The sequence below is a fragment of the Thamnophis sirtalis genome, unplaced genomic scaffold, assembly GCF_051295495.1.
Source record: "Thamnophis sirtalis isolate CommonGarterSnake01/CBP01778 unplaced genomic scaffold, rThaSir2_p1.2 scaffold_4, whole genome shotgun sequence".
In the NCBI taxonomy this organism is placed as follows: domain Eukaryota; kingdom Metazoa; phylum Chordata; class Lepidosauria; order Squamata; family Natricidae; genus Thamnophis; species Thamnophis sirtalis.
Window position 1 is genome coordinate 95,942,372 of NW_028261384.1, and position 67,901 is coordinate 96,010,272.

The 67,901-nt window shown below is 38.7% G+C and overlaps 1 protein-coding gene across 2 annotated transcripts; it reads right to left on the reverse strand.

Annotated features, from left to right (window-relative positions):
* Nucleotides 1-19,702: 19,702 nt before the first annotated feature.
* TNS4 (tensin 4) lies at nucleotides 19,703-59,926 on the reverse strand. 2 transcript variants are annotated; one of them, XM_087713496.1, is made up of 13 exons: nucleotides 59,748-59,926; nucleotides 51,781-52,368; nucleotides 42,955-43,357; nucleotides 40,607-41,031; nucleotides 38,841-38,927; nucleotides 36,653-36,760; nucleotides 34,213-34,305; nucleotides 32,817-32,894; nucleotides 32,437-32,505; nucleotides 26,037-26,205; nucleotides 24,274-24,342; nucleotides 21,169-21,195; nucleotides 19,703-20,432 (listed from the first exon to the last, which is right to left on the reverse strand). In XM_087713496.1, the coding sequence occupies exons 2-13, from the start codon at nucleotides 52,250-52,252 to the stop codon at nucleotides 20,303-20,305; spliced, it is 2,130 nt and encodes a 709-aa protein (XP_087569622.1). In that variant the 5' UTR covers nucleotides 52,253-52,368; nucleotides 59,748-59,926; the 3' UTR covers nucleotides 19,703-20,302. The 2 variants fall into 2 exon arrangements, with proteins under 2 accessions (XP_087569622.1, XP_087569624.1); XM_087713498.1 differs by lacking the exon at nucleotides 59,748-59,926 and adding an exon at nucleotides 58,956-58,976.
* Nucleotides 59,927-67,901: the final 7,975 nt, after the last annotated feature.

The following is a 67,901-nucleotide window of genomic DNA, read 5'->3' on the forward strand; positions in this document are numbered from 1 at the left end:
TTTCCAACTTCAGAGCTTCTCATTTTGTACAAGAAATGTTTATAGTTATCTAGATTACCAGGGGTCAAAATCTGATCAGTTTTTTCTTCATTGGAATTCCTCAGAGGTAAGTAGATAAAGTCTAGCTTAATAGCTTTGTAGCTCCCCAGCCTCAATTCAGACAAAGGAGCAGAAATAAAATTTACACATGTGGGTCTGTTTTTCCGCCTGTTGATGTACTGAATGAAAGGCTATTAATGTTTCCTATTCTTTCTTACTAGGTAAAAAAAGGGATGAAGATCAGTTTTATTTGGTTACTGTAGGACTTTCTGTAGCTCTGAAAAGGGTAGGGATCACTGTTGCTTGTTTTTCTTCTCAGCAGTTTGAGTCAGATTGTCTTCAAACTGGTTCTGAGAATTTAGAGTGTGCAAACAATGATGGTGTGAAAGTGGGGTAAGAAAGATAGTGCCAAAAGTGTACCAGAAGTGACACGAAACATCTTTAAGTGGCATAAATCAGCATCAGAACAAGGTTTTCCCCATATTCTTTTCTTCTTATTGTGAGAATGATGGGCACTGGGCTGGGGAAGGGTTGATACCAACAATGCCTAGGTGTCCATATAACTCCCACATGAGCAGTGGTTGAGCATCTGGTTGGTTTAAAATCCCTTTGAGCTGAATAATTAAAAACATTTGTAAAAGTAGTTTTATACTACAGAACGCATCACCATTTTGTAGTGGGAGGGAAAGAAGCTGTACCGCTTCCCTACACTGATTCTGAGACTGCAACTTTTCATAATTTCTAAATGACTAGGAATGTAGAAGGGCTCTTAATCTAGAAAAATCTAGATTAAAATAGCAATAGCACTTATATACCACTTCATAGTGCTTTTACAGCCCTCGTAAAGCGGTTTACATAGTCAGCATATTGCCCCCAACAATCTGGGTCCTCATTTTACTGACCTCGGAAGGATGGAAGGCCGAGTCAACCTTGAGAAAATGCAATTCTAATCTATTTCTAAGATTCTTATTTTCATCAGGGAAGTCTGGCAACCTGAATTTTATATACATCACCCTTTTCTAAATAATTTCTGTTTCTAGTTTGCTTATTTGTTTTCCCCTGCAATATAAAAGATTACATTGGATGGTCTAGCTTGGGTTTTGAAGGCGTTTATAACAATACCAGTAGCATTTAAATTTATATACGTCCCCACAGTGTCAATACTGATGATGTTCAAGTGATGCTTCAGTTGTTTTCGAATTGCATTCAAGTACTATGGAGACTGAACCCCACTGCTTTATACAGAAAGAACTGGGCAGCAATTCTCTTTCAGATGGCATTTTTCCATACAATTTCAAATTGCCTGTGTAAAGGAGTTGAGATACTTGGAAGATGTTTTTGATGTTTGATAGCCCTTACCCAACTATTTCAACATTGTTGGCACAGGAATCAATGCAGTGAAAAACAATGGAGGTGAAAGTGAATATTAGTTATTATTTCAGATTTATTGGCTACCCAACTCCAGTGGATTATATTTCTCTTTACTTATTTTATCTTAAAGAATTGCAGAAATATGCAATGAACATCCCAACTGCCTTGAAATTGGGCAGGCTGTTGTTCCATTGTGTTCTTGTAATGGGATCCTTAAAGGAGCAAAAAGCAGTTTGGGTCTCATAACTGAACTGAAAGAATATAATTTTCTGTTGGAAAGGGGAGAGGGGAGGTATTGTGGTGGAGAAAGGCTGATAGTTCTTTACAGTAACAGCAAGAAGAACTCTTATCTATGCAATGAAAGTGCTCTCTTAACTGCTTTTTCTAACTCTGCTTCATTAACCATAATGGGAATAATGGGACTTGCATTCAGTAACATCCAAAGTACCTTCAGTATTGCCACTCTGACTCCTTTGAGAAAACCATTTATACTACAGAGTGACGTGGCATTTCTAAAGTTAAATATATAGTATATCAGAGACAAAGCATTCCTATTAATCACCCCCAGACATGCAAATACCCTAATTTATTAAATGACCTGATTTCTGGCCACAGAAAACAAATAGTCACTCCAATGCTCACATTAACCTGGAAAAAGAGCAAGTAGTCTTGTGGCAAATTAAAGAAGAATGGTATTTTGACCTTATTCACCTAAACATGATATAACCATCGCCCTTTCATTTTTTGCAGTGGTCCCATGATATTACCTTCAGCATGAACTCAGACCCCATGCGAGGCAAGCTTAAATTCAGTGGTGGGTTGCTGCTGTTTTTACTACTGGTTTGCAACTCGTGTACAATGCCCGTGTGCTGTTCAATGTAAATTGTTCTTAGCACATGCGCAGAACCAAAATGGCGGCAGCCCAGTGGCAGTGAGGGAACCGGTTCATGGGTGTGGCAGACCTGTGCTACTGCCGGTTCTGCGACCCAGGCCTGAATTCCACTACTGGTTTGGCCGAACTAGGCCAAACTGTGAGAACCCACCTCTATTTAAATTGTCTTTAGCTGTATTAGTGCTAAAGTATACAGTACAATGGTTGACTTACAACCATTCATTAGTGATTGTTTGAATCAATGGCACTAAAAAAATGTCTTAGAACTGTTTTTCATATCTAGGACTGTATTTGATCACATGATCAAAATTATGGCAATTTGGCAACTGACTCATACTTATGACGATGGACAACTCATAGTACAAGACTTTATAAAAATAAAATCCAATCCAAGAGACTATATGTAGCTCAGATTTGGACTGTGGAGTGTGGTGCTTTCTAGAGCTGGGAGAGAGGGAGACTGGTCCAAATAACTAGGTAACTAGATTATTAGATACTGAAGATATTACTTAGTTGGATAATAAAACAGCTGCAAGCAAACGACCAAGCTCAGTGAACAACAGGTACTCCACAAATAACAATCTACATAAAACACTAAACAGATGGCAAATCCAGGTAGCACATAAAATAGATATACCCTGCCCCTGCATTTCTAATGTAGGGGCAGGGAAACATTTTTACTGATGAGGTGCATAACGATGATACTTATTGTGGATTAGCTGATTAACAGATTGTAACAATACTGTGGCACATTTACACAATAGATAGTAATCACAAGGTACAATGCCTTCCCCCTTGCTCTTTTACTCCTTGTTTATCTATATGGAATGGAGTTTAATCTTGTTCATTAATTTTTATGACTTCTTGTAACCACTGTTTCTTGAGTAGATTTTCATGGCTCTATAGCTGACCCAAGGTCAGTAGCATCAGAAATATCTGTCCCAAGCATTAAGGCTTCTGGTCCTGAACTAGGTTTAAGGTCCTCCAAAATAAATTGTTGCTCAACATAATACATCATTCACCATTATTTGGAGTTAACAGACTGTTCTTACCCAAACAGGACACAAAGAAGTCATGAAACTGAATCCTGGTAATAATCTGAACAAGGCTGAAGTGAATAAAATTATAATTTCTCCCCTCCCCTACCTCACCCACACTGAAACAGAGCATTTAGACGGAAATAAAGTTTGGAATTATCTTGAATCTTTACACAATTTAAGAAAACAGAAAAGGGGTGGGTATTAATCCATTCTTCCCTTTCTGAAAGCACAGAAGTTTCAGGAGAATAGAATAAAGAGTAACACAGGGATAAAATTTATCTGCAAACTAATGTTTTCCCATTTTGAATTGCTTTTGGAACATCTCCATTAGAAATCTTGGATGGGAACTTCAGCAAGATTAGAGAAATGGAAAATAGCATGAGTGGCCATAGTAGGGAAATATAATGGATTGAAAATCCTTCAGTTAAATTGGAATGACAGATACGAGGATGGATTACTCATCCAGAAGATAGAGGGTTTGCCCCAAAAAGGGCAACACTGGGTTAGAGGTATTGCAAAGCTTTGGATTTGTAGTCATGGGAGCAGTTTTTGAAATAGCATATGATAGGGTACTTGCTATGGCCTATATTCCAGTAAAGGGGGGGAGACATATTTTGCTGCTTTTCTTTGTGTTTCTGCCAGTGTATCTGCTCTGTCTGATCGAGCAAGACTCCCTTCCTAGGAGATGGTTAATAGCAATAACACTTAGACTTATATACCGCCTCATAGTGCTTTGGGCAGTTTACAATGTCAGCGAATTGCCCCCAACAATCTGAATTCTTGGGAGGATGGAAAGCTGACTCAATCTTGAGCCCTGTCAGGATCAAACTCCAGGCTGTGGTGAGAGTTTGCCTGCAATACTCCATTCTAACCACTGCATCACTTGGGATCCTAATGGCAATGAAAAGGCAAATAAGTGCATGGCTGCCACAAAGACATGAATACTTTGCACACTACACAAAATCACCACGTCATAGGATGCCAAGCAATGGCAATGGTAGTTGACCATTAGTACATTGTAGGGTGTCAGCTGGGTGGCCTGTCCAGCTTCTGCTCTTTGCATCTGTGCATCTGTGCATGCGTTTGTAGAAGAAAAGGGAAAATGAAGCATTTTCTGGAAAGCTACAGCTGCTATGTGAAATGGCTTTGTGCTCCCATGGCAAAAAGCTTTTTGCTCAAAGATTCCTTACAGGTCAGAGGAGTAAGGACAAAATGACAAGAACGGTAATGAGGAAGAGGTCAATCTTTTAAAGAGCATTTGTCTGAGAAATTCTCAAGTCCAGAAATGAACTCTTATCCTTCCTTGATAGAACTAAGAACTGGAGCTAAGACAGAAAAAGCTAATTTAGAGAACCAATCTGGACATAAATGATGGAGTAGATTAATACCAGGAGTGGGCTGCTGGGGATTCGCAGGGGTTCAGGAGAACCTCTAACTAAGATTCTGTGCAGCTCGGAGAAACCCCAAATCCCACTCCTGGCTGGCCCCACCCACCCCTCCCAGGAGTCCCCATGCGGTACATTTTGGATGCAGGTAAGAGCAGGGTGCGCCCGGAAACTTGGGGAGGGCAAAAAACGGGCCTACCCGAAGTTTTGGAAGGCCGGAAATGGGCCTCTGGAGTCTTGAGGAAAGCCTCCGGAACGAGAAGAGCAAAAATACCCCCCACCGCAGTGCAAGAGGCCTACTAGGCTATGCCCACCATGGCCACTCCCATCCAGGAACCAGGCAGAGAACCCCTTGCTAAATTTTTTGAAGCCCACCCCTGATTAGTACCATTTGAAATACAGTATCCAGAGATGGATTCAAGATAAATCAATAGATTGAGGATACAATCTGATAAAATCTGATTTTGCTGAAGGTTCAGTAAAGTTTGGTTGCATGTTAAACCCCTTTATTAGTTAGACTTTTCAAATGCAGATCAACCGAAAGCCTTCTTGAAGACTTCTATCCAGACAAAAAGAACAGAGTGCATTTAGCATAGATTGTATGTTAAAACAATCTTTGGTTATATTCTGGATTTAGAAACAAGGGGAGGATGGGGAGGTTGCAAATAACCAAAAGCATTTCTAGGTATCCTATCATTGCTGGAGTTTTCTCTGCCCCCTTTTCCTATAAAAGTGGCTGATTGTGAAAAGTAAACACTCAGCTTTCAAGGCAAATGAAAGTTTTATGAAAAAGTTTCCAGGTCAGAAGACATGTCAGCCATAGATACCTTTATTATACATCTTTTTCACCTTTACTCTGAATATAAATCCTTTTGGCTGTAAAGATTCATTGAAGAATAAGCTATTTGTATGGATTGGGATAATGCCATGGTGTTAACAAAAAGACCACTCACTCCACTGAGTCCCAGAAGTTACTTCAGGCTGTTTGATGGATAAGAGCTCCTGAACTCTCATATTTTGATTTCTTTTTCTTTTATTGTTCCAAGCTGAACTCAAGCATATAGAGATGTGTGTGTGTGTATGTATATGCAGGCCATTTTTAAAACATCTAAGAAGTGTCAGCAAACAGCAGTAACAAAAGAAAAAGCAGGGTAAGCTGCAAACTGAGATGGACTTCTATTTTTACAATAGACCCTTGAAATTAGATACACACAAAAACCTTCCCTTACAAATGTTTTCCTTAGCTGGGTTTTGCAGCCAGTGATAATGGAGTGGGGCCTTGGCCCGGCCTCCCATCTTTAAGTTCATCTTTAAACTGTTTTCTTTTCTTTTCAAAAAGCGATTAAGGAGAGCACAAAGCCAAGAAAGAGCAAACATTCCAGCCTTAAAGCCCTTGGACTCCACTTCACATTCCAAATTTCCTGTTCTTTGTCATCACTTTTTTTTATTAGACCTCATGGGTGAGGGAGCTTTCCTAACATGCCAGAATCTGGGTACCATGATTACCATCTCTCCAAACTGGGGTTTTACACTGATACTTCTATGGAAGAAATTCCTCTTGCTTTGCTCTTTTTATTAAAGTGTGCAAAAGGCATATGGCAACACAAGATGGCTTCAGCCAGGTTTGCTTCAGAGTTGACAGTACCTTGATAAATTAGTGGGCTGTGCATTGATGAGTTGTAGACCTGTACTTTGGTGGACTGATAATTAGAAGATACATGACCTGATCCTGTGTGGTTTTTGTAGAAGACAGCCCTCTTGTGTTCAGTGAAGCTTCTCCCAACAAAATGCGCAAGCAGCTTTATTTACATAGCATTTTTCACTTGTGAATTCAAAGAGCTGCAGGTTCATTTTCTGAGACCTCTCTTTCCTCTTTACCTTGCATCCTCCTAGCCACAACAGACCTAAAGCAGAATAATTAAAGTAACTGGTCTCAGCACCTGCCCTTTGGAATGAGGGTACCCCCCCCTGGCCACCCCAGTTCTGGATGGGGCTTCCACTTGACTGGCCTTTTGGAGGGTCTTGAAAGTCTGGCTCTTCACCCAGGCCTTTTGCTAGGATGGAAATAGCCCCTCCCAAGGATAGTGTGTGTGTTTGTTGCTGTCTAGTTTTGCCATTTTTGTTCTTGGGGTTTCTTATTGCTAAGTTGTTTCCCATTGCTTTTGGTGAACTATCAAGAGTTGTTGGGAGTTAATCTGAATAGAGTTGGAATGGTCTTCTAGTCCAACCCCCTCCTCAAGCAGGAGACCCTTTAGCATTTCAGATGAGTCTTCTCTTGAAAACCTCCAATGATGGAGCACCCACAACTTCTGGAGACAAGCAGTTCCACTGGTTAAGTTGGGCAGGTACAAATGATATAACAAACGATTAAATGATAAAGACTTTATTGGGTTCTTGTTCTTTATTGGTCCTCTTGTTCTCTGAGCTTAATGGTTTCCAGAAGTTTCATTATAAGCATAGGTAGCATCATCAGGGCAATGGAAAGAGAGGTTTACTGAATTTTTATACAGTATGCAGTACCATGTCCTGTCAGTTTTACTGCAGGTTAAAAACACAGCAGTGGGTACATTTGAAAAGAACTGGGGATGAGAAAGTGAGATCATCTGTTAAAGAAATCACCTCAGGAAGGAGTGAATGGACCATAGTGACAATGGGGCAAGCAGAAAGAGTAACTGCCCTCAGTGTGGCCAATGCACTTTTTAAAATCTTTTGAGCTTCATTTCATTACATTGTATAATTCTTTGTACCTGGATTTGCAAGTTTGCTGAGACACCTGGGGACAGATGACACAGCCAGGTAGAATTACAGAATCAGATAGCATTTAACTGCATTTGCAGGAAAGGGAAAACAAAGCTGAAATTTGCATTTTAATTTATCATATGGAAAGCTTAAAGGTAAGGTAGGAAAGAGCACATCCCCTCAAGCAATTTTCCCAACGTACTTAGATCTGATCTGCTGGAACTTCAGCTTCTAATCAATAGGACATTTGAAAAATTTAGACTTGTGAGAAATTGCTCTAAAGCTGAGGAAAACAATACCCTGCTCTGTGACTTTGATTACATTTTAAGAAAACTCTAAAACATGCTAAGACCTAGTACTTTTTTCTGAATCTTTTCAAAGAGACTTTGGAAGGTAGAGAAACACAGTACAATCAGAATCATCTCACAAGGTATTAGGATAAGAATTCATATAAACTGAAATATCACAGAATGCTGTGAAGGAGAGGGAGGCAGTTGGGTACTTCTGTGCTGCAATGTTTTGTACAACACTTTCTCCAAAGCAATGAAGTCAGTAGTGGATTCAAACATTTTTACTACCGGTTCTGTGGGCATGGTTTGGTGGGCGTGGCAGGGGAAGGTTACTGCAAAATCCCCATGCCCTCCCAATCAGCTGGGACTTGGGAGGCAGAGAATAGATGGGGGCGGGACCAGTCACAGGTGGTATTCACTGGTTCTCTGAACTACTCAAACTTTTCACTACTGGTCAGAGGTGGGTTCCTACCAGTTTGCACCTATTCGGTAGAACCGGTTCGTCACTGGTTAGAAGAGGTTCCACCAGTGGACCTGGAAAGCCGGCCACACCTACACCTACAGAAGAGGTTCCAAACTTTTTTTATAATGCTCATATTTATAATCATGCTCATATTTATAAAACTCAATGCCTCTGTGAAAGGTAAGGATAACTACTGCGTTTGTGGTGCAATCAGAACATTGCGTGTGTTGAAGTTGTTTTAACGCAAACCAAAGATGCCTTTTGAAAAACAAGTTTACATCATATTCTTATGCATGCCAGTGCTGTGTGCGAGGTAATTTAAGGGGGTTCTGACAAGTGTCGTTGGCACCTTCATATCCGGTCACATGGGCGGCAAGCCACTCCCATCCGATCACATGGGCAGCAAGCCACTCCCACAGAGGAGGCCACACCCACAGAGTAGGTTCAAACAATTTTTGAAACCCACCACTGCTACTGGTTCTCCAGAACTGATCAGAACCTGCTGAATGCCACCTCTGAATGAAGTGTTCCCTTGAAGTGACCAATAAAAAAAGAGTCTTTGGTCAGGTACCCATATCTCAAACAGCTTCATCTGTTCAGATTCTGAACAGATGAGGAATATGAGTGGCTGCTATGATGAAAATTTATCCAGCTGCAAATGTGTCTTTTCTTCTGTTTTTATTTTTTATTTTAAAAAAATCTCTGTGAGTTCTGAAGCAGAAAGAACAGCATGCCAGCATTTCTTTTTTCTAATTGGGAGTTTTTCACAACAGCTCTAAACCATGTTTATTTGTTGCTGTGGCAGCAGAAGAGAGGAAACACAATCTGGATGATTTGGGACTGCTTTCCACTTATCCAGATCTTGCAACTATGTTCTGGGTGTACTGGAGTGCAGATGAAAGAAACCAGTGTGAACTTGAAAGGAATTCTCTCTATTTTCCTCTTTCCTTGCATGGAAGAAAATGCTAGGCTTTTACTAAGATTTCTTTTAGCCAGTTCTGGAAATGTGAGATGCTGGTGATACATTTTATGCTGTATGAGAAGGTCAATAGCTGGGAGGTGGGTGAGGCAAGAGTCCCTGCTAGTGGGGGAAAGTAGACTGTCTATAAGTTTAATGTTCCAAAAGAAAACATAACTTTGTTGTAATATACAAACCAGAGCTGGGGGTGAATTGGCTTCACTCTTATAAATAGCTGGAGTTATGGAATCAAAGAGGTTCAGAATTGCATTTAAGCTGATGCAGAATCAATGTGTATGATGTGCCCTGCTCTTAATTTTAAGCAGGTAGGAGGGAGGAAGGGATGTTCTTCAGCTAATAATGCTGTCAATCAGTGCTTGAATGGATAGAAAATTATATCATGAGCATAAACCTAAACGTCCTTGCATATGGAATATGGTGATGTTCAGTGATGGGATTCAAATAATCTAGCAACCAGTTCTCTGTCCTAATGACCAGCTGGGTAGGTGGGGCTCGGTGGTCATGTGACTGGGTGAGCATGGCCAACTCAACCTCACTCACGTCGATGGGTGCTTTGCCTTAGTGTTACAATGTAATAAGGGTTAACTGGAGAAGCAGTTTCTGTAAGCAGGGCAATAAAGATTAGGCTAGAAACAACATCAGAATGTTTCCTTCCTGCCTGCCTTCCTTACAGGATTAGCCCTGTAAAATGGGGAAAAAAACAAAAATGAGATTTCTTCCAACAATCGGTTCTCCGAACTGCTTAGAAAGTTAACAACCAGTTCTCTCAAATGGGTGCGAACTGGCTGAATCCCACCCCTGGTGCTGTCCTTATTTATGGTGTACAGTATAAGACTCACTGAGGACAGGGATGTTAGATTCTGCTGGATTTATTTTTCTCCAAGCATCAACAGCCAGTGGGAAAACATTCACCAATCTGTTTATCAGATAAAGGCAACAACAGGGGCATATTGGGTGGTGTATTAACCATTAAGCAGGCTAAGCACGTGCTTAGGGCACAGAACATCAACAAAGTTGAGGGAAAAAACCCAATGAAGATTTGTACAGTATGTACAAATGAGGGGGCAACTAAGATTGGTCAGTGCTTAGGGTGCCAATGAGCCTTAATCCACTACTGGGCATATTGCAAAAGAAAAAAGTTGCCAGATGTGCCACAATTACATGGAGGCAGGAAAGGCTTATAGACAGGATCAGAACAATGCCAAGTTTCAAATCTTGACTCAAACCTTGCCATCTATCTTAGAGAGAAAGTTCAGTTTTGAGTTCTGAGAGAGAAGGCTTATTTGTTCTTGCTTGAGATGAACAGCTTTAGCAAACAAATCCTGGGACAATCTAAATTTCCTGAGTTGATGTGTGTCATAATTTCCATGAACACTTTTCAGGGATTCATTGTTGAAGATATTGTTGTTTGCCCTCTAATAAGCTGTTTCCATTAATCTTCCAAGACCTTCCAAATTCTCCTAGTGTATTGGTGTGTTCCTGATTTGATTTCCCTGATTTCAATTTGTATTTTTTTTTTGGCAGAACTTTGTGGCACTTGTCAAATATGTTCTCAATATGCTTTTTCTTAAGGCTCAGTTGCCTGTCAAATCAATTCAAAGATGTAAGTTGAAGAAGTACCAGCAGAAATATTGATGAATGCTATAATATGACTTATGTCTGCTTCTTTGGCTACCTGATTCTAATTTTTATGTTGTATCAGAAATCTTCAGTGTAAAAGAAAAGAAAAATTAAGATTAAGAAAAACAATTATTCTTCACAAGCTGCCCCCAAAAAACCACCCTATTTTGAAATCCCCCAAAGTAAAAACAGTCCTCTGAAAACTTTGAAGAAACGAACAACATTCTTGAAACAGGATTCGGCTAAATTTATATTCTTGATATTTCATACAGGAGTAAAAAGAACCTGAATTATCTTCTTAGTATCTATCCTTCCACTTCCTTGTATTTTATTATCCATGTCTTCTAATTCTGTTTCCAGGGACTTGTATCTTTGTCCAGCAGTTCTAAGCACTTCTGGGTACAGAGATGGACTTAAGTAGTTTTAGTTTTTGAATTTTAATAGGCATGTATATCATTTAAGTTGTGAAGTCCACACTAGAGGCAAGATCCGTTGTACACAATGCATATACAAAAAGAGTGATGGGGAGTGCTTATTTTATCATTTGCCTCTCTATCTTAACCCTTCTTCGATGCCTCCACTCCAAACCTACATTTTCTTCCCTCCTGCATGTATTATTGCATGCTTAATAGCAATGCTTCTCAATTTGGCATTTTAAGACGTGTGGACCTCAACTCACAGAACTCATGTCCAGCCACACTGTTTTACAGTATGAAGTAAATCTGCTTGCCAGCACTGATATATTTCCCCAACTTTGGAATATCTGGTAAAGTTCTCTGGGGCCCATTAAAGTTATGCCACCTTCACATCCCACCTAGTCTTTAATTAGGGACTCATTCCAGTTTCTAATAGGGAAAGGTAAAGTATTTATTCGAAATGAGCCTCTAAGTAAGCAAGCACTGGTACAATCAGCTATATTTAATGGAAAATGTGCTATTTAAAATACTAATTGTTACATAGCAGCTTCAACTATAGTAGTTTCCACCAAGGTCCTCTGTTCCGGAGGGAACAGAGGTTTAATCTCATTGGTCTGACAGCTCCCTATAAAAGGGCTGCTGTCAGACTCAACCTTTGCTGGATTGTACATAGTTGCTACTGACTTAATAAAGAGCTGGTGTTACCGTTAGCTTGTGTGTATCTTTTCATTACCTGATTTAACATTAATACAATACAATACAATACATTACAATAGAATGCAATGCAATGCAATGCAATGCAATGCAATGCAATGCAATACAATACAATACAATACAATACAATACAATACAATACAATACAGTACAATAGCAGAGTTGGAAAGGACCTTGGAGGTCTTCTAGTCCAGGAAACCCTATACAGTTTCAGTCAAATGGCTATCCAACATCTTCTTAAAGACTTCCAGTGTTGGGGCATTCACAACTTCTGGAGGCAAGCTGTTCCACTGATTAATTGTTCTAATTGTCAGGAAATTTCTCCTCAGTTCTAAGTTGCTTCTCTCCTTGATTAGTTTTCACCCATTGCTTCTTGTTCTACCCTCAGGTGCCTTGGAGAATAGTTTGACTCCCTCTTCTTTATGGCAACCCCTGAAGTATTGGAACACTGCAATCATGTCTCCCCTAGTCCTTCTTTTCATTAAACTAGACATACCCAGTTCTTCATATGTTTTAGCCTCCAGTCCCCTAATCATCTTTGTTGCTCTTCTCTGCACTCTTTCTAGAGTCTCCACATCTTTTCTACATTGTGGCAACCAAAACTGAATGCAGTATTCCAAGTGTGGCCTTACCAAGGCATTATAAAGTGGTATTAACACACTTCATGTGATTTTGATTCTATCCCTCTGTTTATGCAGCCTAGAATGAATGAATGGCTAATAAAATTAAATCTGTTTTTGCTTATGTCAGGTTCTCTCACTCACTTTCATGGTTTTGGGATCATAAAGAATCCAATCTTATCTCTATTAATGGAAGAAAGCTACATTCATGTAATTTCAATCTTATCTGATACATCACCGTTACTGTTCTTGGAGCTCTTTGCTTTACCAGCTACAACCCTCAGTACTGACTGAGGAACAGTCTCTGATAAATAAACATTCAGTCTCCCCAATTCATTTCATTCCAAATGCATCTTGTATCCAAGAGGTCTTGCAGCCTGGAGATTTGACTGGAAGAAAAGTGGGAAGAGATGGCTATTTGATAGAGGAAAAGAGCTCAGAAGAGCTGGATTCTGGAATTGTTAAAAGCAGAACAATCCTTGGAAACAGTATTCAGACATGAAGGGGTTCTTTCTTGTTTAGCTTCAGGTAACTAATGGGAACTGGCAGACCATGTAACCAGCAGATCACAGTAAAGGTAACACTCATTGTTCAAAGAACAAGACTGGCCCGATGACCAAGGAAAAATATTACTTCTAAACTAGAATTACCAAGTTCTTAAGTATCTCACCTTCATGGTGGGTAAGGGATGTTTATAAGATATCTTGAGTCTGCATTTAACATAATACAGATAGTCCTTCACTTATGACCACAACCGAGCCCAAAATTGCTGTTACTGTGTGAGGCATTTGTTAAATGAGTTTTGCCCCATTTATGACTTTTCTTGACACAGATGTTAAGGGAATCACTGCAGTTGTTAGGTTAGTAACACAGTTGTTAAATGAATCTGGCTTTCCCATTGACTCTGCTTGTGAGATGGTTGCAAAAGGTGATCCTGGGACATTGCAACTGTCATAAATATGAGTCAGTTGCCAAGTGTCTGAATTTTAACCATATGAACATAGGAATGCTGCAATGGTTGTTAAGAGTGAAAAATTGTCATGTCACTTTTTCAGTTCCTTTGTAATTTTGAATCGTCACTAAATGAACTGTTGTAAGTCAAGGACTATCTGCATGAGGAAGAAAGCTTTAAATAACCATTTATGCTATTTCCCCCTCCCTTAGAAAAATTGGCCTCAGTTTCCAGAACTCTTAACAACCACCAACTATTGTTCTCTGAGGATTTCTAGGAGTTTCATTTAGATTGGGTATAACAGCATTTCTATTGGCGAGTTCTGCAAAATATCTGTAATGGGGTGATTACAGTTCTACATCTACCCTTGTTTCTATTTTAGGAAAGATTTACTATAATAGTGCTTATGGTGTCCTTGGAGCATTTTGGGAAGACATTATCCAGCCATTACCAATAGAACTTTGATCAGACTTGAAAAAGTGACAAGCACGCACGCACGCACACACACACAAACACACACACACACACTCTATATGTATCTGTTTTACAGTTCTCAATTTATGAGTAGTTATTTCTGAACTGAACTAAGATCAGAGACTTTTATATAAACATGCCTCCTTCCTTTGTGGCTGAAACCTGAATATAGATGCTAAATTCTCCTCTTCTGTAAAGAAAAAGGAAGTCTAATTTAAGTCATAAAAAAGACTAAAATGAAAGACAGGGAAAAGAGCCAGTCTATAAAACCTTTGATTTTATTGATATCTGGAAAATCAAAATGTTCATCTCTTCATTATAAATGTGTTTACTATTATAAATGTGTTTTAATGAGGTGGAGTTATCATAAATGTGGGTAAACTAAAAAGCAGAGCTTTGTCATGGATTTCCAGGTTCCGTCGGAGAAATAGATTGTAATCTGCCAGGAAAAAAAAATAGCAAACTTGAACAAGGTTTTATTTTAATCAAAACCGGTCTGCATTCAGCAGGAACTTAAACCCCTATTAAATGTTCTACCTAGTGAGTAAAAGTAGGATAGAGCAGAAATCTAACTCATTGGCACCCTCTGCAGCACAAGAACAGTAAGTTTAGTTTCTCAGCAGGAAGCAATGATCTTCTAAATCATTTTAATGAGGGAAAGAAGAAAAGGCTGTGGAGCAGTTTTATATAAACATGTGTTGTTCCTTTGTGGCTGAAATTTCACTAAGTTGTTACTCTATAAATTTTTCTTCATCAATGAAGCCAAGGAAACAGTTCCTTCCTTCTCATTAAATTATTGCCACTTTTAATGAAGTATATTGACTAGTATACTATAGTACACTGCGTTCAAGGGCTCAAGGTGGCTCAGTGGCTAAGATGCTGAGCTTGTCAATCAGAAAGGTCGGCAGTTCAGTGGTTTGAATCCCTAGTGCCACGTAACAGAGTGAGCTCCCATTTACTTGTCTGAGCTTCTGCCAACCTAGCAGTTTGAAAGCATGTAAAAATGCAAGTAGAAAAATAGGTACCACCTTTGGTGGGAAGGTAACAACGTTCTGTGTAACTTCGGTGTTTAATCATGCCAGTCACATGACGACCAAGATGTCTTTGGACAGTGTTGGCTCTTTGGCTTTGAAACAGAGATGAACACTGCTCCCTAGAGTTGGGAACGATTAGCATATATGTGCGAGGGGAACCTTTACCTTATTGACTAGTAACAAAGAATGAATTGCATCTGACTTGGGGACATAACTGGATGGAATCTGCCTGGGAAATATACCCCAGCCCAGCTAGTTTAATAGAACATAAAATTAAGGTATATCCTGTTCCACTTCCAATTCATGTGTTGCAGCTTCTAAGTAGCTAAAGAATAGTTTTTAGAAGGATTTTTGCAATATAAAGAAGTCTTCGTTTTATTGATAGCTGAGAAACTAACTCCAGATGGGCTGATAACACACACAAAACAGGAAAGCATAACAGGAAACTCAGAAAATTATAGCTCATTCCGAACACTTTATTGGTTCATATATTTGTTTATTTTCCCAGAAGAAACAAATGACTTTCATATTGGTGCCAAGAAAACAACATTGACGTGTTAATGAAGTCACTGGAAGTTGGGCTCAAGTTGAGGGGAAAATGTATTTATTCAGTTTATTTTTTAAAATTCTTGGATAACTCTAAGGACAATGCATAATGAAACACAAACACATCCCTTGTGCATAAAGTAAAAGAATAAATCAATTACTGTATATACTCAAGTATAAGCCTAGTTTTTCAGCCCACTTTTTGGGCTGAAAAAAGCCGCCTCGGCTTCTACTCGAGTCAGTGAAAAATTTGCCCGAAATGGAGGAGAAAAAGGGGCGGGGCCATGCCGCTGGGTGACGCTCGTGAATGGCCCAGCGCCCCTGTGAGTTTCCCCTCCCTCTGTGTCAGTTTGCCATGCAGCGTGCACCACACCATCCCCCCTCCTCACGTTCTAATGTAATGCAGGGCTATCTTACGATTCCCCTTCCTCCCCCTCCTGCCGCTCTGCAACGATGTCCCACCTCCTCCTTGTTATGGCAAGCAGCCACATAGCGATGTCCCACCTCCTCTGGTACAGTGATCCAATGATAGGAATCACTGTGCCGTGTGTCATAGGAGGCGGGACATCATCATCACAGCGGGACATCAGCATCATGAGGTGAGTGAAGTATTTCATTGAATACACCGGTATTGTGTGATAATAATTTGTTATGCAGAGCAAATTTTTACAATGGCTACTGTATATTTAATGGGCACAGGCAGGCTGTATATGTTATTCAATGGGCAATAGCATTATTGGTATCTATTTTTATTTTTGAAATTTATCGGTAGCTGCTGCATTTCCCACCCTAGGCTTATACTCGAGTCAATAACTTTTCCAGTTTTTTGTGGTAAAATTAGGTGCCTCGGCTTATATTCGGGTCGGCCTATACTCGAGTATATACGGTAACATAGCAATTTAAAATCAGCAGAGATTAAAACAAGCACCACCAGAAAAATCCTAATATATGAGGGAGATACGATTCTCAAAGAATATTAACAAAATAATTATGAAGGATAATTCTTTGAGGATAAAGGAGGAATTTGCCTAGTACTCCAAAGATAACAAAATGGGAATAACAGAAATCTCTTGTAGAGCATGTTTTACAGCTGAGAAAAAGGAGCACAAGATGATCAATGAAAAGTTGTCTCTTCCTAAAGAAGTTACTGCAGTATTTCAGCATGCAGTGATGTTCAGAAGAAGTCCTCCATACCAATCTCAGGCATACCCAGTGGTGGGTTCCTACCGATTTGGACTGAACCGGTAGTGGTTTGGCAGCTTGGGTCGCTGGAACAGGCAGCGATCAGGCCTGCCACCCACCCTGAACCGCTTCCCCGGTTTGGGGGCGTGGCAGGCCTGGGTTGCTGCTGGTTCTATAGTGCCGCCTTCTTGTTTTTCAGTTCTGTGCATGGATAGAACAATTTTAATTGCACTGCACATGCGCAGTAGTGCTTGCTGGAACCCACTTCTGGGTATACAGTATATGGAAAGAGGCTCTCCTTCCTCCAATTCTCCTAGGTAGACCATGATATTTTGTTGCCTCTAACAATGTGAACTGAGCATAAAAATAAATGAGCTGGGAGCCATCAAAACTACTGTTCTTTGCATGAAAAGAGTCCTCTAAAGACTCTTCAGAGCAGCCATGGAGGGCATTTGCATACTGGTGGTCATGGAATAAAAAGTTAATATGGCAGGTGCGTGATCAGACATTAATCTAAACTGAGCTGAACATAGTTCATTGAAGCCATCACGCCTGATGCAAAGCCATAATATGGTTTCCTTGCATTTGTAAATATATTTTCATTAACTCAATGAAGCAACAGATTTCAGATCAATGTAATTAATAAGCTCTGAGCCTTGATGGTGCAGTGGTTAGAATGCAGTACAGCAGGCTACTTCTGCTGCCAGCTGGCTGGCTGCAGTTCGGCAGTCCTATTCTCATTGTAGGCTCAGCCTTCCATCCTTTCGAAGTCTGTAAAATGAGGACCCAGATTGTTGAGGGCTAAAGGCTGACTCTGTAAACTACCTAGAGGGCTGTAAAGCATTGTGAAGTAGTTTAGAAGTCTAAGTATTGTAAAAAAGATGTTGAGACTTTAGAAAAAGTGCAAAGAAGAGCAACTAAGATGATTAAAGGCCTGGAGACAAATGAAGAATGATTGCAGGATTTGGGTTTGGCTAGTCTAAAGAAAAGAAGGGCTAGGGGGGATATGATAGTAATGTTCTAGTATTTAAGAGGTTGCCACAAAGAGGAGGTTAACTTATTTTCCAAAGCACTAGGGGGGAAGGACAAAAAACTACCATAATCAAGGATTTCCTTAATTCCTGGAATTAAGGAAAAACTTCCTAACATTGAAAACAATTAACCTGGGGAAGAGCTTGCCTTTATAAGTTGTGGTTCTTCATCATTGGATGTTTTTAGGAAGAGACTGAACAGCCACTTATCTGAAATGTTGTAGCACTTCCTGCTTGACTTGGATTAGAAGCCCTCCAAGGTCCCTTACAGTTCTATTCTGATCAATAGGTATGACTTAGCTTAAATAGAAAGCATATGATAGTTTGCCAGTTGGCCACAACCATTGAAGCAAACTTCGGTGAACAAATCACTTTCCTGTGTCAGTAATTTTGGGTTAGGTGTAGACCATCTTCCACATTGTTTCCACATTTCAAATATGACACCCAACTCAAAAAGATTGCTTGCCCCTGACTTAATGCCAGGTGAGAACCCACTCACAAAAGTTTCTGAATTATGCTTGCTGTTTGTGTGATTTGTGAACTCTGCCACTTGTGGGTTATTGAGCAAACCCTATTTAAGCAAGATATGGAGGACTGGATTTCAGTGACAGAAAGTCACAATCTTATTGAGTGTTGAAAAAAGCTTTTTAAGGACAAGAACAGTTTGACAGTAAAAAGAAGTAGGTATCCATTCATTGGAGGCTAGATAGCTTTCTGTTTGGGATCTTTTAATTTTAGTTCCTTCACTAATCAAGATGGCCTCTTGCACCATTATGAAGTGATGCCATAGAACTGTGTGAGTATAGTCAGCTCTTTATTTAAATAATTCATACACATGTATTAGCTTAAGACTTAAAAAGTGTTCCCAGCCCAATAAATGTTGTTTTTAATATTATGTTTTCTTGCATGAGAAAACAATTCAATGTAAATGAAATAAGTGCAGTGGTATATAGGTGATTATCTCTCTACAGTGAAAATAATTGGCTTATCCACTTTCATTCTGAGAGCCTTCCTCTCCTCCTCCTCTTCTTATCCTACACCAGCTTTCCTTTCAAGGACACAAGCCAAAATCAGGTCTGTTGGGCACGTGGAAAGACTGTCTAACAGCATGGAGGGAGAACAATTTGGTGTACCTGAGAAAATGCCATTGATCTGACAGTCATGGATGGAAGCAATGAAGTATACTCCATCCAAAATATGGTTCAGCAGTTAAAATGACCAAGGGAAACCAAGAAACATAATTGTATTAATTAATTATTTTCATAATGCTCTAGGATGTAATGAAAAATGTTATCTCAGGGAGCGAGGTAGACTTGAAGCAGCATTCAATCAAGGCTCTGAACTGGTGTTCTCATGTCTCTTGAATTTACGGTACAATCAAAGAGAATTTGCACCTATATGTGTCACATTCACAGCTCAAACTACCCATGTTATCATTCTCTGTCCAGCAGCTTTCATGGTATATCTATGCCTGATGTGAATCAATTATAGCAAGTTCCATGCAGGATGGAAAGAAGTGATAAACTCTTACATTCACGGTTTTCTTAATGCTTAAGAATTGTTCTTTCATTGCATCCCATGTCCTTATAATTCTTTGCTGCATTATTGAGGCCGATGGCCATGCAAAAGGGTTTATATGTGAAAACTCCAAAGACTGAAGCAATAAGAAAAGGCTGAGTATTTTTGTGTAATGATGGAAATAACTTTCTGACAACAAAAAAACAACAACAAAAATGATTTTGAAACCCTGGGTATTTAAAACCTCCTTATAAAGTTAGGAAAAGTAAGCTTGAAGAGTTGTTTCATTCATTAATGATGAAGTCACAGTAAGTATTGCTATGACAGACTCCTGTTTTGGATTTTTTAAGGGTAAAATTGCATGTGTATTACATTTCAATTTCATTTCAGCACGAAGTAGGTTGCAAATTTAGTTTATTGGACTTCCCCACTGGCCGTTACAATAAATGAAGAAGTGAAACATAATATACCGTATATCAAAAAGGCATTGAAATGGTGTCAATAATCTATTACATTACTATTAGCACTCTTATTCCCAGTACTTGAGTTGTTAAATAAAAAAGCAACACCAATTGTAAAAAGTATCTTTTCCAATAAGATAGATAGGTTTATGAGAAAACAGAAGGTCAGAAAATACAATGCTAGTCTATCTGCAGATAGGATAGAATAATTCTTCTGGTTCTCTGTTAAACCATTCCCATAAAGTCCTCTCATTTCTCATTACAACAATTCTATTGTAACGGAGGGAACAGATATTAAATCAACAGATATTGATTTTTTCAGATTGATCAATCCCCAGCCAGTGATTGTTTTTTTTGGGGGGGGGGGTCTGGAGATTACGAAGGTTGATACCAACAATCTTAAGTAGTATCCTATTGATAAAAACCAATCTGCAGCCTCAAAACACAATACAGCAGCTTGAAGAGGTAACATCGTTTGGCACACTGCACAAGGCAAAGAATTTGCTAGAAACAGACATTTCAGTACTGTGGCGGCCTTAGACATCAAGGAGAAGTTTCTGGATGAAATCAACTATGTGAGAAGCGGGATGCACAGCATCATATTCTGCAAAGAGGTGGCAAATATTCTCGGAATCAGCTGGGCTCTTGGAAACAACACCAAAGATCCTATGGTGGAAGATGGACAGGAAGCAGTGGTTGAAATAACAGATTTACCACTTTTTATAGTCATGACTAATGATGATGAAACGGCTTTGACAAGAGTGTGGAGAAGGTTTTATATTGCACTACTTTTCTTTTACATCATGCATTTTGCTTCTGGTATTTCACAGGAGGGGCAGGATGCTATGAAAAGCATTTTAATCCTTTGTTCAAATAGCATCTGGTCTGGTCTTGAAATTTTTAAGGAATAGGAAGAGGCAATACCCAAACTGACTCACTGATCCTATGCACTCAATTTTCTTTTCCTTTCATTGATTTATTATGTAAGCCGTTTAAGAAGCAGCAGAGTGCAACAATAAAGATTAAAGCTTAGATCCAAAATTAATTAAGAGCGTAAGTACAAAATAGGACATGAGCTGTAATGTTAATCAAGTATGTACAAGCAACTCCTTTGAAATTAATGGAATTTATATTTAAGTAGTAAACATTATTAGAATCTAGATGTTGGTTCAACAAGGAGACATTTATACAACTTCAATGCCTTTAAACTCTATTTGTATAACTGTTTTTTTTCCCTTTTTAACCTTTACTTGGCCAATAGCTTAAAAAGCTCCCTGACTAATATCTTATACAGGAAAGACCCTTATACAGGAAAGACCCTTACATCTACAATACATACTGTATGAAAAGGGGATGGGCTTTGATTATACAGTCTTTGATTCATGCCATCCATATAACTTACCTTGAAGTTTTGGAAAACTTTTGCCACCTTAAAAGCAAAAAGAGATATTAGATTTAATAAACATGAACTCACACCATTTTCTTAATGTAACTTCAAATAAATAACTAAATTCATACAAGAAGAAATGGCTTAGCTTCTGTTGCTGAAGCCTGGTGAAAAGAAATGGAATGAAGAGAAACATAAGTGATAGTCCCAGGTTTTGAACTTTAAAAAAAATTATACGTTCTTACTGAGACAATTCTGTTCTGTACATTTTGACCTTTTCCCTGCAATTTTGATGTTAAATTACAATAAAAAAAATCAACGTGTTCAGAATAGCTTTTTAACCCCTCTCAACATTCAAGATTTTTTTTCTGTAACTCCAACAGAATTCTACCCAAGAACAACCCCACATTTCCTACCCTAAATATATGTGTGTGTGTGTGTGTGTGTGTGTGTGTGTGTGTGTGTGTGTGTGGCTGTGTATGTGTATGCATGGATGCATGGATGCATGGATGCATGGATGCATGCATGCATGCATGCATGCATGCATGCATGCATCCATCCATCCATCCATCCATCCATCCATCCATCCATCCATCCATCCATCCATCCATCCATCCATCCATCCATCCATCCATCTATCTATCTATCTATCTATCTATCTATCTATCTATCTATCTATAGTTTAAAATTAAATAAAAATGGAAAAAATAACAAAAAGAGAAGCTGGTTTAGATAGTGATTTAAGATTCATTCATATAAGCCTCTTCAAGCTGTAATTGATACCATGGGTTCAGTCAGTTATTGAAGAATGCAGATAATATTATTACCAAATCATTGAAACTATTTTCCTTTTAAAGGGCTTAATTTAAATATACTATTTTGGATGATCTGTATCTCATAGCAATAGCAGTAGACTTATATACCGCTTCATAGGGCTTTCAGCCCTCTCTAAGCGGTTTACAGAGAGTCAGCATATTGCCCCCAACAATCTGGGTCCTCATTTTACCCACCTCGGAAGGATGGAAGGCTGAGTCAACCCTGAGCCGGTGAGATTTGAACCGCTGAACTGCTGATCTAGCAGTAGCCTGCAGTGCTGCATTTAACCACTGCGCCACCTCGGCTCATACAGGCAATGTTGCCCACTATTGCCATCTTGGCGATAAAATGTAGCTACTAATATTTGAACAGAAGTGCTATAATGTCATTGCTATTGCTTTTTGCTTCCCCATCATTCTGCTGTGATCCATTCCAACTTCAATTAAGTTTCATGCTTTGATCCATGCCACTACTATAGCTCTCCCCCCCAAAAAAACAGTGAATAACATCTATTACATTTCTCTTGCTTCCAGAAAGTAGATCTAAATGCACCAAGTATTTGCAATTATATTTCATTATTACTCAGACACTTTTGTTTTTATCATGTGACAAGCGCCAGAGATTTGCTATAGAAAAAATTGTGCAATAAAAATAAATTCTATATTTTCTTAAACTTGTATAAGAGCAAACATTTCAGCAGTGCTTAAAAAAAATCTTTTAAAGCTACACCATCACAACAAATTCTTGAATTCCAGACATGCCACCAAGACCTCAGCTCTGTTGTTATGTTGACAAAACAATTCATTGGGAACTATTTCCAGGTGCAGGCAAATGATAAAGTGGGTTGCTGGGAAATAGTTCCACTTAAAGATAACAGATAGTATCATTACCCCTCCAAAGACCATATATGTGGGAAGAAAGGAAGTAACTTTGATAAAATATTTTGAATACATTAATAAAACAAATATTTTGGGGAAATAAATCATGGGAGGACCTGAAGATTCTTCAACATTCTGAAGCTTTTGAACTACTCCAAAATCCGTATCTTTACTGCCGTTAGCTGGGTTCAGCAATTGAATTAAACACTGGATTGGCTGCGGTATATTTGAAGCCCCCATAAAACAAGTCATTTTTTTCTAAAAAAAGTATTCAGGTTCTGTGGAGTTTGTTGTTCGCCTGTATTTATATTATCTGAGAAAACTATGTTTATTGCTGACTGGAACCCCTTATAGTTTGGGGGGGGGGTTGCATGAAACAGAAAAAAAGGCTTATGGTTTATGGCTTTAAGTATTAGAAAAAGATAATATAAAAAACTTTTTTAAAAAAAATAATCATGGAGTAAAAGTTAATTGTACTTATATTTGTTGCAAAGAAAATTTGAAGCTACTACTTTCGATTTCTTTTTGCTTATACATTTTATTTTTTGCCTCTTTTCCCTTTTTTAGTATTTCTTGCTTAAAAACTCTTAATAAAAATTATAAACAAATAGATATTTGAATAATAAAAGTTATACAAAATTACAGGTAGTCCTCAACTTACAACAGTTTATTTAGTGACCATTGAAAGTTACAACAGCACTGAAAAAAAGTGACTTACGGCCATTTTTTACAGTTACAACCTTTTGCATCATCCCACGATGTGATCAAAATTCAGATGCTAGGCAACTGGTTCATATTTATGACTGTTGCCTAGTCCCCTTTTCATCACATTTTGTGACCTTCTGACCAGCAAAGTCAACGGGGAAGTCAGATCACTTAACATTTATCAACTGCAGTGATTCACTTAATAACTGTGGCAAAAAGGTTATAAAGTGAAGCAAAACCCACTCAACATGTGTCTCACTTAACAACATCAATTTTGGGCTCTGTTATAGTTGTATATTTCAGTATTCGTTAGAACTTTTGATTCCCTTGACATCTTAATCCCTGGATATTAGCCATATGAGGAGAAGGCTTTTCAAGGGAATGATAAATTAGCAGTTTGGCAGCTTCTCAAGATTGAAAACATTTTGATTTTTTTTTGCGTACAATTTAATAAATGCATATAACATGAAATAAGGACATGAATGGACTCTATTATGCAATCCATTTTATAATTTCCCTTGTGGTGGATGATTTTTTTTTTTTACAAGGGCTTGCTACAGCTCAGGATATTGCAATGATTAAATAACATTCTTTCTTTCTTGTCCCTAGTTTTTCTTCTGTATAACATCTTGAAATTTCTTTGAAAATATATCTTAAAATGGCCTGAAAATCAATCTAGCCTTCAACACTTGCTGTAAGATTTAAGCTGAAGAGTACTCACTTTCGATTTTCAGGATCCAGGTCACAAAAACTGATGGTAGCCAATGGATAGTGCCTTCTGAAGAAGATCCTGTAGGAAAGGTGTGTTTGTGTGTGAAGAAAGCAATGAAGAGATTCAAATAGAGAACACATTTGTATTGCCACTAGCGAGAGCTATCATTCCATCTTATTGTGAAATGACCCCAGTCAATGAGATGACCACTAAATATTATATTGGATGCATATTTTAAAAAATGCAATTAGTCAAGAAGATAAGGAAAAATACATGTTGAAAATGATAAATCAATGAATGAATTCAATAAAAACAATTCTTAACCCTACTTCAATGATCCCACTTATATTTAATTTGTAAAATATGTGTAGTAATCCAGGTATGGGTTTATATGACAGCAGTCTTAATTGTTGTAATTTAGCTCCAGTAAAATCATTGTGAAATAACTGGGCTTTAACATCAACTATCTTAGTCTAGCTTTAAAATAAAGGAGATTAAGTTGTTCAAAGTGTTTATTATTTCACAGGAATGTTTTTTCAGACCGGGCTGGATCTAGTGTGAATGATTCATTATTGAATTCATTGAAATACAGTAAACAGTTCATTATTTATATATGACTAATTGTCTTATTGATTTCAATGGAAATAAAACATGACTGATCTCTTTATTCAAGACTGTAGTCTATATAAGTTAAACCAAACCCCAAATGCCATAATAGCATGACACATAAAGTTGATCACTGATTCAGGCAGACGTTGTGTTCAAACATAGTGCCAAGCCAAAAAATTTAAGTTATGAATTGCTAAATAATTCATAGTGGCCTATTTCATATACAATGTGAAAACAGATAATGGCTGGGCTCACATTCTGTACTAAAACCAAAGTAAACAAATCACATTTGGGTTAATGTGGTGTGTGAACCAATCCCCCAAACCTGTATTTATATTGGTGATAGGAGCGGGAGTTATAAGGGAGCAGCTTTCCACCAAATGTTTTGGATGCAACGGACCAACCTGGCCACTTCACAGGGAAAATACACAAAAATAAAGGAAAAGGTAAAGATTTCCCCTGCCCAGTTGTGTTTTACTCTAGGGCAAGGGTTGGCAATCTTAAACACTCAAAGAGCCACAAAGGTCCTAACCAGAAGCCCTCTGTTCAATTCTAAAGCCGACTGGAAGTCTGGTTTCACTACATAGAGTCTCCTCCTAGTGTGGTGTCCTTTTCCCTCTACCTGTCCTAACCAAAAGCCCTATCAATTGTGGATCTGACTGGTGACAGGGAGCACAGCAGGAATGAAAGAGCCACATGTGGCTCCAGAGCCACAGGTTGCTGACCCCTGCTCTAAGGTCTGGTGCTCATCTTTGTTTCTTAGCTGAGGGAGCCAGTGTTGTTTGTAGACATTTCCGTGGTCATGTGGCCACCACAATTTTACATCAAGGCATACAGAACAATGTTACGTTCCCACCAAAGTGGTGCCTATTTATCTACTTGCATTTGCATGCTTTTGAAATGCTAGATGGGCAGAAGATGGGATAAGTAACTGGAGCTCACCCTATTGCATGGTCCTCAGGTCTCAAACCCAGGCTGTTAGTTTGCCAGCTGACAAGCTGAAGGTCTTTAATATCTGAGCCACTGCACCCCCATACAAAAGTATATCTATTTTTTTCGCATAAATTTTGAAAAAAATACACCATCTTTTCCATTTGAAGATTTTTTCCCTGATAGGGATGGCTACAGAAAATGGCTCCCCACCCTCAGGACATCTTTCTTACTTTCTCTGGATGTCAGTCAAAGTTACTCCTAATGTAGTAACTTTGAAGTGGACAATGGTGGGCGTAGGCAGCATCTCTTGTTCAAAAGTGGAAGATACAGCTTTTTGAACTGCAGCTTTGCCAGTGAGGGTTTCCATAGTCACCGAGTGCAGATACAGGAGATTACATACTATAAGGCAAAAAAAGAAAAAAAAAGTTATTCCTGGTGGCTATCATTGAGAGATTAAAAACCATGAAACACTTTCAAAAAATATGGAAGGAAACTAAGTGTTCTGCCTCGGGCATTATAGGCTTGCTCGGGATATGCAATTAACTCCATGCTTAGGAATCTCTTTCAGACCAAGTTTATTATCAGGCATTCTTAATAGCAAAATTTACAGTTCAGTGTTAAGATACTTCTGACTTTCCGTAATCTGTCCCATCCCGTGGTGTATAAAGATGATGATTTCACTCCCATGCTGAGCGGAGATACAAAAACTGCTATTCCAGGTAACAAAAGCATTTAAACTGATCGGCTATAAACTTGCATGCAGGCAGAATCCTCCAGTGGCCAATCAGAAACAGAGATGTGATCACATGTTATGGAACTACATTTCCCATAGTGTAGTTTCTTAAAGAAGACAGTTCTTAATTTCTATACTAGCTATATACTGCTGGGACAGCACACTCCCCATCTGGAATTATAAATTCCACTATCAACTAACTTTTAACTAAAGGGAAACAAAGGCATGGCATAAAACATTACAAACTTGACTATCTAATTAACTAAGCAGAGGCATAATATCAACTTGCAAACCTAGCTAACTAATTAGCTGAGTTACACAAAGGCATAATATCTAACAGTACAAACAATGATGTAAGCACACAGCATGCAAAGCTTGAGTTTCAATCTTCTAGTTCAGTCTTCCGTAGCAGCAGTACTAGGTCAGTGATTGGTCAGGTGTAGAGTTTCTTGGTGGAAGTCTGCTGGTCGCGACCTGATTCCAGCGGATTCACAACTTGAACTTCCATCTGGTGAACTAGTCTATTATTAGTGGGTAGGACTTGACGCACAAGTCATATTGGCCACAAATTCCGAAGTGCGTTCTTGTCTCTTAGCAAGACAAGGTCTCCTTCTTCGAGGTTGGGTTCTTTGCACTGCCACATGTGGTGATCTTGGAGGGTAAGTATTCCTGCTCCCAGCACTTCCAGAATGTGTTGGCAAGCAGTTGAACTTGTCTCCATTGTTGTTTATATACTGTATGTCCTTAGGAACGAAGTTCCCTGCTGGTGGTTGCCAGTCGCCTGTCTTCTGGGTCAGCAAGGTGGCTGGGGTGAGGATAGTTGGGTTTTTAAGATCTGTAAAAACTGGACCCAAAGGTCAGGAGTTGATAATAGCTGCTACCTCTGCCATGAGGGGAGTGTGGATCTCATGTGTCAGTGTAGGTGCCTTTGTCAACATGAAGTCTAAGATTCTGTGGGCTATGCCTATCAATTGCTCCCATACTCCTCCCATATGGGATGCATGGGGAGGGTTGAATGTCCATACACAGTCACGGGCCTTCAAGTAGCCCTCGATTGCTGGGTCTAGGTGATAGATTCCACCTATCTTCAATTCCTTGCAAGCTCCCATGAAGTTTGTGCCGTGGTCAGATCTAAACACCTTGACCTCTGCCAGAAACTGCCTTAGGGCATTGATGAAGCAGGAACTGTCCATGGATTCAATGACTTCGATGTGGACGGTTCGAATGCCGAGACAGGTGAAAAGTACAGCCCAGAGTTTGCTGTTAGCTTGCCCACCTCTGGTCCTTTGGGCAGACATGGACCAGGGGCCAAAAACATCTAAACCTACATTGGTGAAAGAAGGTTCAGTGCTAAGACGTTTGGGTGGCAGGGCAGCCATCACTGGCATGGTGTCGCACCTCGTTGCTTACGACAGTGCAGGCACTTGTGTAAGACAGTGGTGACTAGCCTCTTGGCACCTACAATCCAGATTCCGGCAGCCCTAATGGCTCCTTCTGTGAAGTATCTGCCTTGATGTTGGACATTTTCATGATGGTCCTGGACCAACAGGTTTGTCTCAAGTTAGGGGGCAGGAAGGATGATAGGATGCTTGTGATTTGAAGTTATTTCAGCCTTATCTAAATATCCTCCTACCTGCAGTAAGCCGTGGCAGTCAAGAAATAGACTCAGTTTTAGAAGTGAGCTGAATTTTGGAAGGGCTTTCATAGCCTGTAGGCACTCAAATTCTGCTGGATACGCATCTCATTGCACACTCTGCAGAATGGCTCTCTCCGCTTGGGTACGGTGGGCTGGGGAGCCCACCTTGTGATGCAGAAAATGAACGATCACTGCCACCTCTGATATGAGAAGTCTCCATCTGGAGAAGCGTTCAAAGCGAGCTATGGCAAAGGAATGGTTAAGGATCAGGTTTTTGTCTCCTTTATCACTGTCAACAAACTTGTGGACCAAGACAGTAGGCTTCATGTCCTGTCTGGGAGACTTGTCGGGAACCTCTGGTCGTACTTTGGCGTCACTATCTGGGTCTTGAAGCTCGTATTGTTCTGATCTCTGCGACATCAGGATGTTTGGGCAAGCCAGGAACTCTGGGCCCTTCCACCAGGTTGATTCTGCCAACTGAGATGCAAGAATAGAGAGCATGGCGTGGTCTGCTGGGTCCTGATCTGTCTGTACATATCACCGTTGCTGTGAGTTTGAGGATTTTCTGATCCTGTCTACTCTATTACTGACATAGACGGAGAAGCGTCTGCTTCAATTGTGGATGTAGCCCAGCACCACCTCTGTGTAGAAGGTGGTGGCTTGCAGCTCAAGGTCCATTGTCTTTGTTATCAGGTCTATGAGCTCCACGGCCAGTACGGCACTGCAAAGTTCCGATCTTGGCAAGGTGTGACCTTGTTTTGGTGTTAGTTTCATCTTTCTCATGACGAAACCACCGTGAACATCATTCTCCCCGCCGTAGACCCTGATGCATCCTACGGCTGCTATTGCCTTTGTTGACACATCTGAGAAGATATGCAGTTCTTTCTTCTGACTGCGATCATCTGGTAGGTTGTCCCACTTTATTATTGGTGGCAGTGTGGAACTGTGCACTTCCATCTAACATTTCTATGCAGAGTCCATAGACTTTCCTCCCCACTGTGCGCTGGGACCCAGTGCATGATGATATCGTGAATTCCGTCTCTTTGCTTTGGATGTCAAAGAGATCAAAGAATGCTGACCTTGCCAGCGATTTATTTCTTTGTGTGTCTAGGATTACGTACATCTTCACAGCTTCTTCTGGGCGTGTAGCAGGATAGACTTTGTCTAGGCAGATTTGGTGGCATGTGCGAGGTGATGGATAACCACCACATACCGAGGTGCATCTGACACTTACATCTGTGGTAGCTTCTGGGTGTGCTTCGGCATCATGTGGAATCTCCTTGTTTGGAGGAGGGTCAGCAGTCAGACATTGCATCGTCTCAGAATTTGGATGTAGGGCGCCTGGATATCTGTCATTCTTGCAAAAGTGACATTACACCTTGGCTGTACATGTTTTGGCTATGTGTTCTGTAAAATCACAACACTTATAGCAGACTTTGTACTGCCTAATTAGAGCTTTCCTTTCCTTCACGGGCTTCTTTCCAAATTCTCTGCAGTTCAAAGAGTGGGAAGACTTGTGGAGTGGACAGAATGGGTCTTTGCTTGTTGTTGGGGGTTTAATTGGAACTGTCCTTGATGGTTGCACACAGTGGTGGGATTCAAATAATTTAACAACCAGTTCTCTGCCCTAATGACCAGCAGGGTAGGCGGGGTCAGTGGTCATGTGACTGGGTGGGCATGGCCAACTCAACGGCACTCAGATCGATGGGCGTTTTGTCTTAGCTGTGACAATATAATAAGACTTAACCAGAAAGGCAGTTTCTGTAATCAGGGTAATAAAGATTAGGCTAGAAGAAACACCAGAATGTTTCTTTTCTGCCTTGCTTACAGGATTAGCCCTGTAAAGTGTAAAAAAACAAAAGGAGATTTCTTCTAAGAACTGGTTCTCCGGACTGCTTAGAAAGTTAACAACCAGTTCTCCCGAATAGGTGCGATCTGACTGAATCCCACTACTGGTTGCACATCTAAGTTGTTCCTGGTGGAGTTGGAGACTTGTGTTTTGTGTACAGCCTAAAAGGCTTTTTCTCTTGTGTTTTGCACGGACATTAACAAAAGTCTATTTCTACACTAAGATTGCATAGTATATTTAAAAAATACAACAAAACTTGTGAAAAAGCTGAAGGCAGGCTGGAGATTTGTTTGTTTAATCAAACAAATTCCCATTTTGCCAGGTCATATTGGAAAGAATGAAGCTTTATTTGGAACTGTAATTATGATAGCTTTTAAAAAAATATCCCAAATCATTTTTTTTTAACTAAGGAGAGAAACTATTGGGCTTCAATGGGCTAATCAAGAAGGAACTTGATATGTGCTTCAGAAGGGAGTGGACTGTTGATTAACATTCTTTATGATCATATCTTGATATTTTTGGCTACTCATAAAAATTTTGCTGCATAATCTTACACAGATGAAGTAGTGAAAGCACCCCATTTGTATTTGCCTCTGCCATTGTTGTAAGGTTTTTGATTTCTGGCACCTTAAAAGTCGGGAAGTTAGCAATGGCTACAAGATCTTGAGCTCCTTTCTGCTTCATCTTTCCATAGTTTTTAAAAATGTATATATTTTCTTAACTACAATTAAATACATATAAACACTGAACTGCAGCACTATCTGAATGTTACTAACAGTGAAATGAAAAATTATAATGGAAACAAAACATTTACATATAAAACTTAGCAGGGTTCATTTTTTCATTTTTTAACCCTGTTCACAAAAGTAATTATGAGCGTTTGCAAAAAAAAAACCCTGAAACACAAAATGATCATCAAAATATGCCCCTCACTTGTCAGAATTCGTCTCTTCACTATTTGAACAAAGAAAAAGACTTAGCAAGCTTTTGTGATAAGTGAGATTAGATAATAATTTGTATTAATTACAAATCTGATGTGTTTTGTAGCAGCTTTAAATGTTTTAGTACAGCATGAAGAATGAAGAGATACCATATTTTTCGGCGTATAAGACACACCTTTCCCCCCCCCAAAAAAGACGGTGAAAATCTGGGGGCATCTTATACACTGAATACAGCATTTTTGGCCTCCTGAAGCCCCACCCTCTTCACAAAAATGGATGTGCAGAGGATTTGGGAGGTTTGCAGAGTGCACAACCTTTTTTTAAAAAAATTACCTCTTCAAAATCTTGGTGTGTCTTATAGTAAGTACAGTATTTTATATCACTTAAGTGATTTCTTGGTGCAGATACACTATCTAAATTGGCAACAACAAGTTCCTGAGCAGGTAAGGGGGCTGGCAAGCCAAGCAGTGCTGGACCCATGAGCTCAGAGATTATTTTCTGCTGCAGTGAAACGGGAGAGTCACCCTCTCCTCCCATTCAGTCTCATGCTTAGTCTCTGATGCTTCTGGGCTGGCACTGCCAGGTATCTTTGACAGGACCCTATCACTGCCCCTTTGGCCTTCCAGGTTGTCCACCGTGTGTCTCATTGAAGTCTGAGCAGAACGGCACTTCAAATTAACCAATGATCTGCACAACAAGAAACTAACTTGGTAATAACCCTAGCTGTGCTAGAAGTTGCTCTAGCTTGCCAGCGATGAATTTGCATAGGCAGAGAAAAGGAAGGAAGAAAGCCAAGAAGGAAAGAAAGAAAGAAAAATCACACAGAGAGGAAATCGATGTGTGCAACAGAGGAAGCATGAAAGTGAGCATGAAATCATAAAGCCTGACTTTTCATACAAGCAACTCAAAAAGCAGGAAACTTTGAGAAGTTTTGTCCTCTGTATGTGCTTCCTGTTCCAAGGTATTTGGGGCCACCTAATGCCCCCTAATGAAACAAGTGAATGTTATCTGGTAGCTCAGTTTTACAATATCTGATGAAGGCTTCTTAGCTGATCCTGCTGGAAGGCCTCTCTTTGACCAGTTGTCAATAGTGATGAATGGGCTAAATGCCTCCCTTAACCCTTCCCTCAAACCATAATCAAAACCAGTCAGACTTGAAAACGACTTCTCAAATTCCTTCCTTCCTTCTTCCCTCCCTCCCTCCCCCTCTCTCTGCCCCTCTACCTACACACAAACCACAGAGGATTAAAATCTATTATGTAATCACTGTGCCAAAAAAATATCTCTGTGTAGATACAGGATATTGTGGTCTGAATGGTAGCAAAATGTGACATCTTCCTAGAAAAGTGACAACACTGAAAAGAGGCAAAACATGTAGGCCAAATTGCAGGCCATTATTTATTACCTTAACATTTAGGATATAATATGGCCTGGTTAATTGAAGAAAAATCCTTACTCTCATTATACTCACCAGCAGCTTTTTGAGACAAAAGAAGAGCAGCTTCTGAATTAAGGGCTGGATTTTCATCACCGAGAAAAGCTAAGATAGGTATAATAGCACACCAGTTACAACCACATTACAAAACATATTAAATTAAAGTCTTGATGCACAACCATATCATCTACTGGAAAGATCTCTATAAATCTGCAATTCCAATATGATGCAGAGTTTGGTTTAATACATTAATAGTTGTTTGCTTATCCTTTTTATTGGGTTTTTTTTAATCATTAGCAAATATATTCAGGTTTAAAAAGGAATTGTTGTTAGCTGGTATCTATAGGATTTGTAAGAATTTGTGTATTATTCTTTTGATCATTGCAGGAACTCTTGGTCCAAGATTCTAAACATACCTTGGCTAGAAATAATCAGTTTGCAGGGTAGTGCTAATGGCATAATGGTGTGTTGATATACAAATGCTGAGAGACTTCCTGTAATAAAGAACAAATGGATGAGGTTTGTATAAAGTGTTCTTAACACCTCTATAGTCTACATTATTACTTCTCATCCTTCACTACATGTCTAAATTATTCATTTTCAGGTAATCAACAACTGGGGTAGCAGAGGTAAGAAACTGGGGATTTATGAGACCAACAGATCCATTTGTGGGCCTAGGAAGAATAGAGTGGGGGATTTGGGTAACTGGAAGGCAATTCTTGAGATTGACATTATTTGGATGCTCCCTCCCTCCTTTGTTATTTTGAATGGAATGATAATGGATGAATGAAAATGGTAAAAATGTTTGATGCAAATTCACTTGCTAAATCTAATCCCAAACTAGAACGCACTCTGTAAAACGCTATATATTTATTAAATTTTGTAAAAGCCCATGCTCTTTTTAAAGATATGCATACCAAAATCAATATACAAGCAAAAGGTTTATACAAAAATCTACACATATTGGGAAAATATCATTTGCACAGTGTGTGCATTTCTGATGCTTTAAAAAAATATTTGCCCCAATAAGAACCAACTTTCTGGAAGATTTTTAAGAAGCTACACTGATTTGTGAGTAGGCCAGCTGAATATCAGATATCCAATCTGAAATGGTAAGATTCAGTCTCCATGATAAAGGAAGCGATGGAGATGTTCTTCCTGCATAAGATATTGCTAGTAAAAGGTTAGCTATCTCAGGTAATGTGCCTCTCTGTATATTGGTTTAGGATTGTAGAAAAGGTCCACTACCTTCCAAGACTGCTACATTTATGACTTTCCATAGATAGCTGGTCCCACTTAATTGAAATAGAATGCTGAGTTTATTTCAAAGGTGTGTGTGTGTGTGTGTGTGTGTGTGTGTGTGTACACAATGGCTGCTGAACTAGTCTGCCAGTCCAGGTTTGAGACCTGAGTGCTGTATGATGTGTGAATTCCAGGCGCTTGTACCACCTAGCAGTTTGAAAGCATGCACATGCAAGTAGATAAATAGGTTTCACTTTGCTGGGAAAGTAACAGCATTCCATACACATCAGGGTATAGTCATGCTAACCACATGACTGCTGGCTCCCCCGGCTAAGAAATGAAAATGAATAGTGCCCCTTAGAGTTGGGCATGACTGGAAAGAGAAAACCTTTCCCTTTCCCTTGCTGAATCAGATGGGCAGGGCACTTTTTTTAAGGAGCAAAAAACAACACAGATGCAACTGCCTAAATCTCAGCTAATTGCAACCTCAACTAATAACTAAATGCATGAATATACGACAGTCACAACTTAAGCATAAGTAGCTGAAAACAACTAGACCAACAATCTTACCAAAATAGGGCTCTTCTTCCGCTCCCTTAAGATGCACTCCTTTGGGAGAAGACTCAATGAGGAAGTGTCTAATGTGGTTACCAGCATCTTCTCCTTTAAAACAAAACAAAACAAACTGAAATGTAACCTATAAAAAGCCAATACTTTACAATGGAAGTTTTCCAAAGAGCTTTAAAAGTGGCTTTTAAGTTCTTTTTTTCTAATTCTGATTTTGGTGCTGATTATGTTTAATATTGGATATAATATGTGACAATGAAGACATACGGTAATTCCTGAACCCAGCTTTGTATACAGAAATAGGTAATACACATATTTTTTTCTGATGTTCCAATGCTATTATCATCCTTTAATTCTATGGAAATTCTTTGTTATAAATCTAAACCAGATGAAGGAGCAGAATTGTTTTGAGAATAGTTTCAGCTCATGAAACAAAGTGTTTCTGAATATAAATCAGTGATGGACTCATAGTGGAATTCTTCCAGAGATGTGAAAGTTAAAACTTAAAAAAAACTAAACTCAATGTCTCATGAAATGGTGCACAGTCACCCAGCAATTATGTGTCTAAAATCCTCTATTTAAAGAAATATTATGTGATTGCAAATCCAATAATGTGAGAATTGGATTGAATTTCAAATGAAAGCTAATGAGTTGGAGTCATACACATAAGATAATTAACCACAAATCATAGAATTTGGAGCCACAATGACACCCTTGACCCTTTATCATAATCATGAACGTTTTCAGTATACGACAACAACAGAAAATACCTTCTATAAAGTTCACCCATACAAATAATCACAGAGAAAATATTGTTTTTGGCCTGCAAATGCAATGTAAACCAACAAAATTGAGAAGAAACAAATGAGTAGATTTTCTTTAACCTGTTCCTCCTCTCTCTGTGTACAGGAATATGTGTATTTTTTCCAGCTTTTTCCAGCAGAGTCCTCAGATGGGTTGGAATACAAATTCCATAATTCCCAATGACCATGCTGGATAGGACTAATGGGAATTATAGTTGAAGGTATTTAGAAGGCATCAATGTGTCATGGCATAGTTTTACTCTAGTGGTTTTTTTTTTATAATGATAAACCTTTTCCCAACTTTCAAAACCTAGGAATGTTGAAGGGCAAAGTTTAAATGCTAGAAATAAATATTATTTTTTAACATTAAAACAAAGGTTGCAATATTTGCTCACATTATTTGCAATCTCTCATTGCTCTCTTTTTCTTTTAAATAGATTATTTCTGCCACCCAGCAAAATTTGCTATTTGAGCCAAATTGGAGAAACTCTTAAAGTTGTGTAGAATGGCATGGAACATTCTGCTCGGCTCCTATTAATGATCATTAGCTTCCATCTCTTCTGTGCTTCATAACCCAACTGGGGCACACATAGTTAATTAATAGAGAAGTTTACATTTCTCTTCAGCTGCACTCCCCTCCCTGAAGCTGATCCATGCTGAAGTCACAGAAGGCTTGCTTGTCCTGGCTTGCAACTACTTTACACTGAAATCCTTGCATGGACAGGCTCCAGTATATTAGATTTGCTTTGTTTCTGTTTCATTTCCCCTGCGACATCTTGCAGGTTGCTTCCAATGTGAGAAGCTAAGTTTGCTCTGACTTGAACTTCAAACTGCCCTTGATTCAGAAAGACTCTGAATATAGTCATTTGCCAACTTTCTATTGCTTTTCTTTTTTATTTATTCGCAGTTCCTTTAGACGCCTCATCAGTCATCTTTCCTCTCCTCTTTCACTTCTCTGCTGGTTTACCCTCTGGGGTTTTCCCCCACCATTGCTTTCCTGTGTGAAAAAACTTGAGTTCGGTTTTGATTTCTGAAACACGTAATGACGATTGGTTGCTTTTATGGAAATGCTGTGCTCTCCATATAGAGCTCTGTTTTTCATTTTTGCAGAATTTCCTTAACTGTGTACCACTAGGCAACTGGGAACATGCAGTGAGCAATATGTTGAATGATTAACTACAGCCATGAGTTTGGAGCTTTTGGCCATGCAGGGAACTGTCACCTCTCTGCATTAGCTGCAGTTGCATCATCAGGAGAAGTGAATGTGCTGCCTCTCTGCGAGAGTCAATAGCCTCTCTTGTTTTCCAACGCTGCAACTGTCACATTTTTGAGAGTCTGCTATCTTTCCCTTTTTAGGTCTCGTCAGTATTCAGACTGGGAACATGCAGGTGGGACCCTAAATAAAGAATCCCTTAAGTGGGGTTTCTGCACAGTTTGGCTCCAGAGCAGGTTTTCTCAATGCAGTGCCCTCCAAATATACTGGAGCTACAACTTCCAGACTTCCAAGCCAACTGGCCCTCTGCTTGGGAATTCTACAATTTATAGTAAAATACATCTGGAAAGCATCAGGTAGGAGAAGGCTGCTGTTGGCCCCTCTCTATTATTACCTTTTTGCAGTTTAAAGCAGGAATTCTGAGTACCTGTTTTGTTGCTGAAGACTTTCAGGGCTAAGCCAAATGAGCCAGGATAAGATGTGCTGTCCCTCATAATAAATGTCCCTGGTGGTTCATCCATTAGCAGTTGGATAGCTGTTAAAACATACACCCAAAGAACAAAGTGTCATCATATCACAGAATAAAGAGAGACTACTAAGCATTTGTATCTTTTGCAAACACTGGTCCTTGTTCAAAGCATTTCATGTGTACTACTTAGCTGGCAACCTTCACAGTAAACCAATATTGTGATCATATGTTGCAAAGAGCGATAATGGCTTACTTAAGGCTATTTGACCAAGTTATACAGAGGCCAGATTGGGTTCGGCAGCTTTTTGATTTACAGCTCAGTCTCTTTGTTCTTCGTTATCTGAGATAAGACTAAAAAGGCTCTATATTTGAAAGAATTGAGAAGCTTGAAGGTCCTGGGAAGAAAATACTGCCTGCTCCTCAATAATATCGCATGTCTTGATCTATTTCATGCTCATCAGTTTGCAAGCTCTCCCTTTCAGAGACCCACAGGAATAAACCAGCTACACACAAAACCAGTAGTACCAGAACCATATCTGGGAAAAATTTCCTTTCTCAGGTATGGCCTGATACTACTGGCTTTATATGTAAGAGCCTTCTCATAAAAGAAAATTGTGGGAATTATCTGAAAGAACAAATAAAATACCTTATTTAGCATGAATATGTGCAACAAAAGCTTAAACAATAATTGTGAGCAAATGGACAACATCTCTTAACATTTCAGGGCAGGGAAATGTGATTGGATACCAGTCTTTATCAAGGGAGCTTTGTTTTACAAATAAGAAAATAGATGACAAATGGTATAATAATTTTTAGCAGTGGTATCAACTCAATTTGAATGCAGCAAATACGTATATGCAATGCTGTATAACTTATATCGTGCTACAGAAATAGGTTATCCCAAACATTGGAGTTTCAAAACATAAGGAAGTAGGTAAATTGGTAGATAAACAGTCAGTAAATCGAGGCAGGGAAAAGTAACCGAGAGACATTTATTTTGCCTTATCTAATAACTCTATCTATTTTTTAATGCTCCAAACATTCATTTGCATTTCCAGAAGCTTCCATGTTCCTAATGAGGAAGGGAGGGAAAGGATTAAATCCTTTTATCACTTCATTCTGTAAGTTGATTCTTCTTCAAAATGGACATGTAAATCAATATAAATCTGGTACATTTTCCTTTCTGTATCTATCTGGGAATCGATTCAGGGTTTCTTTGTTTTTTACAGACTTTAATAGATCAGTTAAAAAACTACACTGAACTTTATTAATAATTTATATGGAGCATTTGTGCACAACTTCTGTAATGTACCTGATTGTTCGTCCAAATGCTTAAAGAAATCTCTTTTAAACACACTTCTCTGAAATTATTTTGGTGCACAACTCTTTCACTACACCCATGTTCTGAGCCAAATGAAGAAAATGGCAAGAAAATGTATAAAAATAAAGGGAGAAAAAGCACAGGGAAGCCAACTTCTATCGGTTGTTTCTTTTCCTCCTGCAACCACAATTTCTGCCTTCCCCCCCTTTTTTTAAAAACATCAGAAGCAAGCTTGGAAGTCAATCTTTCCAAGGCTAGATGCCTGTGCTCCTAGAAGGAAGATAAAGGTGTGGTTCAGTGTGTACTTGAATCACACCTGTGGTGAAGAAGTCAATAGGTAGTTATTGGATTTGAAGTTGTTGTGAATTAAGTTCTCTCCAAGAATCCCATAGGGCATCCCAGAAATGTGTATCATTTAACAACAGCCATAAAAGGACAGAATAGTCATCCATTTTTAGTTTCCCCAAAAAAGCATGTGTATTAGGATATAAGATGCCTGCAGTACTGTTTAGTCCAATACTGTAAAGCAAAGCCTTTAATGGAGCTGCCAGCAACTTTTTTTTTCTGAAATGGATCTTCAAAGTAAGTATTTCTAGCCTGCTTTCCAAGGGAAATAATATGTATTAAAAAGCTGGACAATACCATAGATCCATAAAAACTAATAAAACACCTTCCTCAGAGATGGGAAGAGATATCAGCTCATGAAGCTCATTCACGTAGCAATCATATTTATCTCTGTGTCTGAATCAGGCCACATTCTTAGACTTTTAGCTTTCTTGCCTTTCCTTCATTTTGGATACTGTTGCCTGCTGTTCCTTAGATTACCTTGGTCTCTTGTGATGCTAGGTTTGAACCAAGATTTAGAGGTGTCCATCACAAACTTCATAGTTGTCTGGGCTTCTTTGGAATACCCTGCATGAAAAAAAAGTCATACATATATCTAAGTAAAAAAGAAGGTTAAGGAAAAGTGATTAGAAAAATCAGAAAGATTTTTTTTTCATCATAGAGGATTTTTTAATTTTAGAAAAGAATCTGCATATAAGGGAGGTTTTATAAAATAAATGAAGGCAAGCTGGAAAGGAAAAAGAGATTATCTCACTGTTTTCCATCTGTTTCAGTCTACAAATACTGAAATGGATGGACCACACTGAGATAATGGGAGACATCCAAATTCCTTCCAAATTCCCAGGATTCTAGGTTCACTGAAATCCAGACAGTAAGTTAGAAATGATTTAATTGAAATTCCTTGGATTTTCTTTTGCAATTAACACAAGAGTATCTGGAGAAGAGGTTAAAATAATCAAGATGGTACAATGAATATATAATGAAAACAACACCCTATGTTTGCTTCCATTGCTTCATTATAGCTTTCCATAGCTTTCATTTTGAAGGATTTTTTTGACATCCTTTGCAAATGTCCAGAGGGTAGCTGTCATCATACTGGACTTTTATAAGACTAGAAAAGTTTATTTTTCTTTTACATGATGACACACAACTAATTTTAAAAGTGACTGCTTAGTTGTGAAACCTAAAAACACAATTTCATATTCAGGGACTTTAATGAATCCCCAAACTGAATCTCCTCAAATCGCATGCCAAAATTTTAAATCAATTTTGCTATTTTGGACCCAGCTTCTGGATTTTGTATTGCCCTCTTCTCCTTCAAAAGTAAACACGGTTTAATTAGATTTCCTAGCAAACATTCAAAACCCCAACATTACATGTCAGGATTTAATATTAACAGAGTGACTACATTTTCCTAGAACATCTGGCTACTGTTAAGCAACAATACACCATTCTAGATGAATTATTGATTGGATGTCCCTGATCAGCCACTTTGTTTTTCTGATAGTCCTACTTTCTGGAAAGAGGATGCAGACTGAACCTGCAATTCTGGAACTACCCCTTCCTCCTTGACTGAGGTAGTATTGTTCAGATGGTAGCAGACAGAAGCATGTATGGGAATGAGAAAGCAAGGGAAATCCATTTTTCATACTGGTGTTCCCCACTAGCTTCCTTCTCAAACTGATTGTCAGATGGAAGATATGAGGAAAAAGGGCAGAGGAATGAATTTACTTCATCTGGATTTGTGCTTTTTCCTTCACTAAGTTTCTTGAAATACTTCAAAAGGCCCACAGGCAAAGGGGAGGGACGCTAGTGAATTAACAAATAGGGAATATGTGGTCAATTTAGGAAATTTTATCAGGTTGATTGTACAGATGCTTTGCTTGGATAATGTACAGATTGGCCTTATTCCCTGATTTTTGTATGAGCAGACACACTGCCGTTTTTAATTTGAATTATTTCCTTTTCTTTTCACAGCAGATAAATTTTATTTCACCCATCCTCTAGATTGGTACTTTTTAGATATGTAGACCTCAGCTTTCAGAATTCTTACCAACATCCATGTCGTCTGGATAAGGAGTTGCAATTCAGATTGTGTGAACCACATTTTACGTGATCTGGAAAAGGTCATTTATTCCAAAAAGTTGTATTCCTCCTTCCCAATTTTTAAAATAAAAGATTCCGTCCCAATTGGAAATAAAGAAACAAATATGTGAGCTTCCAGTCATAGGGATAGAACAACTTACCATCCAGAGATGAAGTGGAGGAACTTGAGTTGTCAGAATAGGAATTGTTTAGACCATTAACTCCTGAAGAACTGCTGGAATTGGTCTTAGGCATCTTATCTTTGAAGGAACTGGAGCAGCCCCTGGAAAGTTGAGTAGGTGTCCCACTCTCTTCTGGGAGACCATTGATGAGCACTATAGGGATTGGGAATGGGGGGTTTGTAACAGATGAAAGAGAATGGTTGTAGGTGTGGGTTTGTCCCTTCTGGTATGGCAGAGTTAGAGGAGAATTCTCTTTCTGGGAGCATGTGGCCCTGGGGAAGAAAGAACCAGGGCTGTTGGATGTAGCGTAACACCCTGTCAGGGATTCAACAGAGGAGGGACTTCCTATTGACCTAGTTAGAGATGTATCAAATTCATGGTTGGATAATGATTGTCTGCTGCTGCTGCAAAAGAGAAAAAAACATGCAGAAAAGTTAGAGAAGACTGTTAGTTCTAAACATCCATATGGGAGCAAATCATGCATGCTAAGTACACAAGATTTTAGAACTCTCTAATGGTGTCCAGTTTTGCTAAACTTGTCTAAAAGAATAATTGAAACTCATCTAGATAAAACCACTGTTCCATCTCCCAGTGACCAGCTAATTAGTGCTTTTTTTTAAAACACCAATCTTTTCAGAAATGGAAGAAAGTGGAGATAGATGATATTTCTTGGGGGAGGGCATGTTTTTACGATATTGCTGAACTAATGGGGCATCATCAATCAATCAGATTCAATCAGAATAGAGCTGGAAGGGACCTTGGAGTCCAACACCCCCCCCCCCCCAAAGCAGGAAAATATATCAACAAAACATATAGTTTGTATTATTCCAGAATGCAAGAAACCAAATAATGGTCTTAAGTTATATGAAGGCAGATTCCATTTGGACATTAGGAAAGAAACCCAAACAGTTGAAGTGTTTGGCTATAGAAATAAATTCCTAGAGAAGTGGACCTGCTCCTCCACAGTAGACATAAATCTACAGGAAATGCTTTTATTTGAATGCAGTGTAGAAAATCAAATTCATGTTTCTGATTTACTTCCTGTGACCTTTTCTAAAGACTCTGCTGTAATAGGCACTATGGACTTCTATGAAGACTAAATAACTCAGTACAGGAAACAAAAAATGTGTTCAATAGCAGGTTGCACAAATGAGTCTCTAAGCACTCTCTTGTTCTGGGGTGAGAAAAACAGTCCTAAAACAGATGAACCAACATGGATTTGGCCAATGACATTTAATGTGCAAATGATCTAGGCTTTAACCACATCTTTCTATTCCATAGTCAATGCAGACAAAGTGGGATTTCTGACCATCAACTTTCTGAAGGAGAAGGCCCTTGAATTAACACTGTTGAACTATTTACTAAGTCTGCACTACTATTAATCTTCTCATCATTCCTATCACCCATCTCCTCCCACTTATGACTGTATGAGTGTAACTTTGTTGCTTGTATCCTTATGATTTATATTGATTGTTTCATAATACGATTTGATTGCTTATTCGTACCCTATGACTATCATTAAGTGTTATACCTTATGATTCTTGACGAATGTATCTTGTCCTTTTATATACACTGAGAACATGTGCACCAAAGACAAATTCCTTGTCCAATCATACTTGGCCAATAAAGAATTATATTCTATTCCATTCTATTCCATTCTATTCTATTCTATTCTATTCTATTCTATTCTATTCTATTCTATTCTATTTTTAATAGAACCAAATAGGCATTTGGATTCAGTCATCTATGTAGTCCCTCCATTTCTAAGATCTTTCTGCTGGATTTAAGCAGCAGATATTTGGTGCACTAATGGATTTTTCTTAGGTGTGTATTGATTTGGCTCCTGGCATTTCCTAGCCTTGATTTTACAAAAGTGATTCTTAGTTATTTTGACATAGTGAGAGGTGCAGAGGAACTAAAAATTTTGGCTATGCCCAAAGAAAATAATAGTTGCCTTGAAATATGGTACACCTTCCCTTACCAAACAAGTCAATAGGTAAAACCTACTTTATCCTGTCACGTCCCAGTTCCAGTTCATTTTTTCCACCCACCATCTTTAAATGTGCACAATTGTTGCTGGCTTAGAGATAGTGTGACCAGGCCAAGGTATTGGTTGAGGGCACTATTCTGCTCTGACAGAGTTTTTCATCACTGCTACCATTTTCTCCTGCCGTCATTGCTATACATTTTTTCTTCCTCCTTTCACCTTACTGCCTGATAGTATTTTTGTAAGCAAGCAACTGCAAAGTAGCTCAGGCAATGAAACTTAACTACAGAGAAATGTCAAATAATCACACAGGATAATCCCTTTTATATAATGCATTTACCTTCCAAAAATGTAACTGGTGTCTGACCCAGGACTTGTTGAAAGCATTGATGCCTCACTGCATCGCTGGGCCATCCTCCTGAGTTGCAGGATGCCTGGAGAGGAAGCTAGGGAAGAATTTGAACCATAGGATGCAAAGTTCTTCTGATCTCGTTGTGGAATGGAAATACTTTCTGATACTTGGATGCAAGTTGGTGACTGCCTTCCTGTAGGGGAGAAATGCTGTGCACTTCCAGAAATATTACCAACAACATCGCAGTTATAGCCAAGGTTGCCTCCACGTGGAAATAAATGCCCCCGATTTGGCGAAGACACAGAAAACGGAGTGCTGGAAGGACTTCTTGAGTTCTGCCAAGACTCTTGATACTTGGTTTTGCCTGGTGACATTTCAATATATTTTATGTCTGGTAAAAATAACAAGAGAAAATAAGACAAACTGCAAGAGCCACAAAATCAATTAGAATCCTTAGGTTCAACAGTCCTAAATCATTCTCCGGAAACATATGTAAAGTTCTTTACTACATTTACAAAGCAACAGATATTTAAAAGCAGATTTTAAATAATAGTATTTAATGTGTGTCAATACCTTATAACCAGCAGCACATGAGTGGGGAGGGCTGGCAATCAAAATGAACAAATGAACTAATATGAGAGAAGCCTTTGGAAAATATACCCTTCATATGATGAATACAAGAGTGATAAGAGATTTTACTTATGGAATTGATGAAAAGTCCTCCATGAAAAGAATGCTGGAAATCTTAGTATCCATTGGGGGGGGGGAATGGATATTAGCAGAGAAGTACCAGGACCTGCTGGAGTATTGGAGAGGATATGGAAAGTAGAGACCATTGTCGTCCCAATGATGGTAGGAGAACTCAGAGCTGTGACTCCTAAGTTGGGAAAGTGGCTCCAACAGATCCTAGGAAAAGCATTACACCTTTCTGTCAAGAAGATGGTAGAGAACAGCTAAGATATTGTGCTGAACCCTCAAGCTTGCCAGGCCTCTGGTAGAGGGCTTGAGATTTAAGAAGATGCATACCACTCATTGTATTATATTGTATTGCATTGCATAACTTTACATTAGTATACTGCTATGCTATGCTATGCTATGCTATGCTATGCTATGCTATGCTATGCTATGCTATGCTATGCTATACCAGGGATATGATAGTTCAGTGGCTAAGATGCTGAGCTTGTTGATCAGAAAGGTCGGAAATTTGGCAGTTCAAATCCCTAACACTGTGTAATGGAGTGAGCTCCCATTACTTGTCCCAGCCTTTGCCAACTAGCAGTTCGAAAGCACATGAAATGCAAGTGGGAAGATAACAGCATTCCGTCATGCCGGCCATATGACCGCAGAGACGTCTTCAAACAGCACTGGCTCTTTGGGTTTAAAATGGAGATAGGCACCGCCCCCTAGAGTTGGGAACAACTAGCAAATTTACCTTTATACTACACTACACTAGACTACACTAATCATATATCAGTAATATATGGTGGTATTAAAAATGGAATAATAAATAAATGTTCTGCATTTCAATTATCCATGACCATGCTGCCCGGGACTGTGAGAATGGCAATGGCAGTGGGAGCAGCTGAAGGATATTGGGTTGTCTACGAAGACAGACCAAGAAAGAAAGAAGCTCTAACCTTACATTGATTTTGGATCATACACATTAGCATTGACAGTTGGTGAGACTGGCAGAGATTAATGGTCCAAATCCATTATAATTGCTGGTACATAGATCATAGTACATAGTATGGCACCTTTCCAACAAGGCAGAAATATGGCTAAGAATTCTGGGAGTTGTAAAATCCTATTACCATTTCCATTATAACATCTACTAATTTTATTTCAAGTTACTCTATAACCTGCTTTTTCCCCAAAGAACAATAATTAGTGGGGGAACAAAGCTGGTAAATGTAGATACTGCATTTGTCTGATTCATTGTGAGACAATCTTATATGCTTCTGATTGGTCATTCATTCCAGCACAAGAATATTGGAGCTAAAGGGCAGATTATCTAGGTGGATAAACACCATTTTCAAGATCTTCTTTTTTCCAGGTGCAGATAACCTTCTAGCCAGACTTGGAAGTCAAAGAGCCTCCCAACAATGTGTTTTGTAGAGTCATCCAAGCAAGCTTCATGTCAATGAGTGCATTACTTGTTGGCACCTGAATAAAAGGGTGGGGATGCAAGCTTCAGTTGTTCTCCTTTCCTGCCTGTTCTGACAGCAAATGAGAAACATCTGGTTACTCCCAAAGAACATATCAGATACAAGTTAAAGGAGATTGCACAAAGCCATCTCCCTGCGCTGTTTTGACTCCAACCAAGCAATGATCTCATGCTGACCTTTACCAATATGTGTAATACAATTAGGATAACACATATTGCATTCAATTTTTTCTAACATGGAACTGCATTTCAAAGCAAAAAGGTGAGTTTATATTACTACTAATACTGCCAATACTTCCCCTAACATTTGGTTTTAGAAAAGAAAACCAACACTAGTCCGCAAAAACCATCTAAAGGCATTTCATTTAAATTTGATATCACAAGACATACCACTCTGGACAGTTAGATTTTAAAATGTATACTAGATGTATATAATATACATAAAATGTATAATATACTAGATGTATATAATATACATATAAGAAGCTTTTATATGGATATGATTTTGAAGAAAGAATACGAAGAAAAATAAGGGATATGTAACTTTCCCAGTGGTTTGCTCTTCTGTTCAAAATCCTTCCATGTGGGTTTTACACATTTTGATCTACAAAGAGACATTTTGTTTTTCCTGGGACAAATGACCTGTAATTCAGTTGGAACACATGAACATGTTGTCCCTCTTCTTTCCTTTATTACTTAGCACCCACGTTAAAAAAAGAATCATAGCTCAACAGTAGATCACATTATGTAGATGCAAAAGATCAAGGTTAATCTCTAACAGCTGCAGCTTGGAGCGGTGAAGGTTGCTGTCAGAAATCTGCTCAATTGCTCTGACAGCATGTGAATACTGACTCAGATCAATAATTCAGTTTGGAATCAGGCAGCTTTAAAACACATTGATTTCAAAAACCTGCAAAGAGATATCAGTTAAACTTGATCTTACAATACAATAGCAGAGTTGGAAGGGACCTCGGAGGTCTTCTAGTCCAACCCTCTGCCTAGGCAGGAAACCCTATATCATTCCAGACAAATGGCTATCCAACATCTTCTTAAAGACTTCCAGTGTTGGGGCATTCACAGCTTCTGGAGGCAAGCTGTTCCACTGATTAATTGTTCTAACTGTCAGGAAATTTCTCCGCAGTTCTAAGTTGATTCTCTCCTTGATCAGTTTCCACCCATTGTTTCTTGTTCTACCCTCAGGTGCCTTGGAGAATAGTTTGACTCCCTCTTCATTGTGGCAACCCCTGAGATATTGGAACACTGCTATCATGTCTTCCCTAGTCCTTCTTTTCATTAAACTAGACATACTCAGTTCCTGGAACTGTTCTTCAAATGTTTTAATCTCCAGTCCCCTAATCATCTTTGTTGCTCTTCTCTGCACTCTTTCTAGAGTCTCCACATCTTTTCTACTTCGTGGCGACCAAAACTGAATGCAGTATTCCAAGTGTCGCCTTACCAAGGCATTATAAAGTGGTATTAACACCTCATGTGATCTTGATTCTATTCCTCTGTTTATGTAGCCTAGAACTGTGTTGGCTTTTTTGGCAGTTGCTGCACACCGCTGGCTCATGTTTAAATGTTTGTCCACTAGGACTCCAAGATCCCTCTCACAGTTACTACTATTGAGCAAGGTCCCACCTATACTGTACCTGTGCATTTTGTTTTTCTTGCCTAAATGTAGAACCTTACTCTTTTCACTATTGAATTTCATTTTATTAGATAGTGCCCAATGTTCAAGTTTGTCAAGATCCTTCTGTATCTTAAGCCTGTCTTCTGGAGTGTTGGCTATTCCTGCCACCTTGGTGTCATCTGCAAATTTGATGAGTTTCCCATTTATTCCCTCATCCAAATCATTGATGAAGATGTTGAAGAGTATTGGGCCTAAAACAGAGCCTTGGGGTACTCCACTGCATATTTCCCTCTATGTAGATGCAGTTCCATTGAGGACTACATGTTGAGTGCAGTTGGTCAGCCAGTTACGAATCCATCTGGTGGTGATGCTTTCTAACCCACTTTCTTCTACTTTATCTAGTAGTAGGTTATGGTCTACCTTATCAAATGCCTTACTGAAGTCCAAATAAACTATATCGACAGCATTCCTCTGCTCCACTAATTTTGTCACTTTGTCAAAGAATGCAATAAGATTAGTCTGGCATGATCTGTTTTTGACAAACCCATGTTGGCTTTTGGCTATTACTTTGTTTACTTCTAGGTATTCGCTAATTCATTGCTTGATTATCTTTTCCAGAATCTTTCCTGATATTGAGGTCAGGCTGATAGGTCTGTAGTTTCCTGGATCTATTTTTTTTTTACCTTTTTTGAAGATGGAAACCACATCAGCTCTTTCCCAGTCCTCTGGCAATTCCCCGGTGCTCCAGGATCTCTGAAAGATATAGTTCAGTGGTTCTGAGATCTTGTCTGCCAGTTCCTTCAGAACCCTGGGGTGTAATCCATCCAGTCCTGGTGATTTGAACTCGTCTAGGGTAGACAGGTGCTCGCTTATCATTTTCTTCCCTATTTCAACTTGTGTTCTTAATCTGATTTTTGTGGTGCTGTTTTTGATAGATTGGACTGTTTTATCCCTTTGTGTAAAGACAGATGCAAAAAATGAGTTATATAGTTCTGCTTTCTCCCTGTTGCTTGTCACCTTCTTGCCACTTTCTCCCAGCAATAGACCAATTGTTTCCTTAACTTTTTTTCTTGTTTTTAACATGTTGGAAGAAGCTTTTTTATTTTTTACTTTTGTGGCAAGCCTTTCTTCATTGTGAACTTTAGCTTTCCTCACTTCATCTTTACAGGCTCGGGCTATTTGCTGATATTCTGCCTTAGTTATGTCTTCCTTTTTCCACTTTTTATACTTAATCTTTTTTGTCTTTCAATTTGTCAGAGAGTTCTTTATGCAGCCATGCTGGTTTCTTTTGGGAGCTGTTATTTTTCTTCTTCATTGGTATTGTGCTAGACTGGGCTTTTGTAATCTAATTTTTCAAAATTTCCCAAGCTTCTTGAGTTGTTTTCCCCTTGAGGATTCTCATCCATGGAATTCTTCCCAAGCCCTCTCTAAGTTTATCTGTTTCATATATTAGCTAGGACCCTCGAGAACAGAATCCTAAATTGAAAATATAAAGATGTTTTTAAAAATCTTTTATAAATAGTATGCACATATATTGCCTGAAGCACCTATAAAGAAGTGGCTATGTCCATGATCTTTTCTAGGTAATCACTGCATATATTTGCAGTGCAGGCCAGCTTAGCTATTTATAAGAAGAGCACACCCTAGCAAATGATGTCATCCACAGGCAATCTGCATTCCAAAGTACAAACTTTAACATGGCATTATGAGTCATGCTTATCTTCCTGCCTTGCCTTAAGGATTTGGCTACTGTGGGGATTGATAGGCTGAAAATGATTACCTGGTCTATACAATTAGAATGAGAATTGTAGTTATCTGAAGCATGGATTCCAGCATTGGAAACTGATTTTGCTTAGAGAAAGCACATAACAAAACTTTAAGTTATTGAAGATTTGATTACTCCATATGACAATGACTTTTAAAGTACTGTATGTGGAACACTAACTTCCTATGCTGGCCAAACCAAAGTAAAAAGTATAGCATCTTGCCATTTGATAAGCAATAAAAGCAATATTGCAACTATCTTACAATAGCCGAGGTGGCGCAGTGGTTAGAGTGCAGCACTGCAGGCTATTTCAGGTGACTGCAGTTCTGCAGTTCAGCTGTTCACATCTCATCGGCTCAAGGTTGACTCAGCCTTCCATCCTTCCGAGGTGGGTAAAATGAGGACCCGGATTGTTGTTGGCGGCAATATGCTGACTCTGTAAACCGCTTAGAGAGGGCTGAAAGCCCTATGAAGCGGTATATAAGTCTAACTGCTATTGCTATTGCTATTACTGACAGTCTGTGTTAAGTTCTTGAGCTGGGGTTGTATTGCTTTCATATCCTGTTTGTGGCTGCTTGTGGGGGCAGGAGGTACCTGGCATACTATTACTGACAAATGGATGATGGGCATTGCTTATCTGGACAAAAACTGGACCTTTTGTCTTATCCTCAGTAAATTCTTAAATGTTATTATTATGATCAACAACAATGGTAAAATTTAATTGATTAGAAGAAAGTCAAATTTACTGCAATGTCATTGAAATCACTAAGGCTTATTTGTGAAAACCAACATTGTTTTATTGAGCTTACCCTGAGGATGACCAAACTTGAATGAAATTCTAATAGTACAATCATGAGCCATAAAATATGTTACACTTTCTGAATCTCTACTTTTTCTGGTGTATTGCAAAGTCCATTCTAGAATAATTACAGGGAATGTGCTTGGCTGAAGCATTTATTAGCTTTTTTTTTTTAAAGTAAACGAATGCAATATTTGTATCTGTAAAGCCAAAAATATTGTATGAACTGGAAAGTTTCCCAACCTGTAGGATTACATGTCAATATGTCCATGCATAGATAAATGATGGAGGAAGTTAAGAGTTAATTATTTGCTGGCCTTGGCAATTGCCACTTGGAACACTCTGTGAGGCATAACTGGGATCTCATTGTGTAAGAAGATCGGTCTGAACAAGCCCTTAGGGCAGGGGTGTCAAACTCATGGTGTCACAGCGTCGTCATGTGATATATTGCAACATTTCCCCCCTTCACTAAAGCAGGCGTGGGTGTTGCCAGCGCATGCACATCTGGCCCACGGGCTACAAGTTTGACATCCCTGCCTTCGGGCCAGCCAAACCCCAAGCGGAAGACACAAAGAAACTGGCATATCCAATCTGTTGGAATTGAAATAAAACAATATGTTAGGTAAGACAGAATCATAACAGGACAGCACGGCAGATTCAAATGCAGTACAAAGTTTGGATGGGACCACCTGGAGAAGATTTGATTGAGTTACTTTTATGAGAAAGTCACATTATTTGGAACATTTTGGCCCTATTTGCATAAATACTTGACTGAGTCATACCCAAGAGATGTAGTGTATCAGCATGTCAAGTGAACTCTTTAACCCATAAAAAAAATATCCTGTTTAGCCAACCCAGAGGGGATTAAATTTAACAGGAGGAGGAAGGTGTGTTGGATAAAGTTGCCTTAAGTTGTTGATGAAAATAATAAAGGTGGGATAGGTAAAGGTAAAGGTAAAGGTTCCCCACCCATGCGTACTAGTTGTTTCCAGTTCTAGGGGCGGTGCTTATCTCCATTTCTAAGCCGAAGAGCCAGCGCTGTCTGAAGACTTCTCTGTGGTCATTTGACCAGCATGACTAAATGCCGAAGGCACAGAGTGCTGATATTTTCCCACCAAAGTGGTCCCTATTTTTTCTACTTGCACTTTTTACATGCTTTACAACTGCTAGGTTGACAGAAGCTGGGACAAGTAATGGGAGCTCACTCTGTTACGTGGTGCTAGGGATTCGAACTGCTGAACTACCAAACTTCTGATTGACAAGCTCAGCATCTAGGCCACTAAGCCACCATGTCCCAGAAAGGTGGGATACCAACAAACAAATATTAAATGTAGTTCCAAATAGTCCTGGATTAGCTTGATTTTAATTAATTTCCCGGTAAGTCACTCAGAATTGTCTTGAACTTTGAGATGGACAGCAAATAAATTTGATAAATAGAAGTAATAAATAAATACAACTCCTTCCCTTTTGGGTCAGGTCTTTTACTGGGATTATACTGACATTCCTTATTTCCAAAACAGAGATAACCAAAAAAGAGACTCTTGTCTTTGTTTCCTTAGTAGATTTCACCCCTGCTATTAAGGACATATGCTGAGAAAGTAAAAAAAATACAAACACAAAAACACCTAAAGCGACTGTAATTGCAAAATTGAAACCCTGGGCCTTTTCACCTCCTTCATAGTCAGGACACCCATAGAAAGGGTTGGGGTTGGAATTTCGCAGTGTTGTGAAATGTTGACTCACCTATGGACTGAAAAAGGAACAGAGAGTTCCTTTCCCTATGCCTGTCTAGTGCCCTTTTGGCAACCCTAAAAACACCATTGCTGATTCCCTCCACTTTCTTTTGCAAAATAATTAAAAAGGCAGAAAGTAGGCAGATAACATCCAGAATCCAGACAGCTTTGTGGCAGCTGATGGATTAAAAGATTGCCACATATGACTGGACAACCATTCTATGTCTCATTAAATGACTAGAGGAAGAGTAGAAGGGTTTGAGTCCTTCTTTTATAGTCTTTGGTAGAATGACAATTTTTACTATATGATTGCCAGATGTTAGCTGTAGAATTCAATGGGTTGCCAAAGCAACAAAATCTTAATTTGTAATCCCCTCCTCACCTATCTGCCATAATCCATTCAGAGTGAAAAAAAAATGTATATGCTTTGGTGTCTTTTTATTAGTGGCATCTAAGAACCCCCGGGATCATCCATTGCAAGATCACTTCCACACATATTTTTTAATGCAAGAAATTGCACATTCTTTTGAAAAGCTTCCACTCCACCCTCTAGAAACTGGTCTTGATTGTTCATATACATTTTCAGGGCTCAAGAACAAGGGGTGCAGCTTTCTGAATTCTCTGCCCTCAATTTCAGCTCTCTAGGCTTAAAATTTCTAGATGTTGGTAAAGGGAATTACTTTTAGAGTGATCTCTTATGGTTTGAGGCATTCCATATCTTACCTGATGTATCAAGTTCATGCTTTGCCACCACACTGGTGTTGCTTTGTGGAGCAGCCTGTAGGGGACTCTGTGCCTGGGTCGGCTGTTGCAGTGGCTTGAATGTTGGGTCAATTTCCAAGATCAAGCGGTTCAAGTTCTCAATAGATATATCCAAAGTAGGAGAGGCTGGATAGCTTTCTTCATTTGGCTCTGTTGGTTCTTCCTGCTGATGTTTGTCCTCACAATGTTGAGAGGGCACAGGTGTGGCTATTACAGTAGATTTAACAGCTTTATTAGGTGGTGAGGATCCTTGGGTTTGAGCCAACAAGTTCTTCCTGTCCCAGCCTTCCACTGTATAATAAAAACACTGCATTGGCAATGTGTGACAGGACAAACCATCATTTGGGTGCTGCAAACAGGCATGTTCTTCTTTGGGTGAAATGCATACTGTCTGCCCAACCCGTACCACATGATTTGGGATGACTTTTGACATCCTGAAGCTATTAAGTCTTCTTGTCTTTATGTTGTGATTGATTCCAATTTTGCCAATACCTGTAAACTTTAGTTGGGTCCTGATTCATTCATCGAGAAGTCCCATATGCATAGGACCTTAAAAAAATGAAAGAAAGAAAGAAAGGAGTGCACTTTAGTCTCAGAGGTGGGAGAGGGAAAGAAAATAGTTCACAAATAAATTCTAAGGATAGGAATTATTTGCACCAATGCATTTTCTGCCAAACTGGATTTGAAAGATTACTTTTAATTAATGATGAAGTACAGGAAAAAAAAGTGTCAAAATTCTTTCTCCCTCCACTTACAGTTTTAGGAGTTTAAGATTCCACTATGTGTTTGCTATTTGAATTTTTAAAATTGCATGTTATCTGCTCTTTGTTTAAAATTTAAAGAAAGGATCGCTCACTATTGTTGCACTATTATAGGATGTTAAAACAGAAGCTATAGAGACCAGAAGGAGAAGTCAACAAAAGGAAAAGTCAGGGGGTGAGGGACGTACTATGAAGGAAACTGTTTCCTTCATAGTGTCCTGAGATGACTGTCAGGACTCTGTCATCCATACCAAGGTTGTGGTGGGAACATTCTTGCTTATGGAGCCATCTTTGGACTCAGTCTATTTCAAGTGTTTCTATATTCAATTTTTAGCTAAGCTGATAAAAAGGGAAGTGTAGCGAGGCTTCAGTAGATCTTAGACAAAACTACTTATCCTGATCAGAGAGCCGAGGTGGCGCAGTGATTAGGGTGCAGTACTGAAGGCCACTACAGCTGACTGTTATCTGCAGTTCAGCGGTTCTAATCTCACCGGCTCAAGGTTGACTCAGCCTTCCATCCTTCCGAGGTGGATGAAATGAGGACCCAGACTGTTGGGGGCAATATGCTGACTCTGTAAACCGCTTAGAGAGGACTGAAAGCCCTATGAAGCGGTATATAAGTCAAACTGCTATTGCTATTGCTATCAGAAGTGGGTTCCTACCTATTCAGTCCAGTTCGGCCGAATAGGTAGTAACTCCAGAGGACACGTGACTATACTGGTTCTATGATCGGCGGTGCCATCTTGATTTTCCTGTTCTGCACATGCGCAGAACAATCTTCATTAAAAATGTAATTTTTATTCTTTTTTTTAATGTTGTGCCCATGCACAGATCATTTTAAATAAAAATGTGCATGTGTGCACAATTTTTTTACTACCGAAACAGTAATAATGGCGGCTGGAAGCCACCCCTGATCCTGATGCTTTGTAGTCTGGTTTCAGGTCCATAATTGGCACCTGAACAGAAATGGTCTGTAAACTGAAGCTCAGCCCAGGTGAAAGAGAGAGATACTGTTTGTGGATTATGCTAGCTGAGTTCCAGAGGGGTCTGCAATTTCCTGAAAGCAGCATGTTTGCAGTTTTGAAAGTTGTTAGATACTAGCTATCGTTATAATGGTTTCCACCAAAGAGATTTGGCTTAATCTCATTGGTCGAAGGGTCTGACAGCTCCCTTTAAAAGGGCTGCTGTCAGACTCAACCTTCACTGGATTGTACCTACCTGTTCTGTTACAATAAAGAGCTGTTGTTGCCTTTAGTCTGAGTGTGCCTTTCCATTACCCGATCTAACAAAAGTGGCCCTAGATTCTACATTGTCAACAGCGGCCCAGATGGTCTTGATGGCACCATGTGCCTTTTATCACCTTTGGCCGATTTACTAATTGTGACATTATGTGGAGAGAAGCAGACTTACAACATTTATGCTCTGGTAACTTCCCATGCGGATTTTTGCAAAGCGCTGTACATGGGACTACTTTTGAAAATAGTTTGTTAGTTTAGAATGATTGGGGCTGATTAAAATAAACATATTATACTATTTGCTTTTCATTTATACTGGCTGATAGTTCATTTTCAGACCCAATTCAAAGTGCTGATTTTAACCAAAATTAACCTATAAAAGCTTAGGGCTATATACCTGAAGAAGTGCCTTCTTCTATATATTCTATCTGGATCTTGAGATCTTCTGCTGAGGCCCTTTCCAGGTCCTTGCACCAAAGGAGATGAGATGGACTTTATAAAGGGTAAAGCTTTTCTATGGTGGCAACCATTTAGGGAATTCCCTCCTCAAAGATGTCAACTGCAACAACTAGCATCATTTTAGCACTAGGTGAACGACTTCCTATTTCCCCAAGCTTCTAAAATAACTTTTAATTGCATTTTAATTTAGGTTGTTTTAAATTTTGAATGACTGCTGTGCAACTATTCTATGTCTAGTTCAGGCTATATAAGTCATGAATATATTCAGCAGGAAAGGACTGCCACAGCAAAATTAGCAATAACTCCAGTAAGACAAAATTGGGATTGGTTCTGGGAACTGGTGTGCAATTTGAGAGATAAATCTGTTCACTAAGGAGTTACAATTCCTGTTATGGAACAAGCCTGTTTGTCAAAGAACCTCCTGGATCCAGATCCCGATTCAGTGGACAGTCACATACTTTCAAAGGCAGGAGAGCCTTTTCCAAGCTTTCAGATTTCTGAATCTGAAAGAGAGAAATCTCATTCGAGGAACTCAAACACTGCTATTTGTAGGATAGATCTATGGAAATATACTCTTAAGGTGGCACTTCAAGATGCTCTGAAAACTGCAGTCAGCCAAGAACACTGCATTACATGCGATAAGTACTGCTTCTTTAGGATCCTACATCACCCATGTATTCAAAAAGCTTCCTTCGTAATTGGTGGCCTTCCAATTCAATTCAGGATGTATAAACTCTTATAAGGCTTAGGTCCAAGTTATTTTGGGGACTGTCTGTTCTGCTACAGTTTACTCCCTGCTGTCAGGTGAAGCATCTCATGGCTTGCAAGTCCTGCTTTAGATCCACTGATCATTAATGTGACAGTTTATTTTATTTTACTTTATTCATATCAAGGCCAGTATTATGGAACAAACTACTATTGGGATTCTATCTTAAGTGTATACATAAAAGAAATTACAAAGTTTAGGAAGAATTTTTTAAAAATTCTCAAAATAAGATAAATGCTCAAAACCTATTTATTTGGGCTTTTAAGTGTTGCTATTTTATGTTTTATATTGCTTTTGTTTTATAGTTATTGCATCTATATAAGTTCTTAAGCGAAATGGAAATAAGGAAACAAGCAGCTGTTTTCCTTTATTATAGACCAAAAAAAAATCTCTTAATTATTGTATCCTGACTTCACAAGAGAATTGCCTGGAGTCAATAGAATTGCTGTATTTCAAAGACATTAGGTAACACTGTTAATCAAAACTCAAGGAAATGGTTAAGGGCAAGAGTTAGGCCTCAGAGGAATCAAGACAGGCCTTGATGGACAGATCAAAATTTAAACATTAAACCACAGAGTTTAATGTATAATTGTCATGTAAGCAAAGAGTAGATGTGGAAAGTTTATAAAATAATACTTACAGAAGGAAAATTTTTTTTTTAGAAGTGCACAAACCACACACACAAAAAATAAAGCTGATGCATCAATAGACAGACAGAAGCACAACTACCCTGAATCAATTTCCTATACTGATCAATTTCCCTAATCAATTTCCACAGTATGCATAATTGCTTTATTGCTTCACCCCCTTGATCTTTGAAATATCTTCATTATAATGTCAGAGGAATCTAATGATGATAGTTAGGGATTTTTTTTTAAAAAAATATCAGATACTTAAGTATGTTCTTTAGGAGCAGATGAATTAGTGATGGACTGGGTATAGTTCCTCCATGGTGGAGAAGCTCTTGATAGACATGTTATGACTAGCAGTAGTTGAATAACTGCTTTGAAGGCTGATGGATGAGGTAAATGTAAAGTTTTGAGAAACAGCCAAAACATGATGTCCCAGGAATTATATAACAGTTGGCCACGAACAAACAGTTCCTTTTTGTTCTCTTCCTCTGCAAAGCTAATCTGTACATTTCCAAGGCTGTCCATAATCCTCATGCCTTTTTACGTATGTAGTGCTAAACAGGTAAGAGTTGAGGTGATGGTGGGAGAGGTCCAAACTTTTAAACTTGCTCCAATTTATGCTTTCTTGCCCCCCCTTCCTGCCAACCCCTCAACAATTGATCATCTGCTTTATGTATAGAGTTGCATGCAATAGCTTGCTTCAGACTGAACTGTCTGAGAATTTTGATCAGATCCTGGCAATAGAATAGAGGTGGCAGCATTTAACTGTCCTTGGCTGTTCTTGAAAAAGCTAAGCGGGTCTGGAAAAGCTAGGCAGGTCTGGATTTGGTTTGCATTTAGACAGGAGATCACCCCAAGGCTCTAGGCTAGACTGGGAAGTAAAAAATATTCCAGAAGAAGACTGAATGGGAGCCAAAAACATTGTATTGATCTGTCCAGGAGTCAAGCTTGATTTCGGAAGGAGACTACATTTATTAGTCTACATGTTATAAATTCCAGGTTAATGTTTTTTTAATATACAAGGGTCAAAAGGAATGACCAAAAATGATCATTACTTGGAAACTTTTGTATTATTTTTCAGAGCAAATAAAGCTTAAGGAATACATGCTTTTTTAAAGGAGTGGGAAGAAAGATATTGATGGGAAATGGCTGTTTTGCAACCACAAAATTGTGGAATGTTACGCTTGGAGGCATCTAGTCCAATCCAATGCTAAATGCATAATGAAACACTCCAAGCTGGCTATGCAAGCTCATTAAAATGCCTCTAATAAAGGAAACCACCATTCTTCATAACAGTGTGGATAATTCTTGTCCTCGGGAAATGTCTCCTATTTTTTATCAAAACCTGCTTGGGAGAAGGAGCTATGCAAAGGAAAGACTAATTGTAGGTTATCTCATTTTGGGAATAAAAGAATTTGTTTTTGAAGTTTTTGTATGTACATAAGAGAGCACAGTTAATTAGACCTTCATTCCATTCAAATATGGCTGTTGAAAAAGACAGGCCTCACAGCTTTTGATATCTATTTCTTCCTCTTTCTCATGGAATCCCCAAAAGATTCACTCTGAGGCAGTGGTTAAGGTGTTGGAATGGTGCCAGGAAGAATGTGGCCTTCCAGGTGAAAACAAAGCAAATATATTGTGCCAAATGACCAAGCATACCTAGTTTTCAATGTCATCATACACTCTTTAGACATTATGAAGGGAGACCAAATTCTGATCACATTTTGGGTGCCTCCCTCATGCAGAAGGCAAAAGCAACTGGAAAGACAACAGAAACGACTTTTCTCTAGTTAAGAATTTACCAGCCCTTTTTACTTACAGACAGGCTCCATGGGAAGAAGAAGTCTGGACCATGGTGGGAATGGATTTGATCTGTTCCCATAATGCAAGCAAGGAACTTATACTATACAGATATCTCCACAATATTACAATATTATCTCTATATTGCAATATGGGGACTGAGTTGGAAGAGCAGATTTTTTTCTGCAGCATGAGGTGAAGTTTGAACTAGACACCCCTTGTTCATATTCTTATCTATTACTTTAAACTTGTAATGTTTGACTATCTGGTTTTTAGTGATTTGTGTGAAGAAAGTGGAGTAATTTCAGTGAGGATGTGGTGATACTTATTGTAATTCTTCTGATGACATGTTCCTAATTTAATTGCACAATGGAACCTACTAGATAGACACACATAGGCAGCCAGCATCCCTGACTTTCACACATTTCATGTGTATTTTCAGATCCAAGGGCTCTTTGTTCATATTCATACTAGTTGAGGTCCAGCAAATGATACTTCCTCTAAGTACATTCTCTAAGGGAGCCAAATAAATGAAACAATGATAATTTGATACCTTTCTACGCCACCCAAATTATCCCAGTGAGGCAATAGCCTCCCTGTTTTTAATGGCAGGACTACCTTACAAATCAATCTAGCTTAACATATTTATATCTGCAGGCAGACAGGCAGGAAGTTTGGCATCCAGTTACACAAACACAAACACATATACTTCAATATTCTTTGAATCCTCAAATATGTGAGACTCTAAGGCTTATATAATTAGACTATATCCTTGATAACATACACAGTTATTATTTCTATTAAAACATAAACAAGGTTTGGTAGCTGTGGTAACTAACATTCTTCAATTTCACCACCACACCTCTCCAGCAAGATGAGCCACAAAGGAATCTGATAGTCATTCCCCCACTCCCAATCCAGCTTCTTTTTATGCTATTGAGAAACACATCTGTGCAACTCTGCAGCTCCAATTTCAGGAGAAAAAGGGAAAAATGGAACTACCAATACAAATTTCCTTAAATGCTATTTCCAGATGGGCTTCACTTCTCAGCATCTCCTGGTCCATGTTCTAATGTATTTGGAAAATCACCTGGTTTGCACTAGAATTAGAACCTGACAAATGTTCTCAATTGAATTGTATGTTAAACAGAGACAGGTACAGACATAGAGAAACTTTGCTTAGTATCATCAAAAGTTTGTATGACGTTTGCCCACTAACTAGTCGTCTGCTGTTGATAAAGGAAAAGGAAGGGAATGGTATGATTGATCGGTATGACCATTCGTTGATTGGTATACATTCACCAATGGCTTTGCAAAGAATCATTTTACCACTTTTTAAACTGATCTTTCAATTGGTGCTAAAATATTTTGAAGTTATGATTAAAAAATAATAATTCACCACTGTAATGAATTGGAATGAATATATTCTACCTGTAATAACAAAATGCTTTAAAATAAACCAAAGACAAACTCCAAATTTTACCTTTGTTAATTTAGTAAGGGAATCAGTGATTATATGATCAAATCAAAGTGGGCAAGTGATGTCATCTACGACTTTATGTCATCCTGTGAAAGAACAAATTATGTAATTTGTATTAGTTGTTAGGACTGACAACCTATGTGGTACAATGCTACAGTGAAGGCTGGATGATATTACAAATTGCTAGAGCAGAAACACTCATGAAATGTCTGATGTTAAATGAACCCACATTAAAAGAGATAGAACTGGCATTAAGATTTCACTTGTCCTATTCACACACTAAACATACATATTGAAACTGGCATACGGTAACTTTTTTATGCATATGAGTCAGTATTATCCAGATGTTTTACAAGTACTGTCCAGAAAAAAAAATTACTCCTCTGACCCCATGTGAATGACACCTGCATGTTCAGAAAATGTCTAGGTCTAGCAAATATAAAAGCAGTATTTATGTACTGCTTTTGTACAATATAGATTTCATGCAGGATCTTCTTCAAGGATAAACATTCAGCTAAGGTTTATTTTAGTGTGTTTTTTAAAATCTCTGAATTCAAAACATCCTTCACAAAGAAAATATCATATGCTTGCCCCTACTGAACAGCAAAAGCTATCACTTTAAATAAGAGATATTGCAGATTACAATTCATTTAATCTGAATTTATATCATTACTAGCAGAAATGGTACATAGTCTGTTAAATGCAAAAGTGAAATGTGACAAGTCACTATGAAGAACAGGAGAAAGCAGGTTGCAAGCAGAAAGAAAAGAAAAAGAAAATTATTTTCTCCATTACCTAAACTCCGTGACTGCTGTTTTCTCTGATGCCCTCAGCCTCCAAAGTGTGGCAAAAAGAAAGTGTGAACAAATCTCAGTGCCTTGAGGGTGCTATTCCTTTAATGGTATACCTGTTCCGCCTATGCCAGGTGAACTCATGGCAACCACACCTGGATTTTTGTTAGGTGTGTCTCTAGGCTTATATCCAGGAGTGATGGAAAAACTGAAAGTGTTGATTGTGGACCTGGCTATTAGCCAGGCAGACTCTGTCCTTCGTAGCTCATACCTTAAGCAGGCAGGAAAACATAAATCTTTCCACACAAAGAAAAAATTAACCAAGAGCAATATAGCAGTGAATCTGAATAGTTGAAAGAAGAGTGAAAATCTTATCTGGATTTCTGATGAGGAGAGGAGGAAAGAAAACAATTTTCTGTTCAGTTCCCTGACAGGCATAAATTTCTCATTAGCATGTATAGAGTATTTGTTTATTATAACAAAGGCTTGGAATTTTTAGAAGGCTGAATGGAACAAAAAAGCAGTGTGCTACCTTTTATTTTTCACACATGCAATCTTCCCCGAATACGTATGCTGTAGCCATATATCATTCTTCTATTATAATGTGCTCAGAACTAAAACCAGCATGACAATAAAGTAAAGCAACCTATTTGCAATTGTAATTAGAACTATAAAAATAAAAGAACACACTAGAGTGTTTATAATTTCAGAAAATTGTACTGAAATCAAATGTTGTGTTTACAAGCTATTCTTGACTTATGATCACTTGTTTACTGACCATTTGAAATTAAAGTGGCAATGAAAAAAGTGACATGACTGTTTTTTCAGCATCTCCATGGTCATGTGGTACTTGGCAACCGATATGAATTTATGACAGTTGCAGTGTCCCAGGGTCATGTGATCACCTTTTGCAACCTTCTGACAATCAATAGCCACATTCAATAGCCAGATTCACTTAACGACCGTGTTAATAATTTAACAACTGCAGTGATTCACAACTGGGACAATAAAGGTTGTACATTGACGCAAAACTTACTTAGTAACATAAATTTTGGGCTCAGTTGTGGTCATAAGTCAAGGACTATCTATATTCTCTGCCCAAAGTACAGGGAAAAAGAGACTTCTTCTGACTTCAGTGCTATAATACAAACATTGTAACAAAAACCTCCTTGTATAACTACCCATCTAATATATATCGGGACACACAGCAGAGTTTTTCACAAGTGCAAATTATGTTAGTATTTCTGCTATCTTGGCCCTGAACTATTTAGGGTTCTGTCAGTAAAAATAAGCCCCTTCAGTTGGAAACAAATTAAAAGCAGCACATGTGATAAATAAAATATTATATGGTCTTAAAGTAAACAAGTGGAAGTACCTTTTATGTTAATTTTTAATAATTAGAATTCTACATGGAGTTCCTATTGTAAACTAGATGCTACATAATTACAGCATGACTTACTACCCAATGGTCTTTTACCTCAGGAAGGATATTGTTGGCATACCAACCAAACCAGACAAACCTCCCTTCCCCCAATCACCTAGCCTTCCATTCCATATTTTATAGGATCATTCTCTCCCTACAAATATCTGCTTATTCAGTGGAACTGCTATCCCATCCAGATGAGATTGTATTCACCATCACAGGCTAACTTACTTGTCTCCTGATCAATAAGGCTTATCTCAATTCAGTTGCAATTTATTTTCCCTCAGATTCATTTTAATGTTGCATTCAACAGTGGTCCAGGACTTTCAGTATCTTGAATATAGATGTACACATAATACCATGAATATAGTGATATAACTGAACCCAAAAATTGTGGATGAATTCTCCTGGGTAAAGGGCAAACGTAAAACTCAGATGAATCCACATGGATTAAAAAAGTTGGCTTTGAGCAATATATACCCATCAATGTTCTGGAAACATTCTCTGAAATATGACTAAAACCACCATGAAACGTTAACTCTATCTAAATTCAGCATCTGGGTTATGCATCATCATCATCATCACCAGATTTGTAACTGGCTGACCAACCACACTCAACTTGTAGTCTTCAATGGAACTGCATTTACATGGTGAGATGTATGGAGCAGGGTACCCCAAATGATTTGGATGAGGGGATAGATGGGAAACTCATCAAATTTGCAAATGAGACCAAGCTGGTAAGAACAGCCAACACTCAAGAAAATAAACTCAAAATTGGCTCAAGATACAGAAGACAAAATCATCTAACAAAATGAAATTCAATGGTGAAAAAGTAAGGTGCTACATTTAGGCAAGAAAAACCAATTGCACAGGTATAGAATAGTATCAATAGTATGTAGTAACTGCAAGAGGGATCTTGGAGTCCTAGTGGACAATTACTTAAATATGAGGCAGCAGTGTGCTATAGTTACCAAAAACCCAACACAGTCCTAGGCTGAATTAATAGACGGATAAAATCAAGATCATGTGAAGTGTTAATACCACTTTATAATGCCATATAATCCAATATAACACTTGGAATACTGCATCCAGTTTTGGTCACCATGATACAAAAAATATATGTTGAGATTCTAGAAAAAGTGCAAGAAGAGCAACAAGATTCTTAGGGGACTGGGAGCCAAAACATGTGAACAGCTGCACAAATTGGATATTGTAATTTAATGAAATGAAGAACTGGGGTGATATAATAGCATTGTTGCAATAGCTAATAGCTAAGGGGCTGCTATCAAGAGGAGAGGGTCAACCTATTCACTAAAGCACCTGAAGGCAGGACAAGAAGTAATTGATGAAAATTTATCAAGAAGAGAAGCAACCTAGAACTAAGGAGAAATTTCCCGATAGAACTATTAATCAGTGGAATGTTTTGCCATCAGGATTTATGGGTGCTCCAACACTGGAAGAAGAAATTGGACAGCCATTTGTCTAAAATGATATCAGTTTCCTATTTGGTTGGACTAGAAGATGTCCAAAGTCCCTTCCAACTCTGTTTTTCTGTTATTCTATTATTTTCTCACTGATGTTATAAATACAGTTGAGAAGCATATGTTTAATTCTCAATGTAAGTCATCTGCAAAGAAGCCAAAACTGACTGATAATTAATACAAATTTAGATGGATAAAGATTCAAATAATCAGCCTTATCCAATAAATCTGGAGTTATGCCACCATCACTTAAGAACCATTCATGAAAGGGAAATTTGAAGCCATTTTGAGAATTCATTTTAATAGAAAAGTGGACCATAGACAAATAAATAAATGGTTCAATAGTTGTCTAGTCATCAGGAGACAGTGGAAGGTTTTAAAATAAAGAATTTATAATTGCTTCCTTCAGTGGAAATGAAATATAATCCTCCTTCAAAGAATGGATTATAATCTCTGCAATTTAATCAACCAATTTGCCTCTGGCACCTTTTATAAACTAAAATAATTACAGGTCTAAAAGTATGAGACTGAACAAAAAGAAACTCATCCATTAAAATTGGTTGCATGCCAGCCTCAATATTCTCAACATACCTGACTCTCAGTGTGGAATCCTGCTTGAAATAGATGTGAGCAATCTGCTGAACAAAATTTATTTCTGCATTACTTATAAGATCCTTCTCAATGTATGAGTCCAGAGCAGTTGCCCTTAGACTTGCAGAAATATTGGTCATATTGGCCCAAAAATTCTGATATTTCTGAAGGCAAGAAATTGTTTTGGAATTTCAAATTCTTGTTTATTTATTTATTTATTGATAAGATTTTTATATATACTGTACAACTTCAGCCTGAGTGGCTGTCCATGTACTCTACAAGTTAAGATTATAATAAAGCCTGCCCATTATGGTTGTAAGCTGTAATAGTTGTAAAATGGTTTTATTACCTTTTTCATGGTTTTGGTTAAGCAAACATAGTGATCATAAAGTGAATGCTGTGGTCATTAAGTGAACCCATTGTTCACTAGCGTACATTTTACTGAAAAATGAAAGTAAGTGTTGGTTTTCACCAAAACCATTGCAAAATGAAAGCATATGACAGCAGGATGATGCAAACATCCATAAATGCACCCATGCTGCTGAGTGCCTGAAGTGTAGTCATGTGACCATGGGGGCGGGGAGAGAGACCAGCATCAGAACTTTGGATCCAGGTCATAAGTCCCCTTTCTGGGATCCATTGCAATTTTGAATGGTTGCTAAGCAACCAGTCGAAGTCAAGGGCTACTTGTAAATGATATAAATACGAACATAGTAACAATTTACTACTGCAATATTAATAAAAATAGTACATTCAATGCATAATACACAAATAAGAGTTTTTATAAAATAACTCATAAAATTCCTTTTGAAACACTCAAGTCTTAACAAATCTTCAGAAGGTTGTGTGAAGCAAGCTATCCTAACTTTAGCAAGGCTCCTGAGATTACTAGAAACAAACAGGCCTTATCAAGTCTTCAAAAGGCCACAAGAATGGTATTGCACAAAAATGCTTGGTCCAAGTTAAAACCTCTAATCCACACATACTCTGAAAAAACAAAGCCATGGCTCAGCTATATGGTTTCCGGTTGGGCAATGCTTCTCTTTCTTTTTCTTTGTCTTTGAGTCAGTACTACTGACAGTGGGATTAGCTGGACTGCAGTTTTCTTGGCAAGATTTTTGTCATTCTATATACATTTGGTTGGGGCAGGGAGAATCTACCTGGGAAAGGCAGTCTTGCAGATATCCTGCCATTATAGGTAAAAAGCAGCATCTTGCCAAGCAGTGTAGTTCCTGTAATAGTGATACCAGTATGCCAGTAACAAAAAGGAGAGAAGCAATTAAGGAGAAACTTCCTGACAGTAAGAGCAATTATTCAGTGGAACAATTTGCCTTCAGAAGTTGTAAATGCTCCAACACTGGAAGTTTTAAAGAAGGGACTGTATAGCTACATGTATGCTTGACAAGATGGTTGGACTAGAAGACCTCCAAGGTCCCTTCCAACTCTGTTAATTTGATTTATTCTCCAACCCCCTGTCCTAAAGGCAGAACAAGAAGAAATGGATGGAAACTATTCCTTGAGGGAAGCAACCTAAAACTAAGTAGAAATTTTCTAACTGTAATTGTTCCACTGATCAACAAGCACCCATAACGTCTTGCCTCAAGACGTTGTGGGTACTTTATCACTGGAGGTTTTAAAGAAGAGACTGGACAGCCATTTTTCTGGAATAGTTGTATAGAGTCTCCTGCTTGAGCAGGTGGTTGGACTAGAAGGCCTCCAAGGCACCTTCCAGCTCTATTCTGATTGAACTATCCTTAAATATGCAGGTTGTGGTTCTGTACAACTGGAAGTTTTTGGATGGTCTTCAAGGGCAGCTCTACATAAAGCAAATTATAGTAATCCAGATGCAAGATGCAAGGGCATGAATGATCTTCCTTAGTATCTTCAGCTCAATATAAGCTTCCTGGTACATTCCCCAGTGCTAAGTAAAAGGCCTCCTGAGCATGGTTTCCTTCCAGCAATGGTTGTGAATCCAAGGATACCCAACCTGCAAGTCCACATTTGATATTGAAGACCCAAGTTGCTACTAATCTAGAATCTAGAGGCTTTTGAATGAAAAACCACTCCAAATTAATAATTGAGTCTGAGCCTGATTTCTCACATGCAAATCCATGCAGATCCACTTGCAGTCTTCACACACCACCTAAGCAGTTTTGCTTGTAAAGAAATATAGCCTTGGGGAAAGGTATGAAAGAGCCATTCAAATGGGTAGAAAGCAATGGGCTATTCAGGAGGGATGCAGAGAAGAAATTATGCAATCCAGAGATGGAAACAAGAAACTCCAAACAAACCTGTCTGATATAAGATGGAACAGAGAGAAACTTGGACAGGCTCTTAAGATGACATCAGCCCTTCAAGCTTGGCCAGATCAAGAAACAGATACCACAGGGATTCCAGTTTATTTTTCTAGGGTATAATAACAGGATCTGGAAAGCATGTCCAAATTTCTCTCTGTTCCATTTATGCTAGACAAATCAAGAAAGGGTTATTTGGAGTTTCTCAGCCAGTGGTGGAGATACACAATTGGGTATTATCTGTATATTAATGATACCTCATCCTGAACTGGCAAATGACTTCTTTCAATATCTATGGAGATTCTCAATCATCCAGGCTATGGTTGCCCCAAAGGCACTTATTCCAAAAGACAGCTGGACTTTCTTGGGTTTTTTCTTTGAAAATGATTCGCTTCTGAAGAACCGAAGAAGCTTCTTGAATGAGAAGCAAAACATTCTCAAATACCAAACCAAGAAAGTCCAGTTGCCTTTTGGAAAAAGCACCTTTGGGACTTCTTCCAATAATTTCATGTAGAAGATAAAAAGGGTAGGGGAAAGGTTCAAGCCCCATGGCATCCCATTATGGAGTTCCTCCACTAAGCACTGTTGAAGACATGATAACATCAAGTCAGTCCTTCTTTGATGTTGGTGGCAGAAACAAGCTAGGAAATCTTGCTATGGATAAAAGGAGAAATTGGAAGAAAGAAGGGGAGAGTGCACATCTTATCTTCCATCTCCTTTGCTGCTTTGGGAAGCAGTAGAAAGACTAAAGTGGAATGGCTCCTCTGGTGCTACTTCACTTATGATCTCTCCATGGGATAGAGAATTGACTGTTCTCCACCCTATCTCTCTCTTTCCTCCCTCTTCTTTTCAAGACACAGCCTTACATTGCTTGATAGCTAAGGGCTGAAAGTTGGTTCAGCCTTTCTTTAAGGAGCCATACTTTAAGTCAGTCCCTTCACTGAATAGCAGCATTGTATACAAGATATAGACTCTACTTCTGTGGTATGTGCCCAGAAACATTCCATGCACATATATAAGGAGGCACGTTGCAGAGGGACTCAGCATGAACATGTAGTGAAAGCAAGGTTGTGTTCTTGGTTGTGTTTTGGAATGTATCTAGTGTGTTCTGTCCAGATATTCTTATTCTTTATCTTGGTTTTACACTTTTAAAAGCTTCCTTGCTCAGTCCCTTTGTTAATGTCCATCATACGAAAGGGGGGGGGGGGAGTTTGCTATGGAAGGATCCAAGAGGGTGTTTGTATGGAGTTGCATTGTTACATCAGGAAACACTGTGTTTCTGATGAAATCCTGGTATTCAGTGCTCCATCCCATGGCAAAGTCACTGAAGGCACGGAATTAACTGTTCCAGAAACTGAATGCCGGACTAGATAGGTTTTTGTTAGATCCTGCAGGTTTCTCTTATACCTTAACTCCTTTTTGCGATAAATTAACAAACGGTGTTCCTAGGAATCTTGTTAATCTCTTTTCTTCAAGTGACTCACATTACTCTGGATAATTAAAAGAAAAACCCATGTTGACTCAGCTTGGGTGGAGCACTCTGTGTCAACATGGTTTTATTTGTTCCTCTGTCCCCCCCTCCCCGCTTTTTACTGATTTTTTAAATTAGAGAGTTAATTCCCTAATAAAAAAACTAAAAAACAGGAAACTGCTTCCGTTTTTTGCCCATTTTTGTGCCCCCAGTTGAATCATCCTATTCCATAGAAATCTAGGTTGATAAAGGAAGTAAAATGTATTTTATGGGAACACAAAGGCAGTATTGTAATGATTTACAAAGAAAAAAAGGGTCAGTTTGAAACTGTAATATTCATTATCTGATGAAAACTTATTGCTGCCTGTTTGATGCAACCAACCATAACAATATTTAAAAATAAAACTTATTTAATAAAGGACCTAAAATCATTGTGAAGCATGATTAAGTATCTGAATAATTCAGCCTTGCACAGTCTGTTGCCCTCAGATTTGCTATGATTATAACTCCCAGAGTTTCTTGGCAGCAAAGAGGACATCTTCTTGGGGACAAAAAGAATTATTTTTAAAGGAAAAGAGTTTGGTGTAGCACTTTAAAGCCATCAGGCTAGAAAGTAAGAGACTGTGAATTCCAATCCCACTTTAGGCATACAGTTGTGTAGGAAACTAGCACCCTCCCCTCTCCTAGAAAAATGAGATATTTTAGGAAATATTAAAAGGGCAGAATATGTCCCCTATAAGGGAGGCAGAAACTCCCTGGACCTTTGTCAATGGGCCATCAAGGCCTGGGCCAGTCTATTCTACACAACAAAGATCTACCTCATTCAGGCAGAGCCATAGGAGGAATTGCCCAAAGCCCCTTCATTACATCATCACCCAGCAAGACTCAACTAAGCTGG

What these genes read in the sequence shown, in the direction of transcription:
- TNS4 (XM_087713496.1), bottom strand. Translation starts at nt 52,252, where the DNA reads ATGTCAAAAGTCATCCCAAATCATGTGGTACGGGTTGGGCAGACAGTA. An exon ending in CTCCACTTCATCTCTGGATG is followed by an intron (nt 38,928 to 40,606) that starts GTAAGTTGTTCT and finishes TTTTTCATGCAG; the next exon opens with GGTATTCCAAAGAAGCCCAG. An exon ending in AAGTTTTCCAAAACTTCAAG is followed by an intron (nt 20,433 to 21,168) that starts GTAAGTTATATG and finishes CTTCCACCATAG; the next exon opens with GATCTTTGGTGTTGTTTCCA.